At 46.3% G+C, this 72,089-nt stretch overlaps 1 protein-coding gene across 1 annotated transcript; it reads left to right on the top strand.

Moving 5' to 3' along the window:
* Positions 1 to 32,450: 32,450 nt before the first annotated feature.
* Positions 32,451 to 33,221, top strand: LOC123462935 (programmed cell death protein 6-like). Its single transcript, XM_045157367.1, has one exon. It carries the CDS (start codon positions 32,451 to 32,453, stop codon positions 33,015 to 33,017), a length of 567 nt encoding a protein of 188 aa, XP_045013302.1. The 3' UTR covers positions 33,018 to 33,221.
* The last annotated feature ends 38,868 nt before the right edge of the window (positions 33,222 to 72,089 follow it).

The raw sequence follows: 72,089 nt of genomic DNA, 5'->3' as shown, positions 1-72,089 counted from the left end.
CCCTTCTGGGTGAGCACAGCCTCTGGACCCTTCTTTTACTCGGCATAACGGCTTCGAAGGTGGTGGTTGTTGTGGCATACATCATTTGTCCCCGCTTGTAGACTGAATAATACTCCACTTTGTGGCTATACCAAACTACTCATTCAACAGTTGACATTTTGATTGTTTCACCTTTGACTATGGTGCCTAGCAGTTGAGAATATTTACATAATGATTTTGTTTATACACTTATTTATAATTCTTCTGGACTGAAAACATCCTTTGGAATGGATTTCTGTGTCATATGGCAATTCTATATTTAACTTATTAAGAATTTGCCAATCTGTTTTACACAGTGACTGTGCCATTTTACATTCTAGCCTGCAATATATGAGAATTCCAATTACCTCACATTCTCAAGAACACATTTTTATTATTATTATTAATTACTATTTTATTATTATTATTACCAGATTAGCTGCTTGAAAATGGTAGCATCTTATTGTAGCTTTCATTTTTATTTCCCAGGTGATATCTGTATTAGCTATTTTCTTACTGCTGAAGCAAAATGGCCAGCCAGAAGCAGGTTATGAAAGAGTTTAATTGGGCGTACAGTTCCAGAAGGCAGAGTTCATCGTGGCAGGGCAGGAGCAAGTACCACCTTGCTACATTGTCACATCAGCAGAGAAGAAGCAACATGCAGAGACAGACAGAGTGTGTTATGGGTGTTCCAGGGCCTCCTGCTACTACAAACAGTTAAACAGTTCAGCAGTTAAAGGCTGAGCCTTGGAAGGGGTGGAATGATATTCTGTTTAGGGCTGAACACACCTTAGCTGTGAAGAAATTTTTCAATGGCTGCGCCATTTAAGAAAATGTCTCCTACTCCCCAGCCAATAACTCCTAAGGGGAATATTTAATTCTTTATGTAAAAATAACTAAATCCATTTTATCACTATGCAAATTTGTTTTGACTTTTTCATAAATGGTAAAATTATATGTAAACCAAAGCATTCTATCAAAATTAATTTCTTTTAGATTCATTAGCAGTAAATACTTGATTTGTGTGCTCATACTTTTGTACTTGGGGCCATATAAAAATTTCTTGGGAGCCAGTTGTGGTGGCACACGCCTTTAATCCCAGCACTTGGGAGGCAGAGGTAGGAAGATAACCGTGAGTTCAAGGCCACCCTGAGACTACATAGTGAATTCCAGGTCAGCCTAGGCTAGAGTGAGACCTTATCCAGAAAAAATGAAAAAAGAAAAAAGAAAAGCAGATTTTAAACCTAGCATAAATAGAGAAAAGAAGGAATTAAGGCAAGTGTAAATTATAAAACTTCTAAGACTGAAACAGCTCATAATTACACTGTCAATGAGGGGCTGTGGGCAGACAGGCAGCTTTCCAGGCCAGCAGTGTTTGAGCCTTTTAAATTTATTAAGCAGCATATTGTCTTGTTCAATAGAAGTTGACATATTCAGATAAATATAAGAATAAATGGGGGCTGGAGAGATGGTTTAGTGGTTAAGTGCTTGCCTGTGAAGCCTAAAGACTCCAGTTCGAGGCTCAATTCCCTAGGACCCACGTTAGCCAGATGCACAAGGGGGCACATGTGTCTGGAATTCATTTGCAGTGGCTGGAAGCCTTGGCACCCCCCCCCCTCTCTCTCTCTCTCTCTCTCTCTCTCTCTCTCTCTCTCTCCCTTTCTCTCTCTGTCTGTCACTCTCAAATAAATAAATAAAAATAAACAAAAAAAATTTTTTTAAAGAACAAATGGGCTAGCCGGGCATGTATGCCTTTAATCCCAGCACTCAGGAGGCAGAGGGAGGAGGATCGCTGTGAGTTTGAGGCCACCCTGAGACTACATAGTGAATTCCAGGTCAGCTTGGATTAGAATGAGACCCTACCTCGAAAACATAATCTTGGGTGAAAAAGGCTATAAGTTGAAATTTTCATATTTATAAAATTTATCTATTAACCATTTAAGTTGTACAATTTAGTGTTATTAAATATATGCACAGATTCCAACATGACCTTTGCAAGGTTCCAGAATGTTCTCATCATTCTTTTGATATCTTCTTATAACTCTGGTATCAGGGTATGGCTGACCTAAGAGTCCTTTGTCGAATATAAGACCAATAAATGTAACCCTTTGTTTCTGGAAAAATTAGTATCTATCTTAACAATATCAGGACTGGACTCAGACACTGACCAGAATAGAAATAGACACAGAATGTCTTTCTATTTATTTAGGTCTGTTCCACTTTCTTCCAACAGTGGTTTTAGCTCTTATACTTTAGTATCTCAAACCCTTTGAGATAGTTTTTGTATGCAGTGTGAGGTGGGAGTCATTCTTATGCAATTCTTATCCAAAGGTCACACTACTGTGTATTGGAAACTTTATTCTATCCATTGAATTTTTTGAGATTCATGTTTAAAATCAGCTGACCACATACTGTGTTTTCCCCATGCTCTTGATTCTATTCCCTCGGCTCAGGGTCTGAACTTACATGCAATAGACATTGTCATGGTCATGGTAACACTGGTCACACCAGTAATTGTGACTTCTTCAACTTAGTTCTCATATATCTCAAGGTAGATTTGGGCATTCTGGATCCCTGAATTTACATATATGTTCAGCATTTCCATTTTTACAGAAAGCCACTGGGATATTTTTAACATGTTTAGTTTCTAATTTGAACATTGTTTTGTAGACTGTCAACTTCTTGATGTCAGTAAGTCTCCCAGACCAAGGACATAGCATTACCCCTGCTCATTCCACAGTGTCTTGTAGACACCAGTGAAAAAGCCTTACATCTCTGGCTTAATTTATTCCTAGGCACTTTATTGTTTGGGGGACTTCTGTAAATGAAACTGTTTTCTTAACTTCCTTTTAGATGCTTCATTGCTACCATCCAGAAATGCAACTGACTTATGTGCATTGTCGCTAATTAATTAATTAAATAATTAGTGCTAATAGGTTTTGTGGTGTGAGTCCTTCTGGATGTCTATATATAAGATTATCATACTTATGGACAGAGATGGTCTCACTCTCCTCTTTGACTTGATTTCTTACCAAATTGCTCGGGCTGGAAATTCTAAAATGCTGGAAAAGATGCTAAAAGTAAGTATACTTATTATGCTTCTAATTTTAGTTGAAAATTTTCAATATTTCCCTGCCCTGAATAGTGCATTAGCCATGGGTTTTCACAGCTATCCTTTATTGTGTGAAAGAAGCTCCACTTCATTCCTAGATCCAATTTTATCCGCATTTGGGGAGGGCCGGCTTTCACCGCATCTACTCGCTGCTTCTCCCGCCCTCGCCGTGGTCCCGTCACGTGGCGGTAGGACACTGACGAGTTTTGACACGCTGAGCCTCGCTGTGTTCCTGCAGCATATCCCTCCTGGTCACATGGCATCACCTCTCTGCCAGCGTCAGTTCTCAGGGATTCCATGGCCGTGTTCACAGCTCTTATTTAACAACACGATTCCTTTCACTAGGTGTTCTCCACTGACTCTGGCATCAGGGTCTTACTGGCCTCAGAATGTTTTAAGAAATGTTCTTTTCTCTTTTCTTTTTTGGAAGCATTTGAAAAGGATTGATATCTTTAAGTTTGGGGTAAAATTCATAAATAAAGCCATTTAATTCGGAGCGTCTCTCTGAGGTTTTGGTTTAATCATCCAAATGGTGGTGAAACTTTTAAAGAGTATATTTCAAAATGGAAAAGAACATTTCTCACTTTGAATGTAACCCTGAGCTCAAATTCTCTCTATCCATGGGTGGAATTCTTCATCCAATCAAAGACTCTGCTCTTTGGTTCCTTGAGAATGGTTAATTTTGATTGTCAACATTTCTTTTCTCATTTTTTTTTCAAGGTAGGGTCTTGCTCTAGCCTAGGCTGACTTTTCACTACTTTCTCTCAGGGTGTCCTCAGACTCAAGGCAATCCCTGTACCTCTGCCTCCTGAGTGATGGAGCTAAAGGCAAACGTCACTACGCCCAGCTTTGATGGTCAATTTTACTGGATTAGTGAAGGATACCTGTGGTTTTGTGGGTGAGGATATGTGCAGAGGGGATCCCCTGAGAAGGGAATCACTGTAGGAATGCAGGTAGCTCTGTTGCTGGTAAGGATCAAGAAACAAGACCCCAAGCTTCTGTACCCCAGGAAGCCGTGTAGTTGGGTGAACGTGGGTGGTCGCAGCAGATATTTATCTCAGAGGCGAGCCTCTAGCGCAGTGGGGCAGCTGAGACTTACTTACATTTTAGTCTCTCAATCTCTCATACAGGGTGATGAGTATATTCTGATTAGTTATATTTCACTTGGTACACAGAGTTTACAAAAAAAAAAAAAACCTGAATTATCAATTAGAAAGAAGTGATTCAGTGGAAAGAGGATTTGGGTGGGATAAAATGTGGATGGTGGCAGGAGATTATGACCATGACATATTGTCTATACTTAGAAAACTTGTGAATAAAAAGTTTTAAAAACCCCAGAATTTATCACCATTGCTTGTGTCCTGGAAAACTGAGTGAGGCTGAATTAAAATTTAATGGGCTAATTTAATTGGTGGAGGAGATTTCAAAACAGCATAGCATTCAGGTTGTGGCATGATTACTGCTTAGGGTTCTTAGCTAGGTTTATAGTGGGAGACAAAAGGTTTCAAAAATGGGCAGTTTGGTGATAAAGTGACATCAGGTTTAAAGTTGTGGAAAAAAAGACTGTAACTCCTGAAATATTTGCACTATCAAGAAGAAAAGTGGAGCCAGGTATGGTGGGGTATGCCTTTAATCCCAGCACTTGGGAGGCACAGGTAGGAGGGTCGCCATGAGTTCAAGGCCACCCTGAGATGCCATAGTGAATCCCAGGTCAGCCTGGGATAGAGTGAGACCCTACCTAGAAAAACCAAAAAAAAAAAAAAAATATTTTTAAAAAAAGAAGAAAAGTGGGGGATGGAGAGATGGGTTAGAGGTTAAGACACTTACCTACAAAGCCTAAGGACCCAGGTTTGAATCTCCAGTACCTTTGTAAAACAGATACACGCACAATGTGACACATGTGTCTGGAGTTTGTTTTCAGTGACTGGAAGCCCTGATATGCCCATCCTCTCTCTCCCTCTCTCTATGCCTCTCCCTCTCTCTTTCAAATAAATAAATTAAATATTTTAAAAAGAAGAAGAAAAGTGGGAGGCAAGATCCCAATCCTTGAGAGCCCTAGGGCATAGCAATGCTAATTCATTCCAAAAGAGAGGATTTGAAACTATGCAAGCTTCAGGGCACTGTGCTGGAAAACCTTCCCTAGGGAAATGTTGTCACCAATTGAGTCTTGGAGGCACTCAGAGTCCACTGCAGCTCCAGTGCAAAGGGTCTGGCAGAACCTGACATTCTCTCTGTTTTGTAGGCATACAAGATTCAAGAGATAGGTGGTAGAGGAGGCTAGCACGAGGGTCTCATAAAGCTACTGAAGGCAGGCAGTGTGTTAATGGGGCCAGATTCCTTTAACAGACATCCTGGGTGGGCTGTGTATGAAAAAAAAAAAAAAAAGCTGTGAAGGGAAATCCTAAGTGGCAGTGGAAACCCCAAGAAGGTGGAGGTGCCCCAAACATGGGATAGTTTCACATTGCCTGAAGTATTACTTCAAGAGAGAGTCCATTTGTTCTGCAAGCCACAGAGATTTAGCAGCCAAGGGTTGAATTGTACGGTTTAAAGTAATATGTCTGGATGTCAGATTGACAAGGGGCAGACTTGTAATAATCACTATCGATTATCTAGTTCATTGGATAAGAAATGCCTATAGACTTAATGAAATACATCTTAGCCTGTGTCTGTGTATTTCCAGAGAGGATTAACTGGGGAGGGAAGAACTACCCTGAGTGTAGTCAACACCAATGACATAGCACCATGGGCTGGGCTCCTCAATTGAGTGTCACAGGGGAAAAGCGGAAGCCAGCTGAGCTCCAGCATCCCCTGCTCTCTGTTTCCTGGTCTGTCACGATGTGAGCCAGCAGCAGCCTCTGGTTGCCGTTCCTTCCCTTGTGGCCGGCAGTAGGATCCATGAGTCAAATGAATGTTGCCCTTCTCTACTTGTCTCTTGTCAAGTGTCTGGTCACTGCAACAAGAAAAGACTCTAATGCATTGGTGGATGCTTTTCTTTTCAACTAGCTTATCAAATTTCAGATATAAAGATTTCTCTTACTTTTATTATGTATTCAATTCCTCTTCTTTCCAAGGACCTGCTTCAGGAAAAAAAAAAAAATAACTCACTAAGTAAAAATAAATCAAAATAATACAAACAAAGTATAGCCCATTTATAATGTCAAGAATGAAAGATAAATGAATAGAAATATGTTTAACTTTAGCAGGAGCTATCAGAAGGTCAATGCTGGACTCAGGATTAGTCCATTGGCTGTCCGTATTGAGCACAGTATCTATTCTTTCGACCCCTAGTACAATTCTTCATGACCTGTGCTCTTTATAACCTACTGTGGCACTGGCTCACCTCTGCATCACAAGCCCCCGGCTCCTTTCTGCACGGGACAACCACTCATCGTGCTGAGGTGCAGCCCCATGCATGTAGGCTCTCTCTCTCTCTCTCTCTCTCTCTCTCTCTCTCTCTCTTTGTGTGTGTGTGTGTGTGTGTGTGTGTGTGTGTGTGTGTGTTTGCAAATGCATTACATGTGTTCACCTGCACAAGTGTACACATGTGTGAGGAGGCAAGAGGTCAATGGCAGGGATCTTCCTCAGTTGGTTCTCCATCTCATTGTTTGAGACAAGGTCTCTTGCACCCAAAGTACATGGATTTAGCTCAACTAGGGCCCTGGGGACTTCCAGTCTCTACCTCACTAGTATTAAGATTACAGTCATGCTCTATCACAGCAAGCATTTTATGTGGGTACTGGGGATCTGAATTCACACAGTCGGGATTTCACAGCAAGAATGTTGTCCTCTGAGCCATCTCCACCGCCCTTGATCCTGACCCCTTAAGGGCCCCTCTGGCATTGCTGTCAATGTCCATGGCTGTCATTTAGTCATTGAAATGGCATGGTACCTGCCTTTTAGTTCCTCTCATGTCATCTCTGATGGTGCAAAACTTTTTTAGAGAGAGAGAGAGCAAGGGAGAGAGAGAGAAAGAGAGAAAAAGAGAGAGAGAGATGGCATGCCAGGGCCTCAGCCACTGCAATAGAACTCCAGACGCATGCACCACCTAGTGTGACCTTGCTCTTGCCTTGCCTTTGTGCATCTGGCTTATGTGAGATCTGGAGAGATCGAACAAGGGTCCTTAAACTTTGCAGGCAAGCACCTTATCCATTAAGCAATCTCCCCAGCCCTAAAAAAGATTTTATCAGTCAACTCCTGAAGCTGGCATGTTTTTTCAGCTCAAATGTAACTGGTAAAAATGTATCTTATCCCTGAAGCTGCAGTGGAGATTCTGAGGAATCAAATTTTTATATAAAAGGATGACATCCTACAAAAATAAAAATAAAAATGTTCACCTAGCCACCTAGCCAATTGTCTCAAAGAATATGAGCTTTCTATCAAAGAAACACTGAATAAAGACACAGCTCAGAGGCAGAAACAATACATTCAGAGCATAGAGTTACAGTGGTAGGCTCCCCACAGACCACTTCCAACCTGTGGAATCATGGCCAAGTCACTTGAATTGTTTCAGACTTAGCTTATTTTTCTGCCAAATAAATATGACAGTAGGCTTGCCACACTGCATTGTTGAGAGAATCAAACGGGAAACACCAGGTAAGCCCGTTATCACTGTGTGCAGCGTGCTATGAATGTCAACGCGGGGCAACAGGTAGGTGTGGATCAGCGCCCATAAGAAGGACAACTACCAACCTCATGAAAGGAAGATGCAGTGTCGCCACCTACTTCCAATGACCACTGTTAACCTGCACTGTCCCAGGTCCCAATGAGAACATTGAGCCAGAATGTCTCTCCTCACTCTTAGAGCTAGGGTCAGCAAGCCTACTGTGTTCGTAATCAGATAACGCCTACTTTACTATTTGTACTTCCGCTTTTGAAGAGGTGGCCACAGCCAGCAAAAGCACACATGAACATGACCAACTAAACCTCTTTTGTAAGAACAGACAATGAGTTAGATGGAGCCTGTCATCCATGATCTGCGGGTTTCTTCTTCTAGAGCCTAACAAAGAAGACAAGCAGAAATGATGACGACTGAGGAGGACTCTGATGAAACGGTCTCCAGAGGTCAGCGAAGGCTTGTCATGGAGAGTTGCCGAGTCAGGAGAATGGGAGAGATAGAGGCGTGGAGGGGAGAGCAGTATTCTAGGCTGAGAGAAGGGTGTGTGCGAGACCACGTGCTGAGAGAAGGCGAGACAGAACCAGAGAGAGACAGGAGACAGAGGCAGAGTGAAAGACAGTGCTCTTTACGTGTGTGTGTGTGTGTGTGCGTGTGCGCGCTCACACACGTCGATGGGGGTGTATCTGAACAGGGAGGCCAGAGGACAACCTGGGGTTGCATTCCCCAGGAACAATATACCTCCCCTTTCAGACAGGTCTCTCATTGACCTGGAACTTGCCAAGTAAGCTAGACTGACCTAGGGATCCTACTGTCTCCACATCCTCAGCAATGGGACTACAGGTGCTGGCCGCCATACTCTGCTTTTCTCACCTAAGTTCTGGGAATCAAACTCTGGTCCTAAGCCTTGCATGGAAAGCACTTTACCAACTGAACTATCTCCCCAGCCCCAAGATAGTGTTCTTAAGGCATTAAAGAAACTGTATGCACCTTGAGTTCTGGGAAAGTTGAAGCCAAGTGGCAGCAAATGAAGCAAGGGGAGGATAAGGGCGGGTTCAGAAGGGCCAGGGGAAGCAAGGTGAACACTTGGCTCAACCCTTGATGCCAGGATGTCCTCGAAGGCCTGAGGTGGGGATGGCAGGTGAACTCACATCTCTGGCTGTCCAGAGGAGAATGGGTTTGAGGCAACAAGCATGGAGAGACAGGAAGCCCGGATCAAAAGTGGCTGTACTTCTCCAGGTAAATGATGGCACCGGCTGGGTAATGACAAGGAGAGAGGACTGTTTACAACTGGGATGGCCATGCAATGTCCCAGCACCAGCAGGTCAACAGAGTGACTGCAGTGTGAGGGGCTGGGCCCAGCTTCTCCTTGGGCACAGAGTTACTCCATCTCTCGGAGCTTGCCTGCCCCGCACAGCTTCTGATGCCTGCTTCTCTGCCCACTGCCCAGGGGGGAACATTTGTGAGAACACTTGTGCCTCCCACTGCATGGGCTATTCCCACTGCCGCTGACCTTCCTGGCTAGATCCTGCTAAACACTTGGCTGTGTTCCTTAACTTCTGCACGTCCCAGTGGGAGAGGTATGCTTCAGTGAAAAATGAAAGAAGGTCAGGCAAAGAAAGGATAAATATTCGGGGAGGTAGACCTCACTTTCAGCCAATGTGCATCTCTTTTCATGACGTAATTGTACAACATGAGCATTCACTTTTTCAGGACCTTGGCCTAACACAGCATCCTCAGGTCTCATTAAAGATAATAAACTGAATTTGCATGGTGAGCACCTTTTATTTCCAGACTCATTTTTCATGTCCATTCCTGAAAAGGTTAAATGATTTACTGTACTTGATATTTTCAACACCCAAGTCTCTGCCTATGAAGCAGGAGGCATGCACTGGCTGGTGCTTGGAAAGGGTCACCTGTCCTCTCAGAATGTGCAGAGTCCCTCCTCATAAACCCCGAGAGAGTGGGTGCAGGAATGCAAATAAGAGAATTTAGAAATAACAAGATCCATTCATGGGTATTTTGGAAAAGCTGGTGGGACTGCATTCTACCAGGAATGCCTAAACTTGTTAATTTTGTTTAAATTTATTTGTTCAAGAGAGAAAGAGAGAGAAAATGGGTGGGCATACAAAGACTTCTTGCAACTGCTGATGATCTCCAAATCATGGGCCACTTTGTGTATCTGGCTTTATGTGGGTACAAGGAAACCGAACCAGGAACAGCATGTTTTGAAAGCTAGTACCTTTAACCACTGAGCAATATCTCCAGGCCTGTGTCTAATCTTTTGACATTGAAATGGTATTTTCATCTACAAAGTTCATGGTCAAGAAACATACAACCAAGTGAAAAAAATGCCATGGCTGAGGAGATTGCTCAGTGGTTAAAGGCATTGGCTTGCAAAGCCTGCCATCCCAGGTTCAATTCCCCAGTGCCCTTGCAAAGCCAGGGGCACAAAAAGGTACATGGGTCTAGAGTTCATTTGCAGTGATAAGAGGTCCTGGCATGCCCATTCCCCTCCATAACTAAATAAAACATTCTTTTGGAAAAAAATGCCAACAATCTCAAAGTTTTAAATAAATTCACAGTTTTGTTTAGGGCAGCATTCAGAGCTATTGTTGGCTGTATGTAGCCCATGGGCTTCAGGTTGGACATGCCTTTTGAAAGTCTAAATGAAACCTCAGAAAAACTCATGCAAACCTATGTGTACCCCATATACATAGATAAAGATAAAACCTAATGTGGAAGGCTTACTTTTCTTCTAAAGTCCCTCAAGCCATTAAAAATATATTCAGAGACAGAGAGAGAAAGAGAGAGAGAGAGAGAGAGAGAACATACATACATATATATGTGTGTGTGTGTGTATTTTCCAAATATTAGGAAAGATGTGTATATATGGTACAAACATGCTCTATTCTATTTATACCATTTTCTTTATCTATAAGCCTGATAAAATGTCTAGCCTATGATAGTTAAACTCTTAAATACTCATAAACAAAATGACGTTAGAAAAATCACAGTAGGAAAGAGCCTATTGGCTGAAATTTCTTCTGTCAAAATCTCCCAGCGCAGCAAATCTAACCTAACATTTCATTCTTTTAATGGTATTCGTGCTGAATTTGGATAGCAGAAAGTCAAGTAAGAGATTTTATTTTCATGGAAACCCATTTCCGATGCATGACATTAATACGAGGCTAAATAAATACAGCATCCTGGGGAAATAAATCCAAATTTGAAGTCTGAAAGGGCACTCATATTTCTTGAATATTCTGAATGTCAACTTTTTGATGGAAAAAAAATAACATGACCGCTGTGACTGTAACACAGGTCCATTCTGGATGTCTCTGGCGTGTGTTCCCAAGTTTAATTTGTCGAGTCCTCTGTTTTCTGCTTCCTGGTTCCTGACGGCATTGATTACATTCTCCTAAAACTGCAGCTCGTGAACCTATTGGAAAGGTCACTGTTTTCTGGTTGTTTATGAAAAGAGGCTAAGATTAAGCACGATCCCCAGCAAAAAGCGTGTCGTGTGCAGTGTGTCTGAGATGGCAGTGCATCTTGTCCCGCTCCTGTGAGTCCACTCTGCATCGCAGAGGCTGTCTCGACGTCTCACAGCTGCACGCACCCCTGCACATCTGTCACGAGGAACCACTTTGTTCCCACCTACGTCTGCTGGGAAAAAGCAACACAGGGCTAAGTGTGGCCCATGCCCCCCAATTCCCTCTGCTGAAACGTCCTCTGTCATGGAGAGAGGCAGAGGTTCTATAAATTAGCCCCAGATTTCTTTGATTTAAAAAATAAAAGAAACGACGCATCCCTTTTTAACTGTAAATCCTACAGGCCTACAATGGCAGTCAGCCTGCTCTGGAAACAGAAGTCCTCGCCCTGTGGCTCTGAGGTGGCTGTTCACTTTGTGCCTTCCAATCCTGATGCAATGACATGTGGCCTGCCAGTTAGTCCGGTCTTCATGCGCAGTCTCTCTCGCTGAGGGGAAAGGATTCCTCTGTTCTCACTACAAATGAAGAGGGGAAGGAGGGGGGTTCTGCAGAGCAGCCTTCCTCTCTAAAGAGACCTTTTCTAGAAGGTTCTCACTTCAAGCCATAGGGCAGCTCCAAGCAGAGGAGGACTGATGGAGGCAGGCCAGGGGCTGGCAGGGTCTCCTAACAGCCAGGCAGAGCAGCAGTCCCTAGGAGGGGGGTGAAGGTGGAAGTGCCAAAGGGGGAGGGGTGAAGGCAGAAGTGCCCAAGGAAGGGGAGTCCTGTGCTGGGGGGGGGTAAGGACAGCATCAGGTTGTAAGAACAGGTGACAGAGATGCAGGGCACATCAAGGGCTGCAGGACTCAGAACAGGGTAGAGAACCTGCCCCCAGGAATGGGAGACCCGAGGTGGGCTGGGAGACAGTGAAGGAAATGGGATCCAGCTCTCAGGGCTGAGCTCCAAGCAAGCCCAGAACCCAAACTCACACTGTGCTGCTCCTTCTGAGGGACCCTGCTCTCCCCTGGGCCTGCCCTCTCCTGGGCTTCCCACCGACCACACATTCCCTCCCACATTTTCTTCATGTTCTGACAGCCTCGTGAGCTCAGACGTCTGTGGTGGAGGGTGTTTAGCCATCACTCAGTATATAAGGGCCATTTGCCATGTATCAGGGCCATTCATGATGAGTGGGGGAGGGTACCACAGGCTCAGTTCAGGAATCCACTTGATGAATTTTCACTAACTTTCCTTTAAGCGAGCACCCACCCCACGTAGTAGGCCGTTACCAGCATACCTGAACAGCTAGATGCTCATCACAAAGGCAGCTGCCACCGCAGCACAGCAATGAATCAGGGTAACGCGCATGCTTCCTGGGGCTCTGCTCCAAGAACACATGTTCTCGTAGGACACTGCTCCAGGAACCCGCGTTCCCAGTGTCACAGTGTGCCGTGGTACACTGCTCTGAAAACCGAGGGCAGGTGTGCAAGGCTGGATTTCTCCAGCGCAGAAGTCCTGCCCAGCTGGATAAAGCCACCAGCTTAGGAGCAGTGTTTTCCGTGTGTGTGTGTGTGTGTGTGTGTGTGTGTGTGTGTGTGTGTGTGCATGTATGTGTATGTGTACATGTGTGTGCATCTTTGTTCGTATGTGGGTGCACATGTGTGTATATGTGTGCATGCACGGATGGGCGAGGAGTTTATGTCATGTGTCTTTCTCTGTTGCTCATTGCCTTTTTCTTTGAGACAGGGTTTCTTTATTTTTATTTATTTATTAGAGTCAGAGAACGAGGGAGAGAGAGAGAGAGAGAGTGACAATGGGCGTGCCAGGGCTTCCAGCCACTGCAGATGAACTCCAGACGTGGGCGCCCTCTTGTGCATCTGGCTACTGTGGATTGTGGGGAATTGAACCTGGGTCCTTTGATTTGCAGGCAAGTGCCTAAACCGTTAAGCCATCCCTCCAGCCCAAGACAGGGTTTCTTACTGGACCTGGAGTTTGCCATCTTGGCTGGACTAGGTAGCCAGCAAGTCTTGGGAATCTTCGTGTTTCTTCCTCTCCAGCCCTGGGATCACAAGCACACCACCAGCAGCGGCATGTTTACGTGGGTTCTGGGGATCCACACTCAGATCCTTATGCTTGCATAGCCCGTGTTTTACTCAGTGAGCATCTCCCCAGCTCCAAGAATGCTTGTTTCTTTGGGGCCTTCAAGATGCTCTTGACAAAGCCTGCCATAGCTGTCCTTGAACTAGTGAGCAAATTCCTCCTTATCTCCTGCATGTCTCGTGATGAATTAGCCCCTTTGGTGGTCACATTCAAGTGGCAAACAAAAAAGTTTTCTTTCCTTTTTTTCTAAGCAAAAGAATGTAGCAAACATCTCAAGTGCCTGAGCTCACTGTCTCGGAGGCTGGCAACAATCGCCCTCCAACCTGGCAAATGTCAAGGAGCTCTATCAGAGCTGTGGGCGCTGTTCTGTGGCAGCCTTTGGTCCAAGGGACTGTTCAGAGGCTCTGAAAGCGAACACACCCTGCAGGTGAAAATGCTGTCCTATAGGAGGGGGCTTTGTTCTCAGGGTCAAGGCAGCTCACACCGGGCACTGTTTGTCCTCCAGAGACAGTATTGTCATGGCAATGATGTGGAACAAACCACTGCTGTGCGATTCCTTCAAGGTCACCCATAAGCCTCCCCGTGCCTGGGGGATGGGAATGCTTCCCCAAGAACTGTGTGTGTGCCGGGTACCAGCTCTGCAGTTGTGTTCTGGGGATAAAGGCAGTGGTAAATGTAGACAGCCAGGCTCCCTGACAGCAGAGGGCCATGGATGACTCAAGGCTGCGGGACTTGGGTGCCCTGCCTGCGCTGGAGCCACGTGGCACTATTTCAGAGCCCCACTGTCTCAGAAGATTGTGACAAGCATGTCAAGCTGGGTGCTTGGTCACGTGACCTTGGCTCCCACCAGGACATCAGGAGGACATCATAGATGAGGAACAGCTGAGAAGAACTTGGGAAGGACAGTGCATCCCCGGGAAGGCTCAGCCAGATCCTATGCAGTCTGACCTCAGCGCTGCTCTTCTGGGGTGATCACTGGCAGGGAGCCTCGCCTTCGTCCCTGCAGGTCAGACAGGCTTGCATCAGGCAGTGGGCGGCTCTCAGACCCCACGTCAAGATGGGCGGGCTATGTGGAGCTCTCCCAGGACCACATCACAGGATATGGAAAATAGCCTTGCCTTGGAAGGCTTGCCGCAGGAAGCAGCTTCCATTTCTCCTGACGTGCCCCGGAATGTACGGCTTTCACTGAGATAAAATTCATGGAACATAAAGTAACGATTTAAATTATACAAATTTGGTGGGTGTTCAAAAGCCATATGCACATGGTGGCACTTATGTCTGGAGTTCATTTACAGTGTGCCTGGGAGGAACACTATGCTTCCCAGCTTTTCTAGAAAAAGGAGCCTGTGATATTAGAATTTAAAATATGGGTGTGATGCCATTAGGTGGGTAGGTAGGGAAAGTAATACACCCAACTCAGTTAGCATGTATCCTTCTGACTAGGGATAGAATGTGACTCTAGAAAAGGTTCAGTCAGCTCTTATCACAAGGAGAAAAGCAATCTTGGAGATGTTCAAACAGAAAAATAAAAATAGTTTAAATCCCTGATGTCACAGAACTGATATATTTAACTCTAGATTGCTTGTCTCTCATGTTTTTGTTACCTAAGAAAAACAAAACTGATTTTTATTGTTTGTATTTTTTAATTGTATTGGTATATGTAAGGTATATAGCATGATGCTAAGGATATACAGAAATGGTAAATCAGTTACTACCATGAAGCAAATTAACATATCCATCATTTCAGTTACCCATTTTTCTTTCCTTTTAAGAGACAAACAATAAAATCTATTCATTTACAAAATAAAAAAATTCAGTGGGTGTTAACACATCATAAGTATGTGGAGAATACCTCTATTTAGTCAAACATTCTCATCATCTCAATAGGAAACCCTGCCCCATCGGTTTGGCTTCCACCTTCAGTCCACTACCCTCAGTGGAATGTCGTCTTGTTAGGGTTTCAATGAGACTGCCGCACAGGCTCCTGCATTGAGCAGGAGTGTGTTGTCACGGCTGGTAAAGCTGTTTTGTGACCTTTGCAGCACAGTGCTTCACTCGTGCATGTAGACCATTCCTGACAAGCCTTACAGGGCTGTATCACGGGCTGGCTTCTATTTCTTCACAGCTTCCTGATCTACCAAGATGTGAGAAGCTCCCGTCACAGGATCCTGCTCTAGACCAGGCTATTCATCCACGCCTTTCCCACCGTGATGGGCTGTATTCCCTGAAACCATGAGCCAAAATAAATCCTTCTTCCCTTAAATTGCTCTGTCAAACACTTTGTTATAACATGCATATCAATGGAATCATATGATATGTGATATTTTGTGCTTCTTTTAATTAATTATTTTCCCCATTGGTTCTAGTTCAGGTCCTGTTCTCGCCCAGGCTGATCTGGAATTCACTATGTAGTCTAAGGATGGCCTTGAGCTCAGTGATCCTCCTAACTCTGTCTCCCAAGTACTGCAATTAAAGGTGCACCCCCACTCCGGATATAGCTTCTTATAACATACTATTCCTGCCCTCCAAGACTGTGCAAATATCAGAACCCCATCCTTTATGGTGGGATGATAGTCCATCTGATCCACTTCCTTGAAAGTGAGTAAAAGGCAAGATGGCCTTGTGGAGAGAACACCAACCCAAGAAGCTCTGTAGGCTCGCTTCCCTCCAGGCTCTGCCCCGCCCTGCCTCACACACATGCTGGGCCTTAAATGGTTTGCTTTGCTTTTATTGTCAATCATACAAGTATAATGATGTCACCAAACACAGCTGTTGTGAGAGTTAAATTTTATTTTTTTAAAAATTTTATTGATTTATTTTATTTATTTGGGAGAGAGAGAGAGGCAAATAGAAAATGGGCATGCCAAGGTCTTCAGCCTCTGCAAACAAACTTTAGACTCATGCACTACCTTGGGCAACTGGCCTCCATAGGTCCCGGAGAATCGAACCTTGGTCCTTTGGCTTTGTAGTCAAGCACCTTAACCACTAAGCCATTTCCCCAGCCCGAGAGTTGAATTTGAAAGCATGAAGACTATTGCACTGCCTGCCACATGATCAGGATACCTGAAGATGCGTGTCTCCACCCCTCCCCGCTATCGGGCATCAGTTATTCCACCACCAATAAACTCAAAACTCAGCTTTATTCAACAGGCTTATACCTCAGCTGCTCCTGTAAAGTGATCTTGAAGGAATCAAATCACATTTTATATTCATTAAGTAAAGGAATACTTAGGTGGATAAAATCTATTAACAAAGGAACTCCACTCTCGCTTCCACATGTGCATAAATCCCATTAAGTAAACATTTTCGACTGTAGTCTGGCACACTGCTCAGGCAGAGCACACCAGGTAGCCCAGGTGACTGTGTGCCTGGACAGTAAGAAGGAGGGTGCTGTGTAATGCCTTGGAGCACAACAGCCATTAGCTTTGTGATGGTAAAGTCCTGTTGTCAACTTGGTCAGATTGGACACACCTGTTGGGAAGGTCTGTGAGGGTATTTCCAGGAAGGAGTGACTGAGGGAGCAAGTCCTTCCTCCAGGGTGAGCCACTCTTCCTGTGGTAGACTGCGTATAAAGAGCACAGCCCTTTTTTTTCCTGGCCACCCCACTCCTCCCTGGTGCCTGCTTTGACCCAGCCACCCTCGCTGCTCACGCACGCATGCATCTCTCCTGGGCTGGCTGTGCTTCATGGGCACTGGGACTGAGCTCAGCACCCTTCCAACATGGACTGGAGACCAGAAACTCTGCAGGAATCCTCCCGGCCTTCAGTGCTGAGGCTTCCAGCCTCATGGACTGAGAAGCTACCGGGTTCCTGGATGCTCAAGCATGCAAACAGCTATTGTTGGACTGCCTGGCTTGTATTCTGTAATCTAGTCCAGTTGCACCCCTTTATAACATATATCCCTTCTGTTGGTTCTGTTCCTCTAGAGAGCCCTGACTAATAGTCCATCTTAGTCAGAGAAGCTATGACTGCCATCAGGAGACCCTCAATTAGGTTGAGGTTGGGCCTATTAATGTCTTCTCACAAATCCTCACCTGGGATTCCAGCTGCTCCCTGTGTGACCCTTGCTAAACTTCTTATAATTCTTCTGCAGCTGCAGGTGGCATCCAGAGGTGCTAGAGTATACCAAAGGAAGAAGGCTATTTGAAGGGGAGGACCCATCTATGCAGCTCTCAGGAGGTTATCACCCATGCTGGGGTGTTGCTTTTCAGTGATACAGCTGTTTGGGATCACCTATGCTCCTGTCAGTAACCCCTCACCCAAGCTCATGTGAATAACCCCTTACTGATGCTCTGTGCATACCCCAGCACCCTCAGTACTGTAAGAAAGCTCAGTAAACTTACTGACCCCTAAGCTGATTTGTGTGGGATCATTTCTTTGCTTTATTGTTGGTGCCTGGCTGGGTGCAATGATTCTCTGTTCCAGTGTCCCTCCCTAACTGGGGTGAACGTGTGTCTGCTCCCATCTCCACATGGCAGAAGGGATCTTGCACTCGATAGCCCCGAAGAAGCCTTTTCTAACCTACCAATCCTCACCGCAATGCAAACACTATGAGAATAGGGGAACAGCAGTTAGTACGTTACACACACAAATGGAGTTCCATCTTGTCAGACAAGCTGGAGTGAGCAAACGCAGTGATGTAAGAAAGTCCCTGTAGCCCAGATCACAAATTTAAGCAAACTAGCAAGTTCAGTGTTGGCCGTAGAAGCCTCTCAGCAACGCAAACTCCACATGGGACTGAGTCACATCTTTGCAGAAATGCTTGTCTGCCACACTTCTTCCCTGCCGGAATATTCAGGAACGCCTTATCATCCTGTGACCTTTCAGGCAGAAGGGCTCTAGGGCAGAGGAGGGTGGATTTGGTGGAATGGGATACAGGCTGTTCTGGGAGCCCTTTGGACCTGGATTTACTGGAGTCTCTCTAATCTCATCCACGCCTGCAAGGTGCACAAAGAACCAGGGCTTTCTACTGTTCGAGAACACAGGACTCGGCAAGGCTCCTCCTGTGTCACAGACAGCTTTACTTGCTGGGATGAACTTCCAAACCAGACACATTGATGGAGGAATGGCATTTATTTGAAGCTTGCAGATCCAGGGGAAGTTCCCTAATGGCAGAGAAGCTGGCACCCCTTACAGGACCAAGCAGAGAGAGGGAAAAGCCAAAATCAGCCTCCAGCAGCACCGGCAACCACACTGCAGGAACCAGGAAAGGCTCAAGCACTTTGCATATCTTTAGACTGGAATTCCAATCCCCCTACCACACACACCTTAGGGCTGGACCCCAGAATCTACCCAGTGACACCTCCTCCAGCCAAGCTTGTGGCTAGGGATCTAAATTACAAGCTTTAATAAAATCCTGAATATAGTAGGGGGTGTCCACCCAAACCACCACTCCTAGTGATATAGCAATAAGAACAGGCTGGGTTGAACTTTCTGGCCAGAGGTTTGGTTGGAAAGGAAGTGGGTTGAGGAAAGGAACTAGGGCTGTTGGGGAAAGTCAGGCGGACTGTCTAGCACCAGACACATTGGGGGACTCAGGGAGGGATCTGGGGTGTTAAACGTGAGAAAGTCTTTCTTTTAAATGAGTTTCTTTTTCATGGTTTATGGGGACTTTCCCATATGCAATACAAGTCAACGGCCAGTGTGCCCTGGGGACATCATGACGCTACATTGTACCTGCTGGGTTTTTCCCTTGTGGTTCGGCGTAAGAGGCGGGACTGCATACCCCGTGTGCTGTGATCGAAGGAGCAGGACATGTACGAGGCCCACAGCATCTCTGCCTCGATCTTATTGGAAGATGAGAGGTGGCATCGCAGCTGGCGCTAACGCAGCCTGGTGTACGGACCAGCCTCCAGTGAGGATGAGCGCTGCCACGGCTTCCGCACAGGGTCCGAGGGTGCGCTTACCGCCCCGGCTCCATTCAGTGCCGTGGTTTGGATGTGCAATGTCCCGTCGGCACGTGCGTTTGATTGTTTGTCTGGAGCTCAGCTGGCGGTGCTGCCTGAGATGGCTTTAGAACTTACAGAGAGGGGGCCTGGCTGGGGAAAGCCGGTCACTGTGAGTGGGCCTTGAGGTTTGTTGCTCTGCACTCCCTCTTTTCCTGATCATTTTTATTTATTTATTTGAGAGCGACAGAGAGAGAAAGAGGCACATAGAGAAAGAGAGAGAGAGAGAGAGAGAGAGAGAATGAGCATGCCAGAGCCTCTAGCCACTGCAAACAAACTCCAGATGCATGCGCCACCTTGTGCATCAGGCTAACGTGGGTCCTGGGGAATCAAGCCTCAAACTGGGGTCCTTAGGCTTCACAGACAAGCACTTAACCACTAAGCCATCTCTCCAGCCCTCTCCCTGTTTTCATGTCTCTGTTTCCCATTCTTCCAAACATCCAGACAAGAGGAGACCCAGCCACATGCTTCTGTGGCCACAAAGCCAGCTGCCACCATACCATCCCCACCAAAAAGACTGCCCCTCTCAAACTGTAAGCTAAAATAAACCTGTGGTGGCTTGAACGTGAAATTCCGCACACCCATGTGTGAATGTGCAGTCCTAGGTGGTAGCACTAGTAGGAGAGGCTGTGAAACCTTTAAGCGTTGGAACATAGCCAGGCGTGGTGGTGCACGCCTTTAACCCCAGCACTCGGGAGGCAGAGGTAGGAGGATGGCTGTGACTTTGAGGCCACCCTGAGACTACGCAGTGAATTCCAGATCAGCCTGGGCCAGAGTGAGACCCTATCTTGAAAAACCAAAAAAAAAAAAAAAAAAAAAAGTTGGAATTGCTGAAGGAAGTGTCTCCTGGGGGTGGGGGAGCAGTTAGGGTGTCACAACCCAGCCAGCTCACTGTTCTCTCCGCTTCCTCCCCGCTGATCTGACTGTGTGGTGCTGGTTTCAGGTTCCTGCCATGCTTTCGCTGCCACGGCGAGATTTCCCTGTGAAACCGTAAGCCTCAAGTGTGCCCTTTCCTCCCTCTAGGTGTTCTGCTGTTGACTTTTGTCCCAGCAATGACGTAACTGCTACAGAACCGATGAAAGTCAGGGTCCTAGTCCCCCCGAAACTGGAAGCTGGGGGTGTTCTGCCTCTTTCATGTCATTTCTGAGGGGAGTGCACCCAAATCCTGGAGCAAGTATTCCTGAACACAGTCACACACACATACACACACACACACAAACACATATGCACACCACATACAAATGCAAAAATAAATTTCTTCTCAGTGGGGCAGAGGGAGTTCCCAAAGATAAGTTCTCTAAAGAAGATGCTGTGACTCTCTCTGCCCCCCTCAAATAAATAACCAAAAATAAAAAAAAAATATGGGCCAGAGAGATGGCTCAGCAGTTAAAGCACTTGCCTGCAAAGCCAAAGGTCCCAGGTTCAATTCCTCAGGACCCACAAAAGCCAGTTGCATAAGGTGCTACATGTGTCTAGAACACTTTTGCAGCATCTGGAGGCCCTGGCACACCAATTCTCCCCACCGCACCTCTCTCAAATAAATAAAATTAGATGCTGTGAGGAGAGAGAGGTCAAGGAACTCATCCAGGTTCCACCTTGCTGAGGGGGATGTGCTGGCTCCGAGGGTCCTGAAATGCTACTGCAGACACCAAGACTCTTTTAGAAAAGCACAAGCCCAGATTTCTCCATGGGAGTCAAAAATGCTTCCTAAAAAAAAATAAAAAAAAAAAAAGACTTGATCAACAGGCTTAGTTTTTGGACACCTCTGTGAAGAAACCGAGTGGAGATGAAAGCCTTTCCTTTCCAGAGGCTTAATTAATGCTACAGGCCCCGGTTGAGTACAGCTGTCCACGCCCTGTTGCCACCGGACACCGTGCATATTTCAGATTTCAAAACAGTTCCCAAGGTTCGTGAACCGTATTAAGCAGAATGACTAAATGAGCTTGCCTTAGCCACGCAGGTCGGACCCCAAAGCCTCCAGCATCGCCCGCAGAGCTTCCAGGGTCTTTCTGCTGGAGCCTCCTGGTCAGCAATTAGAGGATCCTGAAGACAAGACACTCCTCAGGGACACCGGTGCAAGGGCAGCCTGCCTGCGCATCAGCGCGCCAGGCACAGAGGAGAGCGGACGCTGTCCTTTCCTCTCCGAGTCACCGGCCACATGAAGGGCAGTGAGAGCCCAGGACAAGGCAGATTAGAGCGAGATGTCGGGTCTCGTGTTGACTTCCTCTGTTGTGACGGGATGTGGGTTAAGCTAGCTAATTTTGTCCAGAGGCTGCACACAGGCATTTCTGTGTGGTATCTGTTTGTTTGGCCCACCTCTCTTGTTTATAGAATGACCATGAAATGTCCCCTGAAAACTCACGTTTTGGGGGATTGGTTGCCAGTTCATGGGCTGTTGGGAATTAACCTGACCCTGAGAGCTGTGACCTAATTGAATGGGTCAGTTCTGTGATGGGTTCAAGGCCTTGTTGAGAGGTGGCGACAAGTAGCTGAGGTCTGGCGGGAGGACCCGGTTCACTGGCAGTGGCCTGTACTCACCCCCGTCTGGCATTAGGAGAGGGAACTCCTCCATCACTCATGCCCAGCACCGCGGTGCTCTTGCCAAGCTCATGAAGCCAAGCGTCCATGTGTGGAGCCTCTGAAACCATGAGCCACAATGAACATTTCCTCTTTGAAGCTGTTTCTGTCATGTGTTTTGTCACAGTGACAAGAGAACAAATTGGTGCACCGGTGCTTTCAAAAAGAAGAGCTTTAATGCCAGCAGCTGGGTGTCTGCCTTTCTACGGAGCCAGAGCATCGTTCGGCCCGTGGAGTTCGGATGCTCAGGCTCTGCCCCTGCCCAGAGGCACTGTGCTCAGACGGTCTTCTGCCTGGCTCACCGCGCAAATCAAAGGGCTCCTGCATGACGAGCTGGCCCTAAAGTGGGGCAAAGAACGCCTGTGATTCACCAGCAGCAGCATCGCCACGCCTTCTCCTCCTGGGGATGCCAGAAGTCAATGCTCTCTCAGGGCTTCTGACAGGGCTGGAGGCACAGAGCAGGCCCCTCACCCACAGCTCATGTCCTCACCTTGAGCTTTGCCAAAGGCTCTCTGCTGGGCTGGCCAGATGGCTCAATGGGTAAGAAGCTTGCTGCATAAACGTGATGACTGAGTTCCAAACCCCAGAATGCACACAAAGCCAGATGTGGTGAGCATCTGTAACCCCAGCACTCCTGTGGTGAGATGGGGGGCAGAGGCAGGAGAATCTCTGGAAGCCCATGGGCCAGCCTGGAGAACAACTAGCAAGCAAGGTGGAAGGTAAGGACACACACCTGCGGCTGTCCTTGAACATGTGTGCACGCACTCACACACAGAATCACATGCACATGCACACATCATCATACAAAGAAAAATAAAAATTGGGCTGCGGAAATGGCTCAGCAATTAAAGGTATCTGCTTCCAAAGCCTGCCAGACCAAGTTCAATTCCCCAGTAACCATGGAAAGCCAGACGCACAAAGTGGTACATGGGCCTGGGGTTTGTTTGCAGCAGTGGGATGCCCTGGTATGCCTATTCTTTCCCTCTCTCTCTCTCTCTCTCTCTCTCTCTCTCCATATATATATATATATATATATCTGTTTGTCTATCTATCTATCATCTGTCTAGCTAGCTAGCTCTATCTCTATCTCTCCCTTTATCTCTCCTCTATCTCATAAATATGTAAAAAATAAGAATAAATAATTTAAGAAGTTCTTTGATGACACAACTATATTGGCTTCTTGTGGGAGAAACAGCAGGATTTGGGGACAGCTGTGTGGGTCCCACAGTGAGCCCTCAGTAAGAGACCAGCCATTCCCCTTGCCCAACCAAGCCTGTCGAGTCACGAGGGAGGGTGCGAGAGTAGAGGGGGCTTGACTCCATTGCTTGATGCCAGAAGCAGGAAGAGTCATTATTCCTGCTACTTGCAAGGTTGCTGCAAGCTCTTAACCTTCTTCTGTCCCAAGCCAGAGGTCAGCATTCCAGCCTCACAATCTGACCTTACAGCAGTGAAAGCAGAATGATCATAAGTTCAAAGTCAAGCTCAGCTACACAGAGCATTTAAGACCAGCCTGGGACACATGAGGCCCTGCCACAAACAAATAAGCAAATAAATTCTAAATTTGATGCAAACAGCTCAGGACTCGGGCCATGCTGAATCGCACTGTTGGGTATGCAGGTGCCCAGCCATGCCACCCACTGTCTGGAGCTTTGTGACCCAAGACCAGCTGTCTGACACCCACATACCCACCATGCAACAGAAGACCAGGAACAGGCAACACTCCTGTTCTCACAGGAAGAACCGGCACTACCATTGTCCCTGGCTCACAGAACCTCTGAAACAAGCCCTTGGTTAGAGGAGTCTCCTGCCCAGAATGGTTTGCCCTGGTCCTGGACTCTACTTTGGGCTCTGAAAATTACCCTTTACTATGAAGATACAGGGACTGAAAGTATATAGTTCAGTGGTAGAGTGCTTGCCTAGCACAGATGATGCCCTAGGTTCTATCCCTAACACCACCAAAAATAAAAGGAAATAAAGAAACGAAGTCCAGGAAGTAGGCTGGAGAGATTGCGCAGTGGTTAAAGGTGCTTGCTTGTAAAACCTGCCGGCCAGGGTTCACGAGAAGTGGCGCTTGCAGCTGAGATCACAAACCGTCTGCTACAGTGGAAGGCAGAGCAGGGAGACTCCAAAGCTGGGGTTGGGACAAGCTACTCAGGTGGTTCGTTTGTAGCAGCAGAGACCCTGTCTCAAAGCATGTAGAATGGAGACACTTCAAAGTTGTCCTCTGTCCTCCACATACATGCTTGGCATGCATGTCCACACACACACAGATAAAAATAAATAATAAAAGCGTTTGTTAAAACCCAAGAAGTACAATGAATATCCAGAGTTCATCAGCATCAGAGCTCTTTTCTACTTGGTCCTTGGATGTTGACCCTTGTGATCCAAAGACCTCTTTCCATTCATGCTGCACCTGTCCCTTTCCATCACAGGACCAGTGTTGCTGGTGGTGGGTTTCCTCTCAGAACTCGAGATGTATATAAACTGCCACGATCTATGCTCTCTGCCTTAAGGGCACACCCATGCTCTGAACTCAGCTTCATGTCCCCAGCTCCCACCCAGCTGCCTGACGATGATGCTGGCCACCCCTGCTCTGGGACCGGACTGCTAAGGGTTGCCTTTGGTCTGCAGAGGACCTCTGCTCACAGCAGTCTTTAGTCATCACCAGAGCATTTCCTGGAGTTTTAGGAAGGTCAGGTCAAATCTTGGTTACATTTAATGGCCATGTTTTATCCACAGACTCTTAATTTTGTGCTTTTCCTGGGGGCACTTCATAATTTCCTAAGAGGCTGGGGATGAGGGAACATGACATTCAGGGGCTCTCATATTTTGATTGCTTCATCCTTAATAGGTTTCAACAGCTACCCACTCTCAGCTCTTGTTTTCCCAGAGACAACTAAGAAAGACCTGGAAGCACCTTCACAAACTGCCAGTAAGTTTTGTTAGTAACTCGCCTCCTTCTTTACTTTCTATTTGCTGTAAGCTGCAGACCCACCAAGCTTTCTGCCGTGCATGCCACAGATTTCCTTCCCCTGCACTCGACACGCTCATCCAAGCCTCCTGACAGCACCCGGGGCTCCCGTTCTCCAGCAGCGCACACGCCCCTGGCAGAGGTTTGGTTTCCTGGGGCAGCTCCACATGCCAATCTGTCTGCCCTTCTTCCCCCTTCCCTCCTGCTGCAGAGCAGCAATCAATGGCAGTAAGCCCTTGTATGACCTCTTGGCTGCGGGCTGGCCTGGTCATCCAGGAAGCTCTTGCTTGGGCATCTTTTGGGGTCACTTGGTGTCCAAGGCTGGAATCCTGGAGAAGGCTTCCTGGGATGGTTTGATTCAGGTGTCTTCCATAAACTCATGTGTTTTCGGAGCCCTTGGTCCCCAGCTGGTGGTGGTTCGGGAGGTGGAGCCATGCTGGAGGAGCTTGCCTGGAGACTTTCAGGCAAAATAAACCCTCCCCCCCAAAAAAAGATAAATAAAATAAAAATAAGCCTTCCTGACCATCAGCTGCATCTGCTTGGATGTTTTATTCCAGCAGAACAAAGGTAACTTCAACACTTGCCCTCTGACTTGGAGCCTGGGCGATGTTGGGCTGCTGGAAAGGGCCCCCTCTCCTAAAGGAGACCCACCGAGAATCATTTGCAAAGGAGCAGTCCTTTCTCGAAGTCCTTAGTCGTCCTTCCAGATGTGATGGAGTTCTTCACTTCACCAACAGCTCACATCTAGCCTCAGACGTCAAAGCCAATTAGAGTCTTAATTTTACCATTGGTAGAACGAGGCTGAAGTACAACCACCTGATTCACCTGTGCAGAATGAGGCATGGGGGAAGCTACTGGGTGGCTGCACATGTCAGACACGTGGATCTGGTGTGCATCTGGTGCTGTGGGGTGCTGGGCAGAGCAGCAGGGAGAAGGAGGATCTTAGCCACCAGGAGCTTAAAGTAGGGAAAATGGGCTTTACATAAAAGCACTGTATGTGATACAGATAAATTACTGTGCATTTTTTGGGACTTTAAAACAATAACATTTAAACAAAGACTTGTGCCTACTTGATTGTCTTCTAGAGTCTGTGTAGAGGAGAGAGAAGAACAGACATGAGAAAGAAAACTCCAAGTCTGAATGGCTTCCCTGGCTCTGTGCCACAGTGGGATTTTTCCATGATCCAACATTATCTTCAGTAATGTCAAGTAACTGATAGCAAAACTAGATAACACATTGGCCAAATGTTAGTAGGAACCAGAGACTAGCATAGTGTACTATATGTTACTTGGAATCCTTGTTAATATCAAAATGCACATTTTTATAAAAATTGCTGATGTCACCTTCACAAACATTGACGTTATAATGTCACAGAGACAATGTTAAACAGGAGTATATGAAAATCCCAGGAACATAATTGTCCTATTGCAGATCAAATGATGTTGCGTACAAAGCACTCATATAGCTTGGAGCACTTTAGAGCACAAGAATACAATAGGATTGGTATTTAATATTTAATAGTAAACACATTAACCTACTCTTCAAATGTACTTCACTGTATCCTTTTGATATTCAAATGTATTTTTCTCAGCACAGGGAGCAGTGCACCCCTGACATCCAACTTTTTAAAACAAGATTAATCAAGGCTTCTAGATCAGTCATGTTTGCATGACTATTTCCAGGTGGAGTCACCAAAATAGTAGAAATATTTTGAATATTAGCATTTCTTCCCCTTCTAATGCTTACTCTAACAAACTCTTACTGAAATGAAAAGCTGTAAAAACCAGCAAGTCTGACCCCTGGTTAAAAGGAGATGCATGCTTTACCAAGGTACTGCTCAGCACTTGGAAGACTAGAAAGAGAGGGAAGATGAGCACGGCGACGGGGCAGCTGGCCTCGAGGAGAGGGGGCTGGCCTCAATGGTAGCACCCTCTGCTCGGAATGCTTGCACAGGCAATGGGTGTCTGCGTTTTGCCTGGGGAGCCTCCCTGGCAGAAGCCCTTCTGTCTCGCCTTGGGAGCCATACACACCACTGTGGGCATCTCTCTCCCAGGTCCCCAGCTATACCATGCAAGGGCTAAGCCCTGATCCCAGAGAGGCCAGTTGGATGATCTGATCCCCAAGAGATAAACACGAGAAATAAAATGGCTCATTACTGAGCCCAGCAAAACTTACTTTTAGATGGAACCCTAAAACTACTCTTATTGCTACTTTTCTGCCAGCTGCTCTCTGAGACATTAAAAGGAAGTTTGACACTTACACCCCAGGCCATGAAGCGTGGGATGCTCCTTGACCCAGAAGCAACGATGCCTCTCATGGCCATACAGAAGAGCTCTCCAAAGCTCTAACTCCCAGAAGAATTCCTTGACCCAGTTTAGTGAGAGGAGGTGAGCTAGCCGTGAAAGGAAAGACAAGGACAGCGAACTGGGTTTCCTTGCAAACTAATCTACTGTATACTTTGCCACATGACAGAAAATAATTCATCATCAGTAATGTCCAAGTTTACCCAGCTTATCATATAATTTGAAATTACTGGACAGATATAGATTCATAAAGGTATTACCAAACAATCAAGAGTCAACTAGCAGAGGTGTGGCGGACAGGCAAGTGGTCAGATGTTGCCCAGTGGCTGCGGAGTTACCAGGAGATTTGACCTTGATGAGAAAAGAAACACATAAGTCCCAAGTGGAGTGTCTAGAGAAGAAAAGCAGAACACTGAAAGTGAAAAATAGGAACAGGGATTAACAAAAAGTTGTGTGCTGGGAAAATTGAAATCGGAAAGTTTGGGGAAATTGGAGGAATGCCAACGAAAGCAAACCAAATGGAGCAGAGGTGGGGAAAGGCAGGGGAACCCAAAGAACCCTCAGGAGCTAATGGGTCCTAACGGAAGACCTAATGTATAAGAAACTGGAGTTCCAGATGGCAGGGCAGTAACAGCATACTAATTGCCCAGTGTAAGTGCTACTGCAAAGTTCTCATTCACAGATCCAAGAAGCCCATGAACATCCCAAGCAGGAATGAACACTACAAGGAAAGCCACAGCAAAACACAGGACACCGAGTCACTGCTAAAAACCAAACACTACTGAGAACACTAAATGGCATCAGAGAAAAGTACCACATCACACCCAAGAGGGGAAGAAAAGGTGACAATCTTGTCCTGAGAAAGCATACAAGTCAGAAAGAACGGGACAACTTCAGGAAACATTAGGAGCCAATCAAGTTAGATTTTTACTTCTAACACACATCTTTTAAAGAATCAAGGTTGTGAGCTGGGGATGGGGCTCAGGTGGTAATGGGCCAGCCTGGCATGCATGGAGCTCTGGTTTCGACGCTCAGTACCACATAAACTGAGCAGGGGCCTCCATGCCTGCAGCTTTAACACTCTGGAAGTGATGGAGCTCAAAGTCAGCCTGGGATACATGAGACCCTTTCTAAAACAGAACCTACACACATAAATAAATATCAAAGTGGAAATGAAATGCAGAAAGATTCATGACAAACAATCGCTGGCAGAATGTATTTCCAGGACTTTCCCAACTATAAGACAAAGAAAGTTGTTCGGGTGGGCAGGAAACAAGGGCAGGTGAAAGTGAGATTCTACAAAAAGAAATGAAATTGGCAAAATGTCGAATGTGTTAACAGAAAGCATGTTAAACAATAAAGTCAAGTTAAGGGGGTTGACATGAACCAGAGACTTCTCTGGCTGAGTTCTTGAATGATATGTCAAGTTTTCTTCCTCAACCCAAACATCAGAACCCTACACACTCCAGGAGACACTGGGTCACAGGCAGTGAGACAGTGATCCGTGAGAGACAAGCACTGTGACCGCCCCATGACCACCTGTGACAACTTCCAGGAGCTGAAGAGAGAGCAGAGACTCAGGATCTGGCCAGACTCCTTTAGTATAAAACATGGAGCTGAGGGCTGGAGAGATGGCTTAGCGGTTAAGTGCTTGCCTGTGAAGCCTAAGGATCCCGGTTCTAGGCTCCATTCCCCAGGACCCACGTTAGCCAGATGCACAAGGTGGTGCACATGTCTGGAGTTCCTTTGCAGGGGCTGGAGGCCCTGGCGCACCCATTCTCTCTCTCTCTCTCTCTCTCTCTCTCTCTCTCTCTCTCTCTCTCTCTCTCTTTCTCTCTCTCCCTCTCCCTCCCCCTCTCCCTCTTTCTCTGTCTGTCACTCTCAAATAAATAAATGAAAATGATTTAAATATTAAAAAAAAAAACATGGAGCTGGGAAACCCCAAAGACCCAGCGGCCATAGCCTTCAGAGCTGGGACCAGGCAGTGGATGAGGAGCAGAGAGCCCATCAATAGACCGCAGGCATTCGGCAGCTCTGATAAGGACCGACTGTAAGAATACTCCCTGAGAACCAGGGAACAGGAAGATGGAATGATCCCTAGGGTACTAACAGAGGCTTACACAAGAGCAGACTATTGTTGATGGTAGCATTCAACAGCCTTACACATCCCAGGCTATGGACAAAATGCTTCCACAGGACTCCGGTCAGCATAGAAGAGAAACACATTGTCTAAATGATGGCCCCATCTTGTCTAAAATGTCTTGACCTGAAAACCCCAGACTATTTTTAAGCAACCTGCCTGCATCTCAGAACAAAGCTAGAGAAGGTGTTGGGCATGTGAACGCATGCAACATCGGACCAGGAAAGAGTCTTAATGTGTGGCATTTCAGATACCACCACATATGCCAAAGGCTAAGAAAATAAATCAATTAAAACACAATGCTGGACCAAAAAGTGATAAAACAGAACTGAGTGGAAATAATTCCATAGTTAGAAGAAAAGGGCATGTATAATTTTATTATGAAAATATAACTTAATCTGTGAGTTTAATAAAAGAGAAATTAAACATGCTGAGTAGAATATGAGAAATATATAAAAGAATGAGAGTGAGAGAGAAGAGATGAAAGCAACAGTTTTAGACTCAGTGGAAACCACAGGAAGTTGAGTAGGAGATATTCACAGGCAGCTGTGCAAAATAAAACACAGTCCCAGCACGCGCACCAGTTAAAATGCTCCTGAGTAGTAAAATAACTTCAAGTAGTCTCGACTATAGATATTGCCTTGTGAAAAGAAGAGGGGTAAAGAGAAAAAATATAGAAGAAATAGTCAATTTCTAAAACATTGAAAACTTTAAATCCAAGGTGTCAGACCAGTAAGCCCAAGAAACATAAGCACCATATGAAGACTTCCTATAATTAAATTATTCAACACAGAGAAAGAGAGAAAATACAAAAAAAAAAAAAAAAGACGCAGAACAAAGAAATATTCCATGCACAGGAACAAAGAGGGTAGTGTTCCCAGCAGAGGAGAAAATCCAAAGACAACAGAGCAACATCTCCACTAAAGGGAAAGAAAAACAGAGACAACCCTGTTGACCCACAGTTCTATTCTAAAAAAAAAAAATTCAAGAATACAGGTGAGATCAAGACAATTTTAAATGTAAAAAAATATAGACATTGTGGTGGTTTGGTTCAGATGTTCCCATAAATTTAAGTATTCTGAATGCTAGTCTCCCCAGGTGATAGCAATAGGAAATTAAAGCCTCCTGGAGGCAGAGTATTTTGGGGGGTGGGCTTATGGGTTTTATGGCCAGTTTTCCCTTGGCAGCGTTTGGTACACTCTCCTATTCCTGTTATCCACCTTATGTGGGCCAGGGGGTGATGTCCACTCTCTGCTCATGCCATTGTTTTCCCCGGCCATTGTGGAGCTTCCACTAGAGCATTTAAGCCAAAATAAACCTCTTTTTTCCCCACAAGCTTCTCTTGGTTGGGGGATTTCTACCAACAATGTGACTGCAACAGTAATGTGGCACCAGGAATGAAGCTGCTCGACACCTGACTGTGTGGCTTTGCCCTTTTGAAGCTGATTTTCAAGAGGAATGTGGAGGGATTCGAAACCTTGGCCTAAGAGATGCCTTGCAGTGCTGTAAGTACAGCTTGATGGACTATTGTGGTCAGAGTTGAAAGACCTGAATGCAGTAAGAACTATGGACTGTGAGGTTTGGCTTATGAGGGAAGAGAGCGTTGCTTGGTGTGGTAGTTTGAATAGTTTGAAAACTTTAAATCCAAGATGTCAGATCAAGACCAAGAAACATGAGCACCATATGAAGACATCGTATAATTAAATTATTCAACACAGAGACAGAGAGAAAATACAAAAAAAGAAAACAGACACAGAACAAAGAAATATTACATGCATGCAAACAATATATTCAGTGTTCTATTAGTTTGTAGTTTTGCATCTGCAGCCACCTGGCTGGAGGCAGTTTAATTGGGTGGATCTTAAGGTGTGGTGGTAGGGTTGAGATTTCAATCTAAACATATGCAAAGTGTGCCTAGCTGGAGTTCCTGCAGTGTGCTGTGCTGTGTGGCTTTTGCCTTTTAGGCTTGTGCTTCTCTCTGTGAAGGCATTCCAGCTTCTTCTGCCATTATGGAATCTCCCCTAGATCTGTAAGCTTCAATAAATCCCTTCCTCCATGACTGTGTCTGGTCTGGAAGTTCATCTCAACAAACCTGAAGCTATCTGCTACATGTGGACTAGGCTAGAAGCAGTTTGTGTGAAAAACTTGCTGTTATGCCCATGTCCTGAGAAGTTTTTCAGGGTTGCTTTGCATAGAAATGAACTGGTGTGAGCAGAGGGATATGGCACAGAAAGAAAAATCTTTGGGTGACTTGCTGCCCATTCAGCTGCAATTGAGAGATTACAACCTTTGAGATTGGACTTGTGGCCTACACTGGGGAAAGAGGGAGAATGCAGACTCTTTGGAAGGGGCCTGAGTACTCAAGGAGTGTCCTGTTCTTCAAAGTCTGTTTTATCCCCCCTAGATTAACAAACTGGCATCCAACCTTGTATTATTGAGTATAAGAAATGCAGGAAAGAGAGGGTCATTGAGTTTGTAACACGGTCTTGTGTTTTGGGAATGGCCATGGGCAGTGTGAAGCAGGTTTGCTGGATGCCTGCATGGAGACCCCATGGGACCGTGAGGATGAACCATGGCTTACAGTGGAGACCCAGTAGAGATGCCGGAACCACGAAATGGCTGCTATCTAAGGAAAGCTGCCGGCCCTGATGAAGTTTTCCAGGACTGAGAGTAGCCTAGCTGGAGGGGCAGAATTGGAACTCCAGAGACGTTTTGCTGGGTAGGATTATTGGATTTAGAGACTTGTCACTGGCTAGAGTTGTTGGACCTGGAGCTGCAGAGTTTGGTGCTTGCCCTGTTTAAATCATGTATTGCTTGTGTATTTCTTTGCTATGCGCAATGCCATTCTTTTTTTTGCAGTGTGAATGTTTACTCTGTGTCATTATGGGTTTGGGGGGATTTTTTTTTTTGGTATTACTTAAAAGACCTTAGATTGTGGGGATATAGGAACATCATTGGAATTTATAAAAACTTTAGGGACTTTTAAGTTGGATGAATGCATTGCATTTTATTTTATATCATTTATGTTTATCAGTTTATGGGGGCCAGGGATGGAATGTGCTGGTTTGATTCAGGTGTGCCCCATAAACTTAAGTATTAAGAATTATAGGAGGCGGAAGCGGAAGCGGCGGCTGCGGCGGCGGCGGTGGTCACGCTGGTCCCGCGGCTGGCTGCCCGCGCTGCTCCCGTGCGTGCGTGCGTGTGTGCCCATGGCCGCCTACTCGTACCGCGGTGGCCCCGGGGCTGGACCCGGGCCTGCGGGCGCCGCGCTGCCGGACCAGAGCTTCCTGTGGAACGTCTTCCAGCGGGTTGATAAAGACAGGAGTGGGGTGATATCGGACAGCGAGCTTCAGCAAGCGTTATCCAATGGCACATGGACCCCATTCAATCCTGTGACCGTGAGGTCAATCATTTCTATGTTCGACCGGGAGAACAAGGCCGGCGTGAACTTCAGTGAGTTCACGGGCGTGTGGAAGTACGTCACGGACTGGCAGAACGTCTTCCGCACCTACGACAGGGACAACTCGGGGATGATCGACAAGAACGAGCTGAAGCAAGCGCTCTCAGGCTACTGGCTCTCCGATCAGTTCCATGACATCCTCATCCGCAAATTTGACAGACAAGGACGAGGGCAGATCGCGTTTGATGACTTCATCCAAGGCTGCATTGTCTTACAGAGGTTGACAGACATCTTCAGACAGTATGACACGGACCAGGACGGCTGGATCCAGGTGTTTTACGAGCAATATCTCTCCATGGTCTTCAGCATCGTGTAGCCAGACTTTGTGGACAACAGCCCAGCGTGTGAAGACACTGGAATGCCAAATCTCTCAGCCTGTGACGCAGGACGCAGGTGCAGTCAGCTGCTGCTCTTCCTGTAAACTTTGTATAGGTGACACTTGGGGACCTGGCTGTACATATGTGAATAGACTAATTAGTGTTTATAATCGTAGCTGCATTGTGACCATACAAACCTTGGGTTTGCTCACTAATTGTGCCATGAGGTGAAGCTTAATAAGGGTTCAGGTGTTCTGCTTGGAAAGAATGTATCATGTCCTTCTCTAGGTGTCTCTAATTCTGCACTTGAAATGCTTTTATTAGCCAATAGGATTTTAAAATAATGTGGAACCTGCACTTTTCACGTGGCTTACTTTTTTTAAAAAAAGGAGTTTATTGTATTCATTGGAATATGCAACATAATAAAATGATGATGCAGAAAAAAAAAAGAATTATAGTATCCCCAGATGATGGCAATTGGAAATTAAAGCCTCCTGGAGGCAGAGTATTATTGGGGGGTGGGCTTATGAGCTTTATAGCTGGTTTCCCCTTGGCAGTGTTTGGCACACTCTCCTGTTCCTGTTGTCCACCTTATGTGGGCCAGGGGTTGATGTCCACCCTCTGCTCATACCACCATTTTCCCCTGCCATCATGGAGCTTCCCCCCGAGCTGGTAAGCCAAGATAAACCTCTTTTTCCCACCAGCTGCTCTTGGTTGGGTGGCTTCTACCAGCAAGGTGAACCTGACTGCAACAGACGTTCATCATAAGAAGATCCTGTACAATGAAAGTTTGGTGTGTGAGGGGTGTATGGGTGTGCATTTTCCTCACCGACCACGTGGCTGTCAGAGCACAACTTGAGAGTGTCAGTCTTCTCCTTCCACCTTGTTTAAAGCATTGTTTCTCTTGCTTTTGTGTCACTGAGAACACCAGACTGGCTGGTATGTGAGCTTCAGGGTTCTCCCAACCGCCACCTCCCATTGCTATGGGTATTCTGTGATTACAGACATGTGCGCCACTGTGGCTTGCTTCATGTGGATTCTGATAGCGATTCAGACTCTGGCCTTCAGGCTTGCAGAGCAAACACGTCTGACTGCTGAGCCGTCTTTCCAGTCCTAGCACAATAAATGTTAAAAGAAATTCATTAATAAAAAGGAAAATATACAGAAATATGGATTTACAAAAATGAATGACAATGGCCAGAAATGATAAAGAGGTAACACTTTTGATAATTATCCTTTTGTAGACCTGTGTTTACAACTGCAACTCAAGTTGTGCTCTGACAGCCACGTGGTCGGTGAGGAAAATGCACACCCATACACCCCTCACACACCAAACTTTCATTGTACAGGATCTTCTTATGATGAATGTCTGTTGCAGTCAGGTTCACCTTGCTGGTAGAAGCCACCCAACCAAGAGCAGCTGGTGGGAAAAAGAGGTTTATCTTGGCTTACCAGCTCGAGGGGAAAAAACCTGCAGAGGAAATAAGTTGTATCATCAAAAATTGATCCATGAGCTTCTGGCGCAGTTCCCAGCAGCAGGCTTGAATCCCCTAAGGAGCCCTTACATCCAATCAGAGAGTAATTGATTACTCCCATAATGTACATGCCACTATTGCACTCATGGGTTTATCTAGCCCAGCTGGTTGAATTTGTAGCTTTCAGGATCCAATGTTTGCTCACATTATTGACGACTTTTACCCCCTAGCAGTTTGCATAGCTGACAACTAGCTAGCAGGGTTTCCATCTCAGGTCCAGCTTGATTTCTCAGTGTTCTGAGACTTCAGCCTATGGTGTCTGCAGCAAGAGTCTCACTGTCTAGTTCCAGTGGGCAACCAGGGGCTTCAGCAAAGGCCTGCATTGTTTTGGGGGCTTTGTTTGGGGCCTTCATGACCAATAGCTCACTGTGATAGTGTTGGTTAACTTCTGAAGCCTATGGCTTAGAAGGTCAATATATATATATGCACATTCATTCCTTTTGGTCAAAGCTGCTCTGGCTCTTTTGTATTTGTTTTTCTGTTTTTTTTTTTTTTTTTTTTTCGAGTTAGGGTCTCGCTCTAGCCCAGGCTAACCTGGAATTCACTATGTGGTCTCAGGTTAGCCTTGAACTGATGGTGATCCTCCTACCTCTGCCTCTGAGTGCTGGGATTAAAGACATGCACCACCACGTTTGCCTTTGCTTTCACTCTTAGATAATCTGCTTTTTACAGATGGCTGCAAATACAGGGAAGACACAAAAAAACATCAAAATAATGAGAGGAGGAAGCTAAGTGATTAACATCTCCGTCAGATCCACCATGGCCCAGAGAACATCGTGAGGAAGTGGTTCATTAAAGGTGAGTGCTGCTCTCACTTCTAGACTGAGAACCTCCTCCAAGGGAATGGCAGAGACTGAGTGGAGTAAAAACTCATCTAATACACATCCAAGGCTTAGGGGTCATGTAGAAGAGCGGGGATGGGGGATGTAAGAATCATGGGAGGGAAGGCACGCTGAGAAGCGCTATCTTCCCCATAGGAACTAACTGGTACTTTCATGACCTCATAATGATTTCACATTCCCTCACCAAGGAGGGCCCTCAGTGCAATGGGGACAGGGTAGAAGAGGATAATTAAATGGGAATGTGACAAATTGCTAATATGTTTATATGTTAAAGTGCCCAATAAAAATTATTTAAGACCACGCCAAAACAGCCTGGGGGGGGAAGACCAAAATAAACTCAGCAAAATATACACTTTTACTAAAAAGTGAGGTGTATAGGAAGTTGAGGCGGCAGCGGAGAAGTGGAAGAGTTATAGAGCATCCAGAGCCTGCACAGCCGGGAACAGCGGCTCCGGGGCAGTTCGGCTACCCGCCGCAACCGCGGAGCGGCAGAAAACCGCCGGACTCTCGGCTCGAGCCGCAGGACAAGCCAGGTGCGGGATTTTCCCCTCACACCGCGCTCTCTGCAACTCGGGAAACGTGAGGGGAGAGCGGCAGCGAGCAACGGAGGGGGGAGCAGACCGCGAGGTAAAAGCACGCGTGGAACAGCGATACAACCAGAGCAGCCGGGCCCGGGACCCGGCCACGCCAACTTGGGCTGACGGCGGGACCCAAGCAGGAGCAGAATTCGGCAGCAACTTCAGCGGCTCCAGCACCGGTACCAGTGGCCCCAGCAGCAGCGGACCCAGGAGCGACTTCGGGGTGAGCAGCACCGGTGGACACGGCAACGGCAGCTTCAGCAGCGGTGGGGGCTCCGGGGGAGGCAGCTATAACAGCTGCAGAGGCGGCAACAGCGACTCAGTTTGCCCCGTAGGAAAAGCAAATGCCCAGCTCCAGAAATCAGAACAGCAGCCCGACGACCCAGGCAGCAACTTGACTGAGACCACAATCACCCAAGGTAACTGGGATTGCACCAGGGAAGGGTCTCACTTGGTCACAAACTGACTTGGATACCTCAATAGACCAGAAATCTAAGCCTCTTTGTTGATAGAGGATCTGGTCATTATAATAACTACTCTTGCATACATACTCGGGGCTGTTTTTGATGGAATGGGTACAGTGTTTAGTTAAATTTTAGAATCTACCAGTATATTATTCCACTCAGCCTGCTTGAATACTCCTATAGCAGGGAAACTCAACCCCTAAGAACATCTTTGTAGATACTCTGAGAGTCTTAAGAGCCACACCTAATACCTTAAGGTCCTACCCTGAAAATATATTACATCAAATCAATTGATACAGCTAAGAATACACAGCTAGCTAGAAAATCCAAGCATTAACTTAATCCAAGATGCAAAAATATATACATTATAACACAAGAAACACTAAAAAGCAAGACGATATAAATCCACCTAAAAGTATTAATGCATCAGAAATGTCCTCCAGTGAGAAAGAGTTAGAGGAAATGCCTGAGAAAGAGTTCAAAAGAATAATTATAAATATGTTCAAAGAGGTCAAAGATCACATGAAAACAATCAAAGAAGAAATCAAAGAGGAAATCAAAGAGGAAATCAAAGGAATCAAAGAAGAGGCAGGACACCAATTTAATGAAATAAAGAAGGCAATACAAGACATAAATAGAGAAATAGAAATAATAAAGAAAAACCAGTCAGAATTACTAGCAATGAAGAACACAGTTAATGAAATAAAAAACTCTGTAGAAAATCTCACCAGTAGGATGGATGAGGGAGAGGACAGAATATCTAAGCTAGAAGATCAGGTGGCAGACCTAATGCAGTCCAACAAAGAGAAAGACAAACTTATAGAAAAGTATGAGTGGGAATTTCAAGATATTCGGGACACTATGAAAAGATCCAATATAAGAATTCAGGGCATAGTAGAAGGAGAAGAATTCCACTCCAGAGGCATAGTAGGCATCTTCAACAAAATCATAGAGGAAAATTTTCCCCAAATTGGGAAAGAGGTGCCAATACAGATACAGGAAGCCTTTAGAACCCCAGCCAGACAAAACCCAGAAAGAAACTCTCCTCGCCACATTATACTCAAACTTCCAAACACACAAACCAAAGAAAAAATATTGAAAGCAGTTAGAGAGAAAAATCAAGTTACCTACAAAAGCAAGCCCATCAGGATTACAGCAGATTATTCAACACAAACTTTTAAAGCCAGAAGGGCCTGGAGTGATATATTCCAAGTTCTGAAAGATAACAACTGTCAACCAAGGTTACTTTATCCTGCAAAGTTATCCATCCAAATAGATGGAGAAATAAAGACATTCCATGACAAAAGCAGGTTAAAGGAATATCTGAAGACAAAACCAGCTCTACAGAAAATACTTGATAGAATCCTCCATGCTGAACAAAAGGAAAAGCACACATATAAGGAACCTAGAAAAAACCAGCCATACTCAAATACCAGTTAACAGAAGAGAGCACAGGTAGAACAAGTAACACACACACACACACACAAATGGCAAACATAAATACACACCTTTCAATAATATCTCTTAATATCAACGGTCTCAATGCCCCAACGAAAAGACATAGATTTGCAGACTGGGTTAAAAAGCAGGATCCTACAATTTGTTGTCTTCAAGAAACTCACCTTTCTACAAAGGATAGACATTATCTTAGGGTGAAAGGTTGGAAGACGGTGTTTCAAGCAAATGGGCCTAGAAAACAAGCAGGGGTTGCTATCCTAATATCAGACAGGGTGGACTTTAGTCCGAAGTTAGTCAAAAAAGATAAGGAAGGTCACTTTATATTGATTAAGGGCACACTCCAACAGGAGGACATTACAATCCTAAACATATATGCACCTAACATGGGGGCTCCCAAATTCGTCAAACAAACACTATTAGAACTAAGGTCACAGATAACACCAAACACGGTGGTGGTGGGTGACTTTAACACCCCACTCTCATCAATTGACAGGTCATCCAGGGAAAGAATAAACAGAGAGGCATCTGGACTAAATGAGGTCATAGAAGATATGGACCTAACAGATATATACAGGACATTTCATCCAAAGGCTGCAGAATATACATTCTTTTCAGCAGCACATGGAACATTCTCTAAAATAGACCATATATTAGGACACAAAGCAAATCTTAACAAATTCAGGAAAATTGAAATAATTCCTTGCATTCTATCTGACCACAATGGAATTAAACTACAAATCAGTAGCAAGAAAGGCTACAGAGAATACACAAAATCATGGAAGCTAAACAATACACTACTAAATGATGAGTGGGTCAATGAAGAAATCAAAAAGGAAATCAAAAAATTTATAGAGTCAAATGATAATGAGAACACAACATACCAAAATCTCTGGGACACAATGAAGGCAGTTCTAAGAGGTAAATTTATAGCCTTAAGTGCCTATATTAAGAAATTAGAAAGGTCGCAAGTAAACGACCTAATGCATCGCCTTAAAGCCTTGGAAAAAGAAGAACAAGGCAAACCAAAAAGTAGTAGACGGGAAGAAATAATAAAGATTAGGGCAGAAATTAATGAAATAGAAACAAAAAGAACAATCCAAAGAATTAATGAAACAAAGAGTTGGTTCTTTGAAAGGATAAACAAGATTGATAAACCCTTAGCAAATCTGACCAAAAGAAAGAGAGAAGAGACACAAATTAATAAAATCAGAGATGAACAAGGTAACATCACAACAGATTCCAGAGAAATTCAAAAAATTATAGGGACATACTATAAAAGCATATACTCCACAAAGTATGAAAATCTGAAAGAAATGGATGATTTCCTTGATCTATATGACCTACCTAAATTAAATCAAAATGAGATTAATCACTTAAATAGACCTATAACAAACATGGAGATCCGAGCAGTTATCAATAATCTCCCAACTAAAAAAAGCCCAGGCCCGGATGGATTCACTGCTGAATTTTACCAGACTTTTAAGGAAGAGCTAACACCATTGCTTCTTAAGCTTTTCCAGGAAATAGAAAAAGAAGGAATCCTACCAAACTCCTTCTATGAGGCCAGCATCACCCTGATACCAAAACCAGGCAAAGATAGAACAAAAAAAGAAAATTACAGACCAATCTCCCTCATGAACATAGATGCAAAAATTCTCAACAAAATATTGGCAAACAGAATACAAGAGTATATCAAAAAGATCATTCACCCTGACCAAGTAGGCTTTATCCCAGAGATGCAGGGATGGTTCAACATACGCAAATCTATAAATGTAATACATTACATAAATGGGTTGAAGGACAAAAACCACATGATCATCTCATTAGATGCAGAGAAAGCATTTGACAAAATCCAACATCCCTTCATGATAAAAGTCCTACAGAGACTGGGAATAGAAGGAACATATCTCAATATAATAAAGGCTATTTATGACAAGCCTACAGCCAACATATTACTAAATGGGGAAAAACTGGAAGCTTTTCCACTAAAATCAGGAACAAGACAAGGGTGTCCACTGTCTCCACTTCTATTTAATATAGTTTTGGAAGTCTTAGCCATAGCAATAAGGCAAGAGACACACATAAAAGGGATACAAATTGGAAAGGAAGAAATCAAGTTATCACTATTTGCAGATGACATGATTCTATACATAAAGGACCCTAAAGACTCTACTAGCAAGCTGTTAGAGCTAATCAAAACCTACAGCAATGTAGCAGGATACAAAATAAATACACAGAAATCAGTAGCCTTCATATATGCTAACAACAAACACACAGAGGATGAAATCAGAGAATCACTCCCATTCACAATTGCATCAAAAAAAATAAAATACCTTGGAATAAACCTAACTAAGGAAGTAAAGAATCTATACAATGAGAACTTTAAGACACTCAAGCGAGAAATTGCAGAAGACACTAGAAAGTGGAGAAACATCCCTTGTTCCTGGCTTGGAAGAATCAATATCATGAAAATGGCAATCTTACCTAAAGCAATCTACACATTTAATGCAATCCCTATCAAAATTCCAAAGGCTTTCTTCATGGAAATAGAAAAAACAATCCAAAAATTCATTTGGAATCATAAAAAACCTCGAATATCTAAAATAATACTGAGCAACAAAAAAGAGGCTGGTGGTATCACCATACCTGATTTTAACCTATACTACAGAGCCATAGTAACAAAAACAGCATGGTACTGGCACAAAAACAGACATGTAGATCAGTGGAACAGAATAGAGGACCCAGATGTAAGCCCAAGTAGCTATAGCCACCTGATATTCGATAAAAATGCCAAAAATACTCATTGGAGAAAAGACAGCCTCTTCAGCAAATGGTGTTTTGAAAACTGGATAAATATCTGCAGAAGGATGAAAATAGATTCTTCTCTCTCGCCATGCACAAGAATTAAGTCCAAATGGATTAAAGACCTTAACATCAGACCGGAAACTTTGAAACTGCTAGAGGAAAAAGTAGGGGAAACCCTCCAACATATTGGTCTTGGCAAAGACTTTCTAAATACAACCCCAATTGCTCAGGCAATAAAACCACAGATTAACCACTGGGACCTAATGAAATTACAAAGATTTTGCACCGCAAAGGTCACAGTGAAAAAAGCAAAGAGGCAACCTACAGAATGGGAAAAAATCTTCGCCAGCTATATATCTGATAAAGGATTAATATCTAGGATATACAAAGAACTCAAAAAGTTAACTAATAAGGAATCAAACAGGCCAATCAAAAAATGGGCTAAGGAGCTAAATAGAGAGTTCTCAAAGGAAGAAATACGAATGGCATATAAGCACCTAAAAAAATGTTCTACGTCACTAGTCATCAGGGAAATGCAGATTAAAACTACATTGAGATTCCATCTCACTCCTGTCAGATTGGCCACCATCATGAAAACAAATGATCATAAATGTTGGCGGGGATGTGGAAAAAAAGGAACCCTTCTGCACTGCTGGTGGGAATGCAATCTGGTCCAGCCATTGTGGAAAACAGTGTGGAGGTTCCTAAAGCAGCTAGAGATTGATCTACCATATGACCCAGCTATAGCACTCCTAGGCATATATCCAAAGGATTCATCTCATTTCCTTAGAAGTACATGCTCAACCATGTTTATTGCTGCTCAATTTATAATAGCTGGGAAATGGAACCAGCCTAGATGTCCCTCAACAGATGAGTGGATAATGAAGATGTGGTACATTTATACAATGGAGTTCTACTCAGCGGTAAAGAAAAATGAAGTTATGAAATTTGCAGAAAAATGGATGGACCTGGAAAGTATTATACTAAGTCAGGTAACCCAGGCCCAGAAAGCCAAGCGCCACATGTTCTCCCTCATATGGGGATCCTAGCTACAGATGACTGGGCTTCTGTGTGAGAATGAAAATACTTAGTAGCAGAGGCCAGTAAGTTGAAAAGGAGACATAAAGGGTGGAGAAAGGAAGGGAGGAGGATACTTAATAGGTTGATATTGTATATATGTAATTACAATGATTGTAATGGGGAGGTAATATGATTGAGAATGGAATTTCAAACGGGAAAGTGTGGGGGTGGGGAGGGAGGGAATTACCATGGGATATATTTTATAATCATGGAAAATGTTAATAAAAATTAAAAAAAACAAAACAAAAAAAAATTATTTAAAATATTGATCCTCAGGTGGAGGTGACCACTAGGATGACATAAAACTCACTAAAGTGCTGAGAAGTGACAGTGGAGTATTCAGCACTAAGTAAGACATCTGTACCCCACTTTCCAAGGTCCATTGTGGAAGAAGTGGCAGAAAGAATGAAAGAGCCAAAAGAAGGGGAGGAGTGCTTACAATACTATCATCCATACATAGAATAACATAGATAGTCACAAATTCACAGTGGCTGACACTACTTACTCAAGATCTGGAAGAAAGATTAACTAGAAAGAAGAGATTTAGTGGAGGGGGGATTTGGGACTAGAAAAGGTAGGTTTCACAGGTTCACTGGATCATCCTCATGAGTAAACATTCCAAGCCTGGTTCACTGGATTATGCTCATGAATAAACATTCCAAGCCTGGCTCACTGGATCACCCTCATGAGTAAACATTCCAAGCCTGGCTCACTGGATCATCCTCATGAATAGACATTCCAAGCCTGGCTCACTGGATCACTCCCAGGACTCACATAAGCCAGATGCACAAGGTGACACATGTGTCTGGACTTCATTTGCAGTGGCTAGAGGCACTGGTTCAACCATTCTCTCTCTTTCTCTATCTGCCTCTCTCTCAAAAAAATAAATAAATAGAAGACTGATGGATACCGAGAGCCAGGGTGAGGTGGGCATTCAGAAGGAGATAGGAAGAGAAGGCTTCCTATCCACCTGTGGTGAACCACTTATGGAACCCCAAGGAAAGCACTCCCTAAGAGGGTCCTGACCATCAATGCTTATCACTATGGAGATATCGGGATGTGAGAAAACCTATAGGCAATGCAACTCGATAGGAGATCAGGAGAGGAGATGTGGAGAAAGGGAAGAGGGGAAAAGGTCACAGGTGGTCTGAAAACAGAAGGGAGACTATGGGCAGGGAAGGACATGGAAGAGTGGCCGAGAAAAAAACAAAAACAGCTGAAAATATTCCATCATAATACTTAATTCTTTGTGTGTTAAAATAAAATTTAACAAGAAGGGCCGAGGACATGGCTCAGTGGTAAGTGCTTGCCAAATATAAGCAAGGCCCTGAGTTCAATCCCCAGAAGCAGAAATTAAAAACAAAAGGACAGATCAGCAAGTTTAAAGGTCCAGGAGCAGGAGGCTGCCCTGGAGCTATCTTCTGTAAGATCCAGGGGAAAGTACCTGTGGCATGGGAGAGTGTGGCTGATCTGGAGTGAGGGTGGAGACAGAGTATGGAAGGTGAGGATGGAGGATGTTATAAGCATTTACCTTTACTCTGGGTACAGAGGGCATGATGGAAGTGGCCTGAAGGTCCGTGAGGCTGTGGTGGTGGGCGGCAGGTATCTGGTTTTGCTCCGTGTCCTCGGGCTCTGATATGGACTTGATAATTAAACATCTGCTCTTTTGTACAGAGACCTCTGGGGCAGCTGCACAGCCATTCATCCAAGTGTGAACTCAGTGTCCTGCCCGTCAGGCAGTGGGCCTCTAAGTGATGCTGACAGGGCAGACTGTGGCTCTGTGCTCGCTTTCTGGGTTGTGTGGCCTGCTGTGGGCTCACTGTATGTATTTACACACAGAACTGCGGGCATGTTAGCTAAAAGTCAATTCTATTTTGGTAGAGACCAGCATATGGCAGGCAGCAGGGACTATGGCCCGGAGCTGGCTCCTTGAAGCCAAGCTCCAGCGGCTCAGCTGCAAAGGGTGGACCCGCGCCTGTCCATCGGGAAGTCTCGGGTCAAGCACACGGTGGTAAAGCGCTTCTCCCACTGCAGCTCACAGTTGTCCGCGACACACTCCGGGTGCACCAGTGTCCCAGCTGCCAGGAGGCGCCCGGGGACCTCTGCTGCAGGGCGCGACATTGTGTGCCTCAGCGCGCTTTGGCACGTGTGCTTAGGCAGAAGGCGGCGGACAAGCATCAGTGGTCTGGAAACAGTCTGAGAGCGCGTTGGACCCTCTCTGGGGATGCAGCCCCTGCCTCAATCCCAGAACGTGTCCAGAGGCCTTCTGTGATGCCTGGCGAAGAGCTCAGGCCTTCAGCACTTTTCCCAGGACAGAGAAAAACGCATCTGTGGATACAGCTTTCAAGAGCATGGTGTTTTCCGACGGGAGCTGGGGAGACACAAACTCCCTGGCTAAACAGAGCAGCAAAATATCATGGTGAGCTTAGTTTTGCAGATGCCCCTGAAGGCTGACCTCCTGTTTCCTTGCCTCATCGGCCGCGCTTCCTTGTGAAGCTAGAACACACACCTTCATATTGGAGCCCATGACCCCCGCACCCCCGTAAGGCTGTACAAATTCCAGCCCTAAGCCCCACACAGGCGAATCGGGTGTCCACCTGACAGTGAAAGGTCCCAAGATATAAACAGTAGGGTAAGGGGCAGTGGGCCACAAGTGACTTAAAATGGGGGTGGGGAAGAAGCATTTCCATAATTCACAGCTCCCAGGCAAGGGGGTTTCCTATGGGTCCAGAGAACACAGAACGGCAGCAGATGGTCCACTCTGCCCCTCATTCTCTCCAAGGAGTCTGACGGTTCTGTGAGACTCTCACTGAGCAGGAGCGGGCCACTCTCTCTGCCCAGAAACATGATATGTATTTGGAGTTCTGAATGTTTGTTGGGTACTTTGCTCCTTGCTGTGACCAGATTCCTGACAAGAAGCAGTTCAAGTGAGGGGTGGTTTTATTTCGGCTCACAGTTCCGGGGGGCACAGTCCATCAAGGTGGGAAAGCTGGCTGATCACATTGCATTCACACTCAGCAACAGAGGGGACCAACAAGAAGTGGAGCCAGGCTATATAGCCTCAAGGCCTAGGCAGTGTAGCCCAGTTCCTCCAGCAAGGCTCCACCTCTTACAGATGGCATAACCTTCCCAAACAGCGCGGCCATCTAGGAGCCAAGTGTGCAAACACCTGCGCTTATGGGGGACAGTTCACATTCAAGCCACAACAGCATTCAATAAAGAGGATGTGGCAAATACACTGTGAGCTGTGGGAGAGAAGACAGGACGTGTGTGATGCTACGTCCTTTCTTACCTCTGGGGTCTCACACCCTCCCCATCCCTGAACATCCATCCCCTCTGGGAACACTGTGGCTGCCATGTTGGAAGGACACTGGAGCCTCTACTGAGATGCTTCCATGTGGCTGAGACCACAGGCTGAAGCTCTGTTGAAGGGCAGAGACTATACTCCGCTGCATCCTGATGGGCCTTTTCTGATATGCTGAGCCTCAGACCCCAACTCAGCTGCACCCAAATTGCCATGTCGTGTCACACACTAAATGGTGTTCCTGAAAGCAACTGTGTTCAGTCAAAACTCATGGCCTAGCAAAGAAAGTAGACCCACACACAACATCTCTGAGGTATGGATGTATGATGCCCAGCTAGTTAATGTAAGAAATGAGGTTAGATGAGATCCAGATTTATGGCCAGCCCAGTGCCAGTACCCAACCCACACAGCTTCAGGACACTTTTTGAAAACCACAAGGGCTTTATTGACCTCCTGTTGTTAGGTTGAACCTGCCTCAGGTGCCTGGCTGTCCCCTCCACACTCAGGACCCAGATTAGATGACCCATCACTATGTGACTGACCAAATAGCAAGCTGTGGGGGAAATGGAGTTGGAGTTTGTACCCCAGCCTCTTGGGTATGACATGTGCACTCCTACCTGTGGCTGCATAACCACGTGACCACATTGCCTCATGGTTTCATGTCACTCCACTCCTCACCTGCTACCTTCCCTTCCATGGGAAGGGTCCCCTGACCCAGGCAGAAGAATGACAGTGTAACTCACAGTAGCTCAGTCCCAAGCCACCTCAGAGGATGTGTGAACCATGGACGAGCTGAGGCAGAGGATGCATGAGGCACCACAGACCCAAGGTAGAGGATGTGTGAACCACAGCAGATCTGCGGTAGAAGATGTATGAACCACGACAGATTCATGGGGTTTCTGCAAGGCCAGACCCCACCTTATTCTCCTGGCTTTAGCTGTTTTCAACTATGGTCAGACAAATTATAACAAGCCCAAATTCAATCTTTCCAGAATTTGATGGAATATTTTAAAGGGACTATGGTGTTGAGAGAGAGAGACACAGAGACAGAGATAAAGGGAAAAAAAGACTATTTGCTATATTCAGTCCTCAGTTCCTAAGGAATTCATCCATATCTCAATATACAAGAGCCCTGCTCATCTCAAACTGCCCCTTCAGGCTTCTCCCATATGTCCTTAAGTATGCTGTGCCTTGCAAGTCAATCACAGACACAGATGGTTGTGAGTTTAGTGTCCACTTCCTCTGCAGAGTATAAAGACCACAGGGCAGGAACTGCCTGATTCTCCTTTGCACACTCAGACCTTGCACTCACTATCTACTCAAAAAACAATGTTGTGTAAGCATTCATGTGCCACCAATCATTCCTGAATCTTCCGAAGCCATCAGGGCAGCAAGGAGAGGCCCTAAGTGTGCACCCAGCAATCACTCTACAGTGAACATTTGCTGATGGGATGAGGATCTCAAAATGCAAGACCCAAGTAATTTTCGCTCTCGCCTAATGGCCACGTCAATGATTTGTGTCAGTCCCCATCTCTTCTAGTCTGGAAATAATAGTCATCAGCTTGTGTAATCAAAATTCTCCCCACAAATTTAACGACTTGGGGTACTGGGTGTTTTTGGAATAACACCTGCAAAACAATCATTAGAACCTGATTAATTTTGTCTGAATCACAGAAAAAATTGAAATACATCTTCTAAAAAGCTTCAGGGTGTTTAGGGTGACTAATTTTCTGAATAGTTTAGGCAGGGACTGTATTGCTAAGTAGGGAGCAGAACAAATGTGAGGAGAGATTTCCACGTATGTACGTGTCTGTGCATGTGTGTGCAAGTGAGCAGGTATACCTTAAAATGTGCAAGCATAGGTTTGGGTGTGCATGCATGCGTGAGCACATGGGTGAGAATGTGGAAGTGTGCCTTGAAATGTGCACGCATGACTGTGTGTAGTGTGTACGCAGTTCTGGGCGAGTACATGTGTTATATTTCATGTAGGTGACTAGACTGGTATGGAGACACTCAGCACCTTGTGGTAATTTTCGTAAGATCAAGCAGACAATTACAGTGCGATCCCTTGAAATCATTAGGACAGATGTCAAAGTGAAGACTGGTTTATTGTGATCCATCTAGCACCCTGAGAAAGATTCTTCAAAGTAGGGATCAGAGGCATAAAGAAACCCCGTGTATGAAGAAAATAGTCTCAGAACTCTCTGTCAGTGAGGTGCAGACCACCATGGGGTGAGCAGGAGCATGGGCAAGGCATAGTCCATCTATCAAGCCCCTTTTGCTCCTGCGAGCCCCTCAGTATGGTTGGATCTTCCCAGGTGGTGCTCCCAAGCATGACTCATGAGTACTCTTCTTGGCGATTCTGCAGTGACATGATCAGACAGGGAGGGACATTCCAGAACACACAGCCTGCTGGGGCGAGACACGTGGCCACAAGGAATCCTGCAAGACAAAGATGACACAGTTCAAACTTGTTTAAGACAATGTTTCCCAAATCCTTTGGGTCATAATGACCTCTTTCTACTCTCTCAACTGAAAAAGCACTTTCAGTGTAAAGCAGTCCTCTTGCTGTGGTCAGAAACTGACATCTGTGTTTGGGAGCCATGTCATAGGTGGGTATGCCAAGCTCCCATCTCCTTATGTGGCTCTACAGTCACCATTGGAGGGACCCATGCAGTGCTCCTCTGTGACTGAGCTGCAGGGAGGGTGGAGTGAAAACAGGGCCCAGAGGAGCCCCACCCCCAGTCTCCTTCCAAAGTCATGCCAAAGGAAAGAGCTCTCTATGGGCTGGAAAGTGAGTCCCTTCCAGTCCTGTTCCAAAGTCATGCACTAAAGGAATGGATTCTCTATAGGCAGAAAGAGACCCCGCTCCCCACCCACCCACACACCAGAACCGCACAGGCCCCTTGAACTTGCATTTCCAGCCTCTAGAACTGTACAGCACTGACTTCTGTTGCTGAAGCCCCTAGGCTATAAAATGTTGCGAGGCATTGACTGATGCAGGAGGCTCCTGTGGGACTCCAGGGTTGTATAAACCACACTGGTTCGTTATTTAAGGTGGTATGTTCAATGCGTACTTTCTGATTTGAATCTGAAATATTCCCCCAAAGGCTCCTGGTTTGCAGTCTTGGTTCCTGGTTAGTGCTGCTATTATGGGGTTTTGGAAACCTCAGGAGGTGGCGCCTTGCTGGCAGAAGGAGGGCCCTAGAGGCGGAGTTTGAAAGCAAGAGCCCTGCTTTGCTCCTGGCCTGCTCTCTGCTTCCTGGCCTGCTATGATGCGAATGAACAGCCTCCTCTACACACTCCCAGTACCACGAGCTAAGCCGCTTCTGATGCCTTCCACCAAGATGGGGGAAGCCTTCTGAAACCATAAGCCAAAATAAATCCTTCCTCCTTCAAGTTCTTTCTGCCAGGTGTGTGGGGACAAAAGTGACCAATTGTTGTAGTTATCTTCGTGTTGCGAGGACAAACATCTGATGGGAGGATAGGTTTATTGTTTTTTTTGGGGGGGGGGTTGGTCTTATAATCTCGAGGAGAAGCTCCATGATGGTAGGGAAAAGCATGGCACCAGCAAAGGCTGGGCATCACCTTTGCCACAGCTGGTGACACACCTCCTGCCACAAACTACCATCAGCTGGGGACATCTCACTAGCTGCTCACAAAAGTTCTGCGGGTTTATTTGACTAGGCACTTTGTTTCAATAAGTAGCGCGCGCACACACACACACACACACACACACACACACACAGAAAACCAGGGCAAGGTCACTGCTAGTGATGAACTACAAAACTTTAGGCAAGCCAATGAAACACTCCTTCAGTTTTCTGTCAGGAAATGGGGTGATGCTGGGTCCATGAGGAAAACAGAGAACAATGCCAGGTCCACAGTAAACCTCACCAAATGTCATCACTGTTGTAAGTACACATGGCCTCCCTGAAAACACATGTGACTGCTATATGCATGTCCAGATACATTCATCCATACATGCTCATCCATGTTAGACTTCTTTTTTTTAAGTTGCAAGCACAGAGAGATAGAGAGAATGGGCATGCCAGGGGGGTCCAGGCACAGCAACTGAATTCCAGATGGATGGACCACTGTGCATCTGGCTTTACATGGGCACTGGGAAATCGAACCTAGGTCGTTGGCGTCCCTCCAGCCCAATGCTAGACTCTGCGCTGCTATGACAAAATACATGACAGAAAAACTTGAAAGGAGGCGAGGTTTGTTTGGCCCACAGTTCAGAAGCTTCAGTCCATCATGGCGCCAGTGATTCTGTCATGGCACTGGGAGCTGTTGGAGAGGAAGCTGTTCCCTTGATGCTGGACAGGAAAACAGAGAGTGAAGAAGGGACAAAAGACCAGGTGTAGCTTTCAAAGGCCTGCATCCAGGAACCTACTTCCTCCACACACAGGGCCCGCCTCGTAAGGTGTTGAGGACCTTCAAGACAGCACCACCACCTGGGGATCAAGTGTATCACACAGGGGCCTGTGGGGACACTTCACACTCAAACTATGAAAAAAGTATAGAGACAGGCTGGTGCATTCATGTCCCCACCATGATGACTGATGGCCCCACTGGGGATCCTCAGTGGAACGGAAACAGGGGAGAGGGGACATAGGAGTATAACTGGATGCGATATGACCAGTTTGTAATATGTTTATACATTAAAGGTTCCAAATTTAAAAAAATCTTTCAAAAAATAGGAGACCAAAAGAATAAGCAACCAACCAAAAATTAAAAAGATACATTGGAATTTTTTTTAAGTCATATACAGTTTGCCTTCTTTCCCTTTTTCCTCCCTCACTCTCTCCTGTGCCTTTCTTGAGGTCTGCCTTTGCCACTATAATTACACCAAATTGGGAGAAGAGACCAGAATCTATCATTTAGCACCAGCGTTCCCCAAGGATGTCACAATATGTCAGGACATCCTTCATCAACATAGCTAATGGGGAGGCACCATCACCAGGGCCAATTGGCATCTGAACTTGGCTTCTTCTCCTGCCCCAAGGAACCTGGGCCGCTGCGGGTCAGAAGGGAATGCACTGGTGCCTGTCCGGGGCTGTGGAGCGACACACACATTCATCTTAATTAAGCTAAATTCAGTTTCAATCAGAACACCACTTCTTTATCCATTCCAAACAATTTAGAAATGAGGCGTATTTGTAAAATCACCAAATGTAGTCTGCGCTGAGGAGATGGCAGTGCAAAGCACAATTAATAAAAGTTGGTGGGAGCCCAGGAAACTTGCCACCAATGGTAATGTCCAGCCACAGGAGAGTGGTGTCACGGGCCAATTTGCTGGAGGACATCTGCACACTCAACTTGAACCAAAAGTATGATGCCCAGCCCTGAACTTAGAGCCCAGGGTACAATGCTCTTGTCAGTGGTTTTCTGCAGCGGGGGCTCTTATGCCAGAGCTTTGCTCCTCTGTGGACGGAGTTGATATTCCAGTGAGGGTGGGCAAGTAAGCCCTCACCTTGGCAGTGCCCTCCTCCACCCCACCGCCATGTGCTGCGGCGCTGCCCTCTGTCTAGGTCCTGGCAGAGGCCGATACCAGCTTCTTTCACAAGGTGCTTACAGAGCAGCTGGCGAGAGGGCAGCAAGCGCAGGCAGTGAAGCCTATGTGAGTGAACCTGAAGGGATGGGCACACCTTGCTCTAAAAGTAGATTTACTCTTGGCCAGCCTGCTTGGGCAGGGCAGCTTTTGTGATGAAGGTGGGTCAGCATTCATGCATCTTGAAAGATGAGCACGGGGCTAGCTCTTGTCCTTTCCCGCACAGGGCAGTCTCTGCACTGGCTGAAACACATCACCAACCCGCTCCTCAGAGCAGCTCCATGCCACACAGATCCTGCCCAGCCAACAGTCCTCAGGAATGCTTACTGGAGAGTTCTCCAGGCACAGGGTGGGCTCTGCATACTCAGTTGGTGGGAGTCCCAGAGCAGGCATACCTGGCAAGGCAGTCCTTAAGGGAGGGATCTTGGGACGGCCTCAGGGTCACTGTGCAGAGAAGGAAAGAAAGAGCCGATCTTCAAAGACCACATGCTAAATGAATTGGATGATGCAGCATCCTTGTGGGGACTAACGATATGGAGTGCTTGTGTAGCCAATGGCGTCTGGACAAGATGCCTCTCTTATGCTACCAGGTGATACCCCGAGCTGAGGCTCCTGAAGCCAAGAGTTATTATCTTCCATGTTCTACTCATCAGCCACCCAAACACAGCATAGCTAGGAGAGTCAAGTCAGTGGCCTCCGTGACACTGCAGTGCACTTGTCAGCCAGGCCTGTGGTCAGGCCAAGGCCGGGCCGGAGCAGGGGAATCAAGGCCGAGCTCATGCATGTGCATCTGGCGTCCCCGAGGAGTCGCCTGCCACATGGGTCGCACACTCACCACATGAGACCCTCCACACAGCACCTGGGTGTCATCAAGACATGGTGGTTGGTTGGACAGGATGCAAATAAAGATAGAGAAAGAAGGAGAGAGGGAAGAAAGGGCTGGGAGGAGAGAGGTTGGCAGAGGAAGAGACTGCGGCTGTGTTTTCAGTGTCCTCCCTGAATCCCCAGCACAGCAGTGGCAAGAGGCAGGACCAGTAAGAGGAGGCCAGGCCACACGGGTTTCACCTTCGAGCACGGCTGTTGTGCTCTGCACTGGAGAGGGTTTCTGGTTTTAGGGTGAGCCTGGGTCCCTCCGCATCCTCCCTGTCGTGCGTGTGCCCCCTTCCCTACCTTCTTCCACAGGATGGCACTGTGGGAAGACCCTCACCAGGTGCCCACTTTCGATTCCCAACCTTCAGCTATGAAAATGGACTATCTCTTCTCTTTGGAAGTTACTCAGCAACAAGCATTCTACCAGAGCTGCATATAATAGATACCTGATTCCAAGAAGGATGCCTGCTGTTAGAAGTGAGGTCTATCCTATTGCTCTGAGCTGGTTACTCATGACGCAAGGGGTGCAGATCCCAACAGGTGCGAATCACCAGGATCCGTCTTCCTGGCTGCTCGCCCCTGAGGAAGGGGATCCAGGTTAGCCAGTAGATACTCCCCAGGGCCTCCTTTCTGAGGCATGAGAAGTGGCCTGAGCCTGGGAGGAAATCAGAAGCGAGTGCCACAGGATTTACCCCACCCTTCTCAGCTCGGCAGCTATCTCTGCTTTTTTTTTTTTTTTTTTTTTTTTTTTTTTTTGTCCCTTCTGTAGTTTTGACCTGGATCTCTGAGATTCTTCCTGGAGTCAGCAGAAAGTGCAGCTGTTATCCTGATAATCTGAATCAGCTACTCCAGGAAATAAAATAAGGTTAGCAGCATGCCCACTCACAGTGCCAGCTGCGGCATGCACCCTATCCACATGCACACACGTGTGCGTGAGCACACACGCACACACACACACAGAAAGACTGTGCCTATGGGAACCTTGATGGGATCAAATCCAAACCAATGCCTGACCTGACAGACAGCAGACTGTCAGTAAGAGAACATGAAAGTGAAGACTAGTCTGGGGCAGAGGGAGACATAGTTTTAAAAGAAGAAAAAAATAATGCCAGGAGTTAGTCAAGCATGGCAGATGCCTCCACAGCCAGTGAAGAGCTGCTCACCCCTTGCAGGACTGGGGACCTGGAGCTAACAGGGGCAGCACACTGGGCACAGAGAACACCAAAGGGTAGAAAGTTCCAGGCCACAGCATGGACTCTACCCCTGGGGTGGTGAGGAAGGTCCTGCTCCAGGGACACCTGACACGGGGCAGGTTAGCCTGGAGCTACCCACAGGCAGTTGGCAGCCAGCCTCTGCTCCGGACCCTGTGCCAGCATGCTTAGTTTGCAAATATCCAGGTGCTGAGACCTGGGCTCCATGCAAATGAGAAGCAGGTGGGTGAGCGTCAGCAAGGTGCTGCCCTGCCCTGAAACGGGCAGCCTGCGGGGGTTGCCCAACTAGAAAGCCCCATTTGCTTCTGTGGGCTCTGCTCCCCGCTCTCAGGCCATGTGTTGACGAAGGCTGGACCCATTTGGAAGAGCCGCTTTCTGGCTCAGAAAATGGCCTGTGAAAGTGCAGATGGGGCCACAGGCCTCGCTGCCTCCATCCCATGCAGAGTTACTGACCAGCACGTTGGTGCATGGGTGAACTGGACTTTGCAGGAGGAATCCAGGGAAGATGTGACCCTTTCTTTCCTCAGTGCAGGATAGCTAGCTGCAGCACGGAGATATTGGGGTGTGGCCACTCTAAGCCACCCTCAAACTAAACCTGCTCTTGTGTTCCCTAGGACCATGTGTGGAAAAAGGACGTACTTGACCAGAGGTCAGCAGAGAGTCAGCAACCCCCTGCTCCAGAGTGAAATGGGAGTTTCTTAAGTGGCTAAAACAGGTGAAATGGCTGCATTTTCTCCCTCCCACAACATGATCATGTGGACAGGCACACAAGGAACCCCCTGAGGACTGAGATTTTCTGAGTCTCATCATTAGTGGGGATCATTCTTAAATTTTATCTTTAACTTAGTTATTTCATGCTCATCATAGACTTCTTAAGCACTTCTTGGAGATGAAATTTGTTGCAGAATGGAGTTTCATGCTTCATTATTTCATGGTGATTGTGACTTTTTAAATATTTATTTATTTATTTATTTGAGAGTAACAGACAGAGAGAGAGAGAAAGAGGCAGAGAGAGAGAGACAGAGAGAGAGAATGGGCGTGCCAGGGCCTCCAGCCACTGCAAACGAACTCCCGATGCCTGCGCCCCCTTATGCATCTGGCTTACTTGGGTCCTGGGAAATGAAGACTTGAACCAGGGTCCTTAGGCTTCATAGGCAAGCGCTTAACTGCTAAGCCATCTCTCCAGCCTGATTGTGACTTTTAGGCGATCTTATTCACTGTTTTCCTTTTAAGTGGGGGCACTGATGGCGGGGGCTGGGAGAGAATATTGGGAAAATGTGGTTTGTTTCTCTTATGAGCAGATCCAGAGTGAAGGTTCCTGGCCATGTAGTTATCCTGCATCTGTAACAAGAGCATTGTCAGACAAAGGCAGAAATTAAAAATTCAGAATACACTTCACATAATTAGTGCTTTAAACTTGTGTTATTTAAGCACCATGTTAAAGACTGATTTGCCGCACTGTGACTCCCACCGTCAATCTATACACTGAAGCACTCTGATCTTGCTCTGCAATGCGAATCACTAAGGCTGATGAATAATTTTGAATAATGCCGCTGCTTTCACCACTGAGTGGAAAATGAAGATTGTGGCACAGCTCCATTTAGAAATGATGGCTCGCGAGACTGAGCAGCTGCCGAGCCTCCTGCGACTGAGCTCCCAAAGCGGAGACAAAACTGGGTCTCCACCACCCAACAGGTTGACTGTTCGTGCTGAAGTGCTCCCTGTAGCTCATGCTCTCAGCAGGTGGGGTGTATAAGCTAAGATGTCCCCCATATGATCAACCACTCAGCAGGCCAGGGTTTTCGTGCAAAAATGTTCCCTATAAGAAATTATTTTCTTCTAGTTGTCAGCAATGACCAGGTCCTTGGTCACTGACAGGAGAATGAGCAGCTTAGGGCCAACGTGTCAGAGCCGCTGCTCTGCGATGCGCTGACTGGTCGAATCAATGCCACACGAAGTAAGCTGGCTACTGAGAAGGGGTCAACGACACCGAGGCTGACAGATGCTGGCCAGCACTTGGTGACACATGAAGGAAGGGCAGAAAAGCAAGCCGGCTGATTTCACGAGAGGCAGTCGAGACACTCGCCCTTTTACAAATAAAGCTTTATTAGGAGAGTTATAGCAGCATGCCAAGATGGTCTGGTGGACTCTGAAAGAGAGGACGAGAGAGAGGGAGGGATAGAGAAGGCATCCCTAGGAGCTGAGAACATGGCTCAGCAGTTTAAGGTGATTGCTTGCAAAGCCTGCGCGCTCAGGTTTGATTCCCCTCTACCCACATAAAGTCACATACACACCAGCGGGACGTGTGTCTAGAGGGTTTTTTCCAGAGGAAAGAGACCCTGGAGCACTTGTTCTCTCTTTAGCTCCCTCTGCCCCCCTCCATACATCTCAAATAAAAATTTTGCACCTAAAAGAGAGAATTCTGAAGAACAAATGAAGTTCCTTACTTTTAATAGGTTTTGGGGGGGACAGGGAAAGTCCTGCTCCCCAGGACTTGGCATACATGCTAGGAGCCACAGAAGCACCAGAATGGACCCATGCCCATCACGTAGAGCTTGCCAATTTCACCGTGGTATTGGGCAGCAGGCAGACTCTGAAAGTGGCATAATGTTCTGTGCTTCTAGAATTGAGGAATTTTGCAGGCTTTGAGAATTCTGTGCTGAAGCTGAGAGTCGGGGTGACACAGGGCTGCTGGCCACTCTTCATGCTGCAGTGACTGAGGACGGCGACACGGTGGAAGCGTCACTGCATTAGCCGGACGTCATTGATCCACTCGTCTGGGCAGCGGCCCTGCCTTAAGGCACCTGCCCACTTTCCCAGCGTCATGTGGGCAATGGGAATTGTGTGCCATTTGGACCAATAAACAGAATGAGATTCGGATAAGTTAAGAATTATCTCTGAAATCACACACTCGGTAAAGGGTTTGGTTGCCCCTTGACTGCCCTGGGGTGAAGGTCGAGGCCTCTGACCTCCACGATGACGTGCAAGCCAGCAGGAGACAAGGCCTTTCCTGAAGGCTGGGTACGAATCGGTTTGTGCTGGTATCTGACAGACCTCATCGAGTCTGACCTTTGAGACCTGGAGTGGTGCTGTGCGGGAGGTGTGGGGGGGACCCGCATCTTATCGAAAACCCGGAAGCTGAGCCCCGCAGAGGAGACAGCTCTGCCCCAGGCATCTACCTGCTAGCAGCCAGGCCATGAGGCGAATCCTGCCTGGTTGACTGTAAGCACACAGCCCTTCCTGGCTCACCCTGCAGTGAACAGAGCTCTTCTCCCACGGCATCACACCTCAGATGGGCTGAGGTGCTTCTTGTCACCGCTGTTTCTTCCCTCCCCTGGCTTACCTTGCGCTCGATGGCTGTGCCCTCTCCCCACATCACTACTTCCATGATACGGCAGCCACATCACCCCAAGATCTCCTCGCTGCTTCTGAACCTTGCCACATGGTGCCCGGGCCCCCCACCTCCGGCGCCCTCGTTCTGGGTCGTAGTGCTCCCCTCCTCCCGCCCAGGCCGGCTCCCAGGTGATGCTTGCCAATGCCGCCGGCTCAGACCCTCCTGCGACTTCACCTCACCTCGCGCTTGGCCACGCCCAGCCTCCAGTGTCCAGTGGACTCATTCAGGCTTCTCCTGTCCTCCACCCGGGACCTCTTCGCTCTGCCACAGGCACACAGAGGCTCCCTCCACTCTCCACTGCGGACTCGAAGCCTGCATGTGGCAGGCGTTCTGCAGGATGCTGGAGAAACGTCGGCGAATAAAGCAAATGCAGTTTCTCACAAATAAACAAACACTTCATTCTGGAAGGAGTGACAATTAGCAACACAAATGATGACATTATATAATACACAGAGACAATCAGCCCAAAAAGCCATTGAAGATTCACCATGAATCTGGGACACAGTGTGCTGGGGAAGGAGAGAAGAGGCAACGCGAACGTGACCACAGAAGCTGGTTACATGTCAGGGAGAGAAAAGGCAGGGAGGGAGGCTTTCCCTGGCTGGGGTGGGTGGCCTGGGCCACGGGCAGTTGGGGTGCAGGAAGAGCAGAGGTGGGGCGAGGGCCCAGTGGTACAAGAGCTATTGTGATGGAGCCATGGCTTCACTGCTCATTGGGAAGAGAATCCCCAGCAGGGCTGTGGGTGACTTGCCGAGTGACTCTCCTCTCTCAGCGAAAGCCTGCGAGTGTGGTGATGGTCTGCAGGAAGATGAGGACAGAGGCAGGAGGCTCACTCAGGAGGGCCGGGGCGGCTCAGCCAAGAGGCCAGAGGGCCGCACTGACCTGGGGATCTGAGGATTCGGGATTAATTCTGGACGGGATGAGCCTGTTGAAGATTGATGTGGGAGCTCCACGGTCATTTCCACCTTGGAACTGCTGTTTCTTGTCCAGGGGAAATCTGCCTAAAAGCTCCGACAGGACACCTCAGTTGCCAGATAGTTGTCACCCAGCCTGCAGAGGGTCATTACACCTTCACATATCAGTCTCTGTTAACCCCGCATCCATTTTCAAAACAAAGCAAGTCCCAGGTCTGCATATACATAGCATGTTTCTCTTCATGTTCAGGGAAACACTGGTTGTGCAGCGATGCACACACATGAAGACACTGTGAGGAAAAGCAGAAAAAGAGGGTTGCATGGTGGTGTTGTGGCTAAGAGCATTTAGCCCTTTGAGTGTAAAGGCTTCCTGGGCCAGAGATTGCCAAGCATGACTTCCCAAACCCACAGAAAATGCCATGCACTTTTATAACCCTGGTCCATGGGCAGGTGGAGACCTGAGAGTCACTGGAGCTAACGGGAAGACAGCAGCTTCAGGTGGAGGGAGAGACCTTGTCTTGAGGAAATATACAGATGAGCAATAAATGAAGCGTGCCTGACATTCTCCTCCTCCCTCCACAGGCATGTGCCTGGGGCACGTACATCAGCACACAAGCGGGCATACACCACACATCACACACTGTACACACAATAGACAAAAACAAGCAGTCAAAAAGTAATCATAGGGCTGGAGAGATGGCTTAGCAGTGTAAGTTCTTGCCTGTGAAGCCTAAGGACCCTGGTTTAAGGCTCGATTCCCCAGGACCCACGTTAGCCAGATGGACAAGGGGGCACACGTGTCAGGAGTTCATTTGCAGTGGCTGGAGGCCCTGGCGCACCCATTCTTTCTATCTGCCTCTTTCTCTCTGTCTGTCACTCTCAAATAAATAAAAATAAACAAAAAAATTTAAAAAATTTAAAAAACCATAATCATAGAAGTTTAGATGGACAGGATGAAGGTGTGTTTACTGTCTCCCAAGCCCCACACTTACCTTATCCTTATGCAGAGCAGAATTCTGCACACAAAATGTGTGAAATAATGGGGAAAGTGCACTGGAAATGACAAGTGCCCATCTAAGCTGGCATCTCAAATGCATGTAGTTAATGGAGGAAGTCTGCTCTACCACATAGAGTGCCGATAACTCTGTTGTAATTCCATACACATGTCCATAATATTATATAAGAAACAAAAATAATCAAAAGGATGTGACCCCTCGAATATGGGAACAGAAGTAAGCATATAAACCTACCAAACCCTAACGGGGTACAAGTATTTTACAGAGAGGCCCCCCAGGGTTTCCTCCACTCCCTCTGCTTGCAGACCTAGTACCTTCTGCATCCTTCCATGGAAAATCTTATGTGCGTGCCTCCATATTCCATATTCTCCCTGTATCCTATGAGCAGTATACAAATGTCTGTCTCAAAATCCCAATTCTCCATATATTCTATAGTCTTCTTTGCAAAAAGCATTCATGGATATGTCCATTACCTTCATGGATATGTCCATTACCTTCATAATGCAGTTAAATATCAGAACAAGAATTTGGAATGATTTGGTCAAATAATGAGGGTATCGGTAGAATCATGGTACTAGTACAGCGATAATAATGGCAGGTGATAGTAACCATGGAGAGATAGCAATGGATGAATAATACCAATGGTGGAATGACTGACGGTAGCAGTAGGGAGAGAGTAACGCCAGCCCTGACCAAAGCACCCCTCGTGGTGGAGCCCTGAGGTATCCCCTCTCATCATCTTTTCCCTCCCAGTTGTCTCCGTACTTACACATCATCTCTGGAGAGGACGGGGACAGCTGCTGCAGATTGGCCCCGCTGGCCACACGCCAGGCTGGAGACAGGGCCTGTCTGGGTCTCGTCATGTGTAAGGCCCCATAATGCTCACGCTGGAATGGCACTTGGCGTCCTGGTCACGTTTGGCACCTAGAATGAGACCTCCAGCCAGAAGCAATTGACACCACTAATTTGTGCCAAAGAGGGGTGGGGGGGACATTAGAACGGTCATTTCAGATCATGGGTGCCATGAATACAAATGGAAAAATAAATTCAGAATGTCTCCAGGTTACAAAGCTTGTCACGCTTGGCTAACCAGAAAGCAGCTGAGTTTCAAACTCAAATCAGACCTGCTAATTACCGTCTTGCTGCCAGCCCCCTATAAAACAAATAGAGAGGATACGCTGACTTTTTTTTCCAAGAGTTTTGTTTGTGTACCCAGTCAGGAATGTACGTGAAGAGAGTGTGATGAGAAGAGGGGTAAGTCAGGTCACGAAACTCCAGAGGACATGTTTCTTTAAAAGTTAATGTTCCTCTATGGCTGAGAGAGCTGTTTCACTTTATAGAAATTCTCCAATATTTCAATAGAAAGTAAACTTGTCTGGAATGGAAAAGGAGCTCCATGGGTAAAGGGTTTACCTTATCAGCGTGAGGACCTGAGGTCAATGACCAAACGCACACAAAATGTAAAATGCCAGGCATGATAGCACACGGCTGTGACCCAGCCCTGAGGAGGTAGGGACAGGCCAATTCCTAACACCCGCTGGCTACTTAGCCTAGCCTATCTGGTGGTCTTCAGGCCAATGAAGGACTCTGTCTCAGAAGCAGTGGCTGGGTTTCTTGAGATAACACCTGAGATTGTCTTCGGACACAGGCACACATGTATGAGCACATATGAATACAAAAAGAATGAAACCTTGCTAAATATCTATTGGCCCATCCATGAGGGTAAAAGATATTTTAAGAATAATAAAATTCAAATAAAATGACCTTTTATCTTCACAAAATTCTTGATTGTTCTCATGAGAATATTGATAGGATCACACACCCAATGACTTCCAGAAAAATCATTGCCTCAGAGAGCTCATAGATGATGAAGACAGTCAGCCTGTCACCACCCAACAGCCGTGCTCGTCATCCACACACGCATGTGCCATCTCCACATGGAGAATGAAGGACAGTCATTTTCCTGAGCCTCCCACAGCTGATCTTAGCACAAGGATTCTCTGGGATTTTCCAGAGTACACAGGTGCCAAGCGAGAAGGGCATTTTACCGAGAACCACTGGCGTTGAAGGAGGAGAACAAAGCAGCAGGCCATCTCTGGGAGCTGGATATGGAAGAAGCAGGCTGATCCTAGGATGCTCTGGAAAGAGCCAGCCATCTGAGATCTTGTCATTATCCCAGTGAGGCCATGTCACCACTAAGGCAGGGAGGTATTTGTACTGTTTGAGCCACTGAACTTGGTCAGTTTTCAGAATAACAGGAGGAAACCACTACACAAGATGAGTCACCACTCCTCTTGCCTGCGTCCCCCATTTCTGCATTGCTTCCATGGAATGTCTCAGTTGTTCCTTGTGGCCCAGTGACCCTGTGACCCTATGCCTCTGATCCAGAACTGAACCTCCTCCTTGTTCACTCCACCTGTGTCCCCTCCTCAGGTGCTCCCAGCCTTGGGCACTTAGTGCTTTCTACTCCTCCCTCTGTGGAGTCTGCCTCATTCTCCTCTCACCCCAGGTCTCCATCAGATACCTTCTCAGAGCTGTGCCCAGCATCAGCAGCTGCTCCAGGTACAAACATGTGGATTCAGGCCAGGGCTGGTGAGTCAGATGTCTGTTTCTTTTCCTGCCCAGCTGCAGCCAGATGATCCCAGGAGGACAGGGTCTTCATCTGCCTTGTCTCTTCTTTGTCTTTGAAACTCAGAATAAGCCCAGTCATGTTCAGAGCTGAGTAAATATTTGTGGAAGGGATTACTGCATTTATTTTCAAGAAGGTACCATGTAGTAAACAGAAAGGTCAAAACAGCATGTCCCTATCCTTGAGTGCTTAAACACCATAGTGGAAAACAAAAACAGTCCTTTTGAACCTGGCTTCCACATCATAACTGGAGTGCTGTGAGACCACTGAGACAACCCCTGAGCCTGGCATGCCAGTGGCTCATCCCACTGCAGAAACGTGGCCATGGGAAGTCTCCTCCTGCATCACTGGATCTCCCTCCATCTCCTCTAGTTTGAAGGGAAGCACCTTCTGCTCTGGGAGCTCAGTCTTCTTCAGAGGGTCACCTGTGCCTGGAGCTAGGACAGAGCCTTGTCCCAAGACAGGCCCTGAAGCCTGATGGAGTATGTGTGCAGGTGAGGAGACAGCCAGGGGTGAACAGGTGTGCATTATTTCATGACCTAGGCAGACACACTAAGAGAGTCAACATCTGTGAGCAGATCAAGAAAAGGCCAGCATGGCTATTGGGTGGCAATAGGGTTAGCAAAGCCCGTTAGTTCTAGGTATTGGGCATTATCCCAAATCCATGACAGACTTCTAAAGGAGGCTTCAGAGCAGGGCTTCATGGTCCTGAGGGTACACAGAGCACATTGGGGTCCCAGGTGCAGGACTGTCTGCATCAAAAGGCAGGAGGACACAGTCTGCAGGCGCTGTGGCCAGAGGCCTGTGAACTTCCTCCCCCCCACCCCCAACTTCCCCACCTGGGATCTCCTCTTAGGTAAAGTCAGAGCCTTGAACATGCCATAGAATAGAACTTCAGGGAAGGTCAGAGTGAAGCATTAGTGAGATTATCATCAATAACAAGTATTCAGCCAGTCACATAGGGAAAGCACAGTTTATGCCTGGGACTCTGTCAAGACAGAGTAACATTTAGGTATCTTTAGAATATATCCATATGTGCATGCACTATATACATATGAATATCATATCTGATCCTGTGGCTTTCTGTGTTATAGTCCTCAAAGGATGTAATTCATAACAGATTTAAAGATTAAGCAGAGCTTAAAATTTAAGTAGCAGTTTAGAAATTAAGCAAAAATAGATGAGCTGGTTTACTCACCTTTGTTAGCTTTAAAAAAGTTCCTTTTTGCAAATGAATTGTCAGGCGATGTTACGACGCACACTGTTTAGACCTGGGGATGAGAGGGGTGCGGGCGAGGGGGCCATGGGGGGGGGAAGCCCAGTCTCGCCTTGTTTGTAACACCCTTGTCTAAGATGTCTTCAGGAAAACTCACATCATCTCTGTAGGCAAGTTTAATTTTTACCACTTGTGTTGAAGCTTCTGGAGTCTTACTAGGAAACAGACTGGGTTCTGGGGTAAGGGTTTCTTCCCCTCCCATGCCTCTTTATTTTCCATCTTCTCTCCTGCCTAATATACCAGGACATAGAAGAAACTGCTGGAAGGCTAGCTGAAACTTCCCATTCCATCTCTGAAAACCCAGGACGTGCTGGTTTGAACTCTGTTGGAAACTGTAGTATGGGATCCACTTTGGGCTCCAAGGTCTCAGATGGACAGCTCAAGGTCATTGCAAAGATCAGTAATCAACAGATGACAGACTCATTACTGTGCACAGCCAGCCTGGATCTGGGCATCAGTGTGGTGACAGGTCTCTCTTCTGTGGTTTTCCAGTAAAGAATATAATGCACTTCTATTTCTTTTTAAAATATTTTTATTAGGTATATATATATATACTGTATATACAGCCATGATGGTATCATCATTAGCCTTCTCCCTATCATCCCCCCATGGGGATTGTGGGTCTTACATTAAGGGGGTAGCCATAAGTTATGGGGGAGAGGCAATGACTCTGTGCATAATGACCCAACTTATGGCACTAACAATCTTCCCACCCCCTCTTCTGCGAATTTCCCTGAGCCCTGTTGGGTTCATTTTAGGCCTATTTCAGTAACAAGGTCGAGGGAGTCTCTGTGTCTCTGGTTTGGTAGGAGTTGAGTGTGTCTGTCTCCTTTACCCTTGTGCTGGTACCAGGTTCACCGAGAAAGCAGCTCTTGCTCATTTCCCTCACTTCTTTTTCTTTAAGATCTAAGATAATGTAATAAGGTTAAGGTTTTATCAAACCTATTGTATCTTTGTTATGTATTAGCAAGAAAGATAGAGAGAGAGAAGGAGCACATCAGGGCCTCCAGCTGCCATAAGAAAACTCCAGATGCATGTGCCACCTTGTGCATCAGGCTTATGTGCGTCCTGGAGAACTGAACTGTGGTCCTTTGGCTTTTCAGGAAAGAACCTTAACCTCTAAGCCATCCCTCTAGCCCAAACCTCTTCTATCTTCATAGAAACCCTACAAGCAAAATATTCACACAAACAAGTGTGCTAACTAGCGTGAACACTCTTAGCACGCAGAGAGCCATTTGCATATATATGACATGGAACATGCAAAGCTGCAGTAGGAAAAAGGGCACTGAAACCTGTAGCATCCCCCTTATCAAAAATGTGCTGGGGGCTGGAGAGATGGCTTAGCGGTTAAGCGCTTGCCTGTGAAGCCTAAGGACCCTGGTTCGAGGCTCGGTTCCCCAGGTCCCACGTTAGCCAGATGCACAAGGAGGTGCATGCGTCTGGAGTTTGTTTGCAGAGGCTGGAAGCCCTGGTGCACCCATTCTCTCTCTCTCCCTCTATCTGTCTTTCTCTCTGTGTCTGTCGCTCTCAAATAAATAAATTAAAAAAAAATGTGCTGGGCCATAGCTTGGGGAATATATTTGATGATCTAAGATATTTATTAAAGGTAATAGAACAGAAAAATAACTTTTGATACACAGCCATTCCAGCATGTTATGGTTTAGAGTCATTGCTAAATCACATTGTCAGAGTTCACTTGATTTTGCAATTGAGTGGATGTAAAAGAAGGAATTCACCCTCAACCTCTTAGGGACTTCTCTTCTCTAATCTTCAGGCACCACTTTGCTAGGTCTCATACCTCCACAGATCCGGGCTGAACGTTCTCCTTGGAGTCGGCCGTTAAGGATGCACGGAAGCCTTTTGCCGTCTCTACTACCTCCCCCTTTGACAACAGACACCCACGGAACAGCAGGCTCCTGGGAGACAAGTTGCTCTGTGCTTGGTGTTTAGCAGGGAGCTTTGATGTCTCAGCAGATGGAGGTCCCCAGTCATTCATCGATGTGCAGGTATTTTGTTCCTACTACAGAGCCAACCATACGACCCTCCATTCTAGATTCTATCCTACATAGATGGCTTGAGAACTAATAAAAATGATTGCATTATTTAACAGGTAGAGTAACCAATTTATGGTGAGGTGAATGACATTACTTTGAGGTATCAGAAATGACAAGGTTCAAAAGGCCTCATCCTGGCCAGCAATATGGGTGACTCAGCTCTGCAGATATTGGAGTGTCCGGGCCAAATGCCAGGGCAGGTCCAGCATGGCAAGCCTCCCCCGCCTTTGCCAGCAAAGCATTCTGGGTGCTCATTACAGCAGGGTCTAAAATACAGGCTTATTCTGACTATAAATACTGAAAGGAACTCAACATTGCAGCCAGCAAAAAGAAATGCAAAATTTAAAAAAAAATCTCTATCAAAACACTCCTTTAGGGCTGGAGAAGATTGCTTAGTGGTTAAGGCACTTGCCTGAAAATCCAAAGGACCCCAGTTCAATTCCCCATAACCCATGTAAGCCAGATGTACAAAGAGGCACATCCATCTGGAGTTTGTTTGCATTGGCTGGATGCCCTGGCTCACCCATTCTCTCTCTTACTCTCTCTCAAATAAATAAATAAATTATATATATATATATATATATATATATATATATATATATATATATTTTAAAAATCACTCATTTACTTCTTATTAAATTTTATTTCAGTGAGTCCAAACATGCAACTATTCCCCAGGTGGAAAGAAACTTGAATTTCCAGTGTAAAGGAAGTTGGCAGGGAATACAGAAGGAAGAGAAGCAAAGTTAGACACCTGTCAGACACAGCCAATGAGAAAACTATTCTCACCTGTTAAAAAACAAAAGGCCCTAGGTCCCCACCTAAGCCCAGTTAGCATCATTCTGAGGACAGGGGGACAGAGGCACTACCATTTTCATCACGCCAGCAGGCTTCCTGTTTTCCTTTCTCTCAGTTCCCACAAGGAAGCTCTCCTGCAGACCAGAAAAAGCCTTGCAGAGGCAATAGCGTGCTGCGCCGGTTCACCTTGTGATGGTGTGATCCACCGTCACAGCAAGGCATTCCTCATTTCAGAGGATCACGCCTGCACTGCCCTTGGGATAGAGCCATCACCTCCCCAAGCTGCCTCTGTGTCTCCTCCTCCCTCAGTGATCTTTCCTCTGCTCTCTGCCTTCAGATATTCACCGTCTTCTAATGCCAGGCTGTTGGCACTGGCTCTGGCACTGCTTGAAGTCCGCTCAGTCACTCTCATTTGGTTATCTTCCCTACAGAGCACCCCACTATTTGGGAGGACACTGTGATGTCTAGGCTGTTAACAGTTCCCCTTTCACTCCAAGCTCCCTGGCGGCAAGGTCTCTGTCTGTCTCTACCACTTTAGATTCTCTGTGCTAGCAATGGTGGTAGGACTTAAAGCTTACAACTCAAGGCAGGGAGGGAACAAGAGAGAAAGAGATAGGATTAAACAGCTGGATGACCACTGCATACAAGGAACAAATGAAATGAGCCAGGGGATTTGAAAACAGAGGCATATGGGTAGGGATAAGCAGTGAAGATACAGGGACACTGCTGTTGAAAGACAAGAGGAAGGGGCAGAGGATGGGAAGAAGGGGCAGAGGAGAAGAGGAAGTGGAAGAGGAGGGGAGGAAGGAACAGAGGAGAGGAGGAAAGCGCAGAGAACGGAAGAATGTGGCAGAGGGAAGAAGGAAGGGAGGCTGATCAGCCAGCCATTGTAGCACACAGGTGGTGCCCATTTGTCACCAGTGACGTGGAACCTATGAGGGTCTTACCTTCCAAGCAGGTTCTTCAAGATGTGGGTGAGGATCACAGGTCTCTGCTCCAGCTCCAGAATCTAACTTCTTATCTATCCAAGCCTCCTTCTTCCCCATCCTGCTGCTCCACACCTCAGCTCTGTCTTCTCTTCTCCTATCTGGGTATCTTTTCTCATCAATTCTCTGCCTGGTCCTGTGAAAGGAAGCCAGCTTCTTCTGCCATTACGGAACTTCCCCTGAATCTGTAAGCTTCAAATAAATCCCTTCTCCCTCCCATGAACTGTCTGGTCTGGTGGTTTACCCCAGCAACTAATGTACTAAGGAGTGTGATAGCATTGCTGTGAGGTGGATCTGACCATGTGGATTTTAGTCCTTTAGACCTTGGTGCTGGAGAAATGGGAACGTTAGTGCTTGCAACTGAAGGTGACTTCCAGAGCAACAAGCCAAGTATTCTGGACTATTCAGCTGAGAGTTTGAAATGCTCAGTGTGGAAAGAACTGTATTTGGAGGCTTGTTTTATGAACTTTCTCAGGGGGAGGAAAGGCTGCAAAGGACTTTGCTGGAACTGGGTTACTGCCACAAGGACTGGCTACATTCTTCTGCCCATACCCAGACAGCTTGATCAAGGTTAACTTTGTAATATTTCTCACAAATGCATCATATAATATGTGGCCTTCTGTGACTGGCTTCTGTGTCTGAGCTTATTCTCAAGATTCACTCCTGTGTAAGATCACATCAGCACATCATCTTTCTTCTTGCTGGACAACACTATACTGAGTGGATATGCCATGTCACATGTATCTATTTGTCACATGATGAGCATCTTTGTTGTCTCAATGCTTAGCTATTATAAACAGTCATGAGTAAGCTTTTCTGTGGGCATATGTTTTTGTTTCCTTTTGTATATACCTAAAGTGGCATTACTACACAATTTGTGACCAGGAAATTTACAGCATAGGGTGGTGCCCAATTCTTCAGCTCCTTAGAAGCTGTTGTTATTACTGGGTCCCTGATTACAGTCACATCAGTGGGTGGGAAGTGTTATCTCGTTGTTGTTTCAAGGAGCACTTTCCTGATTACAATGATGTCAAGCGCCCTTGTGCATTCTTACTGGGCATTTCTCTAACCTCTTCATTTAGTTATGCTGTTCATGCTAAACTGGGTCATGTGTGTCTTCATTCTTGCTTTGTAGATATACTGTGCACACTGGATTAACTCCTTTGTCTGATATATTATTGAAATATGCTTCCCCAATTTTGCTTATTGAGTTTGATTTTTTAAAACTTTTGAAGCACAAGAGTTTTAAATTTTGATGGAAAATGTTTCTGTTTTGTACATTGTTTGATTGTTATACCTCAGTACCTTTTTCCATAGCCACAACCTTGAGCATTTCATTTCTTTCTGTTGTTTTAAATTCATTTATTTCTGTGGGCGTGTGTGTGTATGTGCATACACACACACACACACACACACACACACACACACACACACACACGCCAGGATTCTTGCAGCAAATGCTCATCTGGCTTTGTATGGGTAGTTGTGGAATTGAACACTGGTTAACAAGTTTTGCAAGCAAGCACCCCAAACTGATGAGCTGTCTCCTCAACTCCTCTCTCAGTTTCATTGTAAACGACTTTGGTTTCCACATATTTCTTTGGATCCTCCTTGTGCTAACTACAGTGTGGCAAAGGACAGCTTCAGTCCACTCTTTTTCTTCTGGCCATCCAGCTGTCCCAGCATCACTGGCCGACAAGGCTCTTCTTTCCCCAGGGCTAAGTGGGATCCTGGCTGAAGATCAGTGGACCAAGGACACAAAGTCTCCTTTCTGAACCCCCTTCTTCCCTGTCCATATGTCCAACCCTGTGCTACGGGCCAAAATTCCTGCTCTGCTGTATAGAGTTTTGAAATCAAGAAGGGTGAGGATTCTGATTCCACTTTTCTGATGATTGTTCATGGTGTTCAGGGTGTGTGAAGTTCCTCATGAAGTTCTCTATCAATGTGTCAGTTTTTCAAAGAAGCAAGCTGGGCTTGCTCTGAATATACAGCTCAATTTAGGAAATACCATCATCGTGACAAATGTGAATTCCCTCCAGACATAAAATGGCCTGGATATCCATGACCTGATAGTGCCTGACACTACCTACACAAGACCATCACAAGAAGAGGAAAAGATCATGACATCAAAACTAAAAGAGAGATGGGGAGGGGATATGATGGACAGTGGAGTTTCAAAGGGGAAAGTGGGGGGAGGGAGGGTATTACCATGGGATATTTTTTATAATCATGGAAGTTGTTAATAAAAATTTGAAAAAAAATTAAATAAAAGTTAAAAAAAAAACTGTGGCTGTCTTACTTCCCAGCGTGTCTTTTTAAATTATTTTTATTTTTTTATTATTATCATTTTTATTTTTTATTATTATTAGATAAATTCTCTCTGTGTCGCTCAGGCTGGTCTTGCACCCACAGCCTCACAGACCCTCTCATTCCAGCCTCCCAAGTCGCTGGGCTTGCAGACATGCGCACCTCCCCTGACGCTGTGGGCAGGTTTCTGCAGGAGCTGCGCACAAAACACAGGTGTTCACATGCTCCCTTCCCTCCCGCGCCTGGCTTCCCTGCTGTTGGCATCTCGCACTGGTGGCAGGCATTGGTTACAGCTGAAGGGTGGACATTGGCATTGTTACTAACGAAAGGCTGCCATTTGTGCTAAGGTTTGACATCTGTACTTTGCAGTTTGTGTGTTTCTTTGTCTTTTTTTGCTTGTCAGGTACTCGCCAGTACAATGTCACTGTCCCCAAGCATCCACAAGTCACACCCTCACCTTTTCTGTCTCCTCCCAGCGCGTTCTTTCCAACCCCCAGCACCCACTGACCTTGTTACCATCTCCATTGTTGTACTTTCTCCAGGAAGCCCCAGGGCTGGATTCATCCCTCACGCAGCCCTTTCAGGCTCCCTCGCTTAGCGACACGCACAGGAGCTTCCTCTCCGTCTTTTCGTGGCTGCGTAGCTCATTGCTTAGTAGGGTTGGGTGAGATTTTATTGTGTGAGTGCACAACAATAGTTGTCTGCTTACTATGCTGTTGTTACCTTCCTGTTGCTGCGACAAAACAACCTACCAAAGCACCTAATGGAAGAAAAGAGCTTATTTTTGTGTGAAAAGAAGCTTCATAATGACAGAAAAGTGGGTGGAGCAGAGAATGAGCATCACCTCTTGCCACAGAAAGTAGAAAACAGCAGCAAGAGAGTGAGTTGGTACTGACAGGTTGGGGGTTAATAAACCTCAAGGTCCACCCCCAATGACACATCTCCAGCCAGGCTCCACCTTCAAACTGCCACCAGTTAGGGACCAAGCATCCAAAACACAGCTTATAGGGAATTTATAGGGATGTCCAATTCATGCCACCACACCTTGAAGAACATCTTGCTTTCTTCCACATTTTGGGCATTAAGAATAAAGTTTCAGGGCTGAGAATATAGCTCAGTTGGTACAGTGTTGGCTTAATGTGCATGTGTGTGTATGTGTATGTATGTATATATATGTGTGTGTGTGTGTGTGTGTGTGTGTGTGTGTGTGTGTGTGTGTGTGTATTGCTCTGGGTTCAATCCCAGCATCACATAAACTGGACCACATGGCTTATACCTGTCATCCCAGCACCTAGGATATGAAGGAAGAAGGATAAAACTTTCAGGATCATTCTCAGCCACAGAGCAAGTTCAAGGCCAGCTTAGGATACATGAAGCCCTGTCTCAAAGTAATAAAATAAAGTTGATCAAACACTGGTGAGTGTATTCTGTGTGGACATAGGTTTTCCATTCGACTGCGTAAGTGCCTGTGAATGTCCATACTGGCTTCCCAACACAAGTATACACCCTTGTGGGACTTTATAGCACATCTACGTCTTGCTTTTAAACAACAAATAGTTGTCTTCCAAAGTGGGTCTCCATTTTTGTTTCTATTCCCACAGGAAATAAAGGAGAGTTCAGCCTCACTAGCATTGGCCTCATCACTCTTATGCTTTAGCCATTCTAGCAGGTGGGCAGTGGGATCTAGTGGGTGGGTAGAGGGTCTAATGGGAGGAAGTGGGATCCAACTGGGGGGGGAGGGTGGGTCAATTGGGTGGGTAGTGGGATCTCGTGGGTGGGTAGAGTCTAGTGGGGGGTAGTGGGATCCAGAAAGTGGGTAGTGGGTCTACTGGGTGGGTAGAGGGTTTAGTGGGTGGGCAGAGGGTCTAGGGTGGCTAGTGAGTCTACAGAGTGGTGGTAGCAGGTCTCATGGTGTTTTCATCTTTACTTTCTGTTTGTTAGGGTTTTTTTTTTTTTTCCATACTAGGGAATGTAGTCAGGCCTCGTGCATAGGCAAGCAGTGTATATGCAACCAAGGTACACCTCCAGCTATGTATTTTGAGACAAGCTTTCACTAAGTTGCCCAGGCTGGTCTTGAACTCGCTCCATAGCTCAGTTTCCTAATGACTTCTGGCACTGGGCCTCCTCACATGCCCATTTCTCTGTCTATGTACGTCTGTGCCTGTCGCCACTTTGGGTGAAGTATCTGCTCAAACATTTTCCCCTTGAAGTGATTTGTTCATCTTCTCATTGTCAAACTGTAGGAGCGTCAGCATTTCCCTCGAAGCTGCTTTTCATCTGGTGTTTTGAACTGTTATGGAGGACCTTAGGCGACTATGCATTTAAAAGAATTGCCAGTAATTGATTTAAACAAACGTGCCCCAGAGAGGAGGTTTTCCCATTGGATGCGCTGCACATCAGATGGCACATGGAGTCTTCCAGAGAAGCAGGGATGGGAGGATGGATGGCAGCTCTTCGAGGAGCGTTTGAAAGGCGCCCTCTCTGCCCTGCTCCCTCTAGTGGCTGTCTGACAGCACTGCACATCAAAGTCGCTGGGGGTTGGAGGGTGTGCTCCTGAGACCAGGAAAGCATTCCTCCAAGACTGTAATTCAAACTAATTTCTGGGGTTCTTAAAAATCTTATTCTGGCTCAGTGGGTCAGAGTGCTTGCTACACAGCACCGAGGACCCAAGTGGGATCTCCCAGCACCCATGTAAAAAGCCGGGCATGGCCACACACATGCCTGTGACCCCAGTGCTGAGAAGGGACAGAGCAAGGATTGCTGGGGCTAGCTGACCAGACAGGGTGAACAAATTCAGGGCTCGGGAGAGACTTTGTGCCAAGGAAACCAGCCAAAGGAGTGAGAAATGACACGTAGTGTTTTCTCCTCGGGCCTCGCCACCACTCAAGGGGCCACACACCAGTGTACACACACACACACCACACAACAAACACACCAGCACACACATTCACACACTACACATAACAAAAATGAGTTTGTAACAGATGAATACATTTTCAGAGGTCTACCAGTTTTCTCTTTCTGTGCATTTATTTGAAAAATCACAGCATTGTGCATTTACTTGGAAAATCAATTATTCTACTTACTACAAAGACTACCTGTTACTAGGTATGGTATATCCTGGGAACAAATTGAAACCATAGATAATCTTCCAGTGTGCTGTACTGTACCGTTTTTTTTTCTTCCTTTTTCTTTCTTTTTCTTTATTCCCTCCATTTTCTTTCTCTTTATTTCTCTTTTCACTCTGCTTATAAATAAATAATAATACAAATGTGAAAAATAAAATCCACCACATTTTTCTTGAGTGAGTAAAAATCTAGAGTTCACCTTTTGAAACCTTGGGCCTCCCTCCATCTACTCCCTCCTACCCCTCCATTCTGTCCCCAGCTCTCTGCCCGGACAGAGCAGTTTCTCCCGCTAGCCCCACCTACACAGCAAATGAGCAATAGTCCAGCCCCAGCTTGCCCTCCCAACAGTTCCCACCTCCTTCCAGACACATTCTTTTGCTCATTGCTGCAGTTCCTCATGTTTTCCACATCTTCACTCTCCTAGGAGCTCCTTTTCATCCTCCCTTTAAGGCACACCATCTATTCTCGCCAGTCAGTGCATCATCAATGAAAGAGGGAGAGGGAGAGAAGAAGAAGAAGAAGAAGAAGAAGAAGAAGAAGAAGAAGAAGAAGAAGAAGAGGAGGAGGAGGAGGAGGAGGAGGAGGAGGAGGAGGAGGAGGAGGAGGAGGAGGAGGAGGAGGAGGAGGAAGAGGAGGAGGAGGAGGAGGAAGAGGAGGAGGAGGAGGGAGAAGAAGAAGGTGGCTCCTAGGCCCTGGCCTTTCCCACCTTTGCCTCAGGATTCCCAAGTATCTCTCCTCAGCCCATGCTTCTCTGGTCTTGACCCATTCTCTTAGTCACCACACAGAACATCAAATGTCACAGGGTTACATGAACAGCACGTGGGGCTCCGAGCATTCAGAAGAGTGAAGTCAGAACCTCTGAGCA

This window comes from Jaculus jaculus, chromosome 8 (genome assembly GCF_020740685.1).
Source record: "Jaculus jaculus isolate mJacJac1 chromosome 8, mJacJac1.mat.Y.cur, whole genome shotgun sequence".
Lineage (NCBI taxonomy): Eukaryota > Metazoa > Chordata > Mammalia > Rodentia > Dipodidae > Jaculus > Jaculus jaculus.
This window is presented reverse-complemented; position numbering and strand designations above follow the sequence as displayed.

Excerpts from the sequence above, each read along its gene's own strand:
- LOC123462935 (XM_045157367.1), top strand. The coding sequence starts at position 32,451 with ATGGCCGCCTACTCGTACCGCGGTGGCCCCGGGGCTGGACCCGGGCCT.